We start from the raw sequence: 72,089 nt of genomic DNA on the forward strand, positions 1-72,089 counted from the left end.
ATAAACAGACCATGACCAGACTATAAAGAAGGAACTCAGACCCACAACCTGCAGCAACCTGCTCAGGAAACTCCCACAATTAGGAAGCCAAATTGCTATTTCTAATAACATTCACCAAGCCGAATAATAACTTACCAAATAATAAGCCCAAAATCCCAGGACTGAATTAATAACTCACTCCCCTAATTTTTATTCTCACTTCCAACTTAGAACCCACTGGTTGGCTCCCCTAGCCAACCACATTGGACTCCCAGATTCCAGTTAGCCTGCCTGCAGCTTCCCCAGGCCAACAGCCTCTGTCAAAGGAAAGCAATGGCAGCTGACTCCTTTGCTATAGCAAGCTCTGAATAACCATTTTTTTGCTTGTTCTCATTTGGTTGTCTTTATTTTATTTCATAGAAAAAAGGGGTGGGTAGGAAAGAGAAAAAAATACCTAATACTAATACCTTTTCATGTTTTTATTTTCTAAATGTCCAAATTATAATTTTGTGAGAATGTGGATTCTATATGTCTCTGCATCCCTTTTACTCCTAGCTAAAAGCCTTTAATATAGAAAATGATGAATAATTTCTCACTATTAAATGAAACAAACACCATCGTAATTTGCAGATCAGAAGAACTTTATATGAAATGGATACAACATCCATTTTGAATGGGGGAGCTGAATTACACAAATGTGCAATTCAGAAAACATGACTAGAAAATACACCCCCAATGCTAAAGGCAATTAAGAAACAGCAGATTCAGGAAAGCTCTCTGCCTGCCTCCTATTTACCTAGGATTCTCGCCCACCTTCTATCAGGCAGAACAAAGGCTAATCACAGAAGATAGATCCCTGTCACTAGGATGAAACCAGAAGTATCTGCATTCACAAATTTTACTAACTAGCCTTTTGTCAGCCAGTTTTATTTGCCTTCCTCCATATTGCTGACTCTTGAGACCCCAAATCCTTTCCCTTTATCTTCTCATTTCTCTAAAAATGTACTATTCTTTGTTGAAGATATTACATAAGTTGAATTTTAAAACCATCTCTTTGACAACTACATGTTAACAATATTTTATTTTTACAGTTAATTATTCTATTGTAACAAGGGTCCCCGAGAACCTATGGAAGTTATTATTCCCCAACACAGCTACTAGAAGACTACTGACTTTGATTCCTACTACATGTTCTTTGTTCACAATTTAAAAAGATTTAAACATTTATATAAAATATATTAAAGCATGCAAGTATGTCTCTATCATATATATTACTCATATATGTATATAAAGAAATTACTATATATATGTAAATATATAGGAATTATTCCATATATTTGGAAAAAAATCACACTCCAGATGATGATAGTAATATAATAGTTAAATAGTTAAAAATTTACTGAAAAATAATGAAACCCTGAGAGTACTGGAATTAATAGAAAAAAAGTGGTCATTGTTAGATTGGGGATTTTGACCCATTTCTAGGAGACAGAAAATCAATAAGACCAAATAGAGAATTGTTGAGATTTTGTTATCTCTGTGAACTTTTGCTTATGAAGGTTATGATTGTTTATCATATTAGAAATTTAAATTAAGAAGATATAAGTATGATTTATTCATTTTAAAATAATAAATACATTCAATTAACAAATTGAAATTTTATGGAAATTAAACTATTTGCAAAAATGTTTAGTGACCGTGTTTTAATTTTTGTATTTTTTTAAATATTTGGCTTACTAGAGGGTAGCTGAATTATCATATTTGTTTCTGCATTTGATTTGTTTGAATTTGAATTGTTCTTTGGTGGCTGTATATGAATAAAACCTACCCTTACCCAGACATGTGATTGGAGAACACAGAAATAATTTTTTAGAGCATTATAGATAGTCGTTTTGATACTACAACAAAACACAAAAGTGGTGATTTCTTGAAGTATAGGTGCAATGTGGAATCTAAAGTACACTAATGAACTTTTACTACTGTATCACATTAATCTATTGGCCTTTCTTGAAATGTGCTCTTTCACTCACAAATGATTTTATAATACATGAGTTGTTCATTAAGAAAATATTGACCCATAATGTGAAGAGAGAGTCTTCAGAATGGGAGAAAATCTTTACCACATGCACCTCAGATAGAATATTAATCTCCAAAATATATAAGGAGCTCATAAAACACTAAAAAAACAAATAATCTAATCAATAAATGGGCTAAGGAGCTGAGCATATATACTTCACAGAAAAAGAAAAATAATTGATCAACAAATATATGAAAAAATGTTCAAAACCTTTGGCAATTAGAGAAATGCAAATCAAAACGACTCTGATTTTATCTCACTCCAATAAGAATGAGAATATAAAGAATACAAGCAACAATAAATGTTGTCCAGGATGTGTGGAAACAGGCACACTCATACATTGCACCAGCAATTGGTGCAACCACTTTGGAAAGCAGTATGGAGATTCCTCAGAAAACTTGGAATGGAACAATCATTTGAACCAGCAATTTCACTCCTCAGTTTATACCCAAAGGACTTTAAAATCAGCATACTACAGTGATGTAGCCACATCAATGTTTATAGCAGTTTAACTCACAGTAGCTAAACTATGAAAGCAACCTAGATGCCCTTCAGCAGATGAATGAATAAAGAAAAACGTGGTATGTATAGACAGTGGAATATTACTCAGCACTAAAGAAGAGTGGAATTGTGGCATTTGCTGATAAATGGATGGAGCTAGGAAATCTAATGTAAGTGAAATAAGCCAATTACAAAGAACCAAAGACTGAATGTTTTCTCTGATATATGGATGCTAATTCACAATGGGGGGAGCAAATAGGGAAGAATAAATTCTTTTGAATTAGGCAGAGGGGTATGAAGGGAGGAGAGGAGGTATGAGGGAAGGAAGGATAGTAGAATAAATCAGCCATTAATACCCTATGTGCATATATGACTGCATGACTGATGTGATCCTACATCATGTACAACCAGAAGAGTGAGAAGTTATACTCCATTTATACATGATGTGTCAAAATTCATTCTACTGTCGTGTATAACTAATTAGAACAAAATAAAAAAGACAATATTAGCTCAAAGGGTTTTGAATGTTGGCACATTTAATTATAACAAATATCATTTGTAAACACAGCCATTGATCTGATCAGGTAAGTCTTTTAGTATTTGAAGTCATCAAGCTGTGGTCATGGATATTATTTTTTTTCCAAAATCCTAATTTTCACTTAAAACTCAAATTTTATCATTGGTATCCAATTGATTTCCTTGAAATGATAGATTCACTTTGTTTATTTTTAAGAAAATTTCTACAAAACACACATGTGTATTCATCATGTTTCTCTCACTATTGTAGAAAGGTAACAGGTGGTGCAGGGTAGTTTCTAGATCACTCACTTTCTTGTATGATAGTGACATGTTGAGTAGTGCATCCTGTAGGAAACAGAAGAAGAAATGGATGTTCAGAAATATTATTTATTGATGTACATATAACTGTAAGTAAAATTAAATAGTAAAAGTAAAAGCTACTTTTTAAAATAAACATAACAGAGAAAATGGTATGTCAAGTTCTCATGTGTCACTGCAGTTATGTAGCCTAAAGCTGGTACATTTTGAAAATGGAGTTCTAGAGTGTCACTAGAGTGGCTGTGATCATCAGCTGTGGAGTGAAGACAGAAGTCACAGAAATAAGTGGGGACTAGTAATTGGAAAAGGAGCGAGAAACTTGCACTATTGATTTTATTCCAAACTGGTTGTTTTAAAATAAAAGTTCATGTTTCTCCAATATGTGTGGCAAGGCATTGGGTTCTATAAAAATGATGGTATATAATCTGAAATCATGTTACATAAGCATTAAAATATTATAGTAGGGCATAGTAAATGGACAATTATAAAAGTCAGGGGTGAGCTGGAATGTAGCTCAGTTATAGAGTACAGGCTTAACATGCACAAGACCCTGGGTTCAATGCCCAGTACTCCCCAAAAAATAAACAAAAAATAAATCCAGGGACATAGGCCCTTTTTGTGTGTCTTTCTGATAATATTGAGATTCCTTACAAAGATTTCTTGTAGCCAGAATTGTCAGTGAACAAGAAAAAAAAGCAAAACAAATAGCATGGGTGCTAAAGCAGGTAGTGGAGAAAAGTACTCCCTTCTATAACTCAGTATGAAATGTGATGAAATAAGATGGACTGATGGAAGTTTCATGGATTAGTGTTAGCACTAGATAAAAATAAATAGAATAAAATATTGATTGTCAAATCTAGTTAGTGAGTGAGTATATTGTGTTCACAAAAATCATTCTTTCGAGTTCTCTGCATATTTAAAATTTATCCCAATAAAATTATGGGAATTATTTTTTAATTATAAAAAAATCAAACCAAAAACATATAAAATGCTTTTTTTTTGTCCTTGCTTTTAACAGATTCTTTATTCATTTCAGCCTGTCCCCATAGTGTTGGCATAGGAGCATTTCTGGTTCTGAGCAGAGACCTGAAAGGAAGGAAAATTATCCTCTCATGGTTATAGGCTGGATTTCTTTCCCAGCAATAACTGTGTCATAGGTGCTTTTTCTACATTTCTATTTTAGAAACCCACCTTGAAGATTTTCACTATTTGTCTCTAAAATTGATTCTTGGTCTAAACAGTATATAAAATTTTTTGGCCTCAGGGAATGCATATTTACCTTTTTTTATAAAATTTCGACATACCAATTTGACCTTTGTTCTTTTATTATTGTTTTGATAAGAAAATTTAAAATTCAAGACCTACTTATAAAATGATTACCAAGAGGCCTCTCAGGATCTTATATTGGGCAGGGTTAGAGATGTGGAATTAATAAGAAAGAGAAATTGATGTCATCAATAAAAAAAGTGGATAATTCAGAGATGTTGAAAGAATTCATATATTCACCTTGTGACATTCCCTCTGGTTTCAATTCCTGAGTTTTAACTATTAATGCTGAGGTATTTGGGGCTCTCACTAAGAATAAGTATAACTCCCCCATGTGCTATGTCTAATAGTTTAAAAATCCTAAATGAGGAAAAAGGAAATGAATTCAATGGTTTCCAATAATCTTTCATATTTTAGGTTAGAACATTCAGGGATTCTTTCTTAGTATGATATCTATTAAAGACTTTCTTTACATATCTCTTCTTCAATCTTACCCACTCTGACAACCATTGCTACTAAATAGACATGCCACAGTTTTACAAAGGCCAGCATTCTTTCCAACCACCAAGCTGAGCAGTTGAAGAAAACCCTGCAAAAATACATTTACTACTGTCCTTAGAGAATGAAGTGCTGGGATATGTATTGTTGTTGCTTTATTTTTTTTCCTCAATAGATATAAAGTTAGAAAGCATCTCAATAGCTCTCCAACATTGCCCTTAGCTAAGAGTCTCTACTTAGAAGTGGAAATATGGATTTTTGTAAGGTAAAAATAAAAATTTATGAAATGTAAGGACGAATAAAGCCGAACGTGCCAGTTGGCAGGTGAGGTTTGCTTAGGTGGTGTTGAGAGGGAGCAGGTACATGTTTTAAGTGATACAAGAGACACTTTGCAGCCACTTCAATCCAGAGAGTGTGGTGTTAAAGAAGAGTGATTCAGTGTCAGTACTCAAGGATCTTGGAAGATAACATCTTTCAATGACCCAAAATGCCTCCCCAGTCTGGATAAATCTCAATTAGCCTCCATTGTAAAACAAAACAAAATGAATATACAAATAAATTAAAATAATCCACATTATGGTTTTGTTATGAGGTGTCCTCCAAAAACTCATGTATGGGTCAATGCAAAAAAAAAAAAAATTCAGAGGTGAAATGATTAGATTATTAGAGGTGTAAACTGATTGGTAGATTAATCCATTGAATTAACTAGGCAGTAACTGTAGGTAGGTAGGGTGTGACTGGAAGTAGTGGGTCACTGGAGTGTGTCTTTGAGGGTTATATTTTGTCTTTGGTGAGCAGAACTCTGTTTCCTGACTACCATATCCTGAGCTGCTTTCTTCTGCCGCACCCCTCCACCATGATGTTCCGACTCATCTTGGGCTCACAGCTATGCAGTTGGCTAACCATGGACTGAACCTCTGAAACCGTAAGCATCAAAGAAAATTTTTTTTCCTGTGATTTTTCTTGTCAGGTCTTTGGTTACAGCAATGTGAAAACTGACTAAAACATTCATAAATTCCATCACCAGGGCATTAAGAGGGAAAAAAGGCAATATGCTATTTTTGTTTTATTTAAAAAGAGAGAGGATAGAAGGAGGATAGGGAGAGTGTATAGACAGCAGTGTAGATAGGGGAGAGGCTTAAGGGTTGCATATGCCAACTCACATTATAAATATTAGTCTTTCCTTACCCCCAGGGAATCTGTTCCAAGACCTCCAGTGGATGCCTGAAATCATGCATTGTACCAAAACCTATCATTTCATGTCTTTTCTATATTAACTGAGCACTTGTCATACATAGTGGCCTTGACATTTGCAATTCATGGTACAACAGCAATACCAGCATGAATTTCATCTTCCTTGTTCACAATTTCATGAACAGAAGATTTGTTCTTACCATAGTCCTAAGCAACTCAGCATGCATTTGTTTTTCTTCCCTTATTTTAGAACATTACTCTTTTGACTGAAAGGCGGCACTTAATAGCTTCTCTTTGGTGTTCCAAATTTTCAGTTTCACTACGGTGTACTTTCTAGCCATTAATAAGTATTGCCTGATTACAAGCACGATAATACCATGACAATCAACCTGAAAACAAAAGATGAGTCCATTAATGATCAATGGGCAGGGTGGATATGCTGGACAAAGGGATGACTCACATCTCAGGCAGTACGAACCTGGACTATGGGAGATTTATCATGCTATTCAGAATGACACACAATTTAAAACTTATTATTTGTTTCTGGAATTTACCATTTAAAATTTTCAGAGTACAGTTGACCTCAGGCAACTAAAACCATGAAAAGTAAAACTGTGGATAAGGAGATCTACTGCATTTGTGTTTCCCTTATTGACCTAGTTTATCTCATAAAGTAATCAACTAAATTCACCTCATCCCTAATGAATGTGTAGTGCCTGGTATTTATTTTCACTCCGCCATAAAATTGACTGAACTGAGTACCAGGGCACTGGAACTTTCCTGTAGCTTTTCCCCTTATGTTCTAGCTGAGATCATATCACTTCACACGGTTTCTCAGTTTTGGCTATTTACCTATTGGAAGGAGCCAAATTCTCTGAGGTTTAATGCATACTTTGAACACATTTTCAAAGTTCTACATCTGGAAAACAATCCTGATGACCAAGGCTTTTCATGAGAACTAACAGGCTCTACTTAAGATGCTTGATTCTGTTTCTTGTATCTGGATAAGATCGGGAAGTCCCCTGAACCCAGTAAACATGACACTGTAGTCTTGCTTTGAGAGCAGAAACTAAGAATGTTACTAGTAAATTCAAATGATGACATTTGCAAACTCATGAGGCATTTCCACAGACGACACAGGGGTCTTCACCAGTAAGCCCAGCACAGCAGTGGACAAGGATGTAGAGAACTGAGTGGGGTTATTTTCATCAGTAATATCTTTTGGCCCTGTTCAGGCAACTCAACCATGCATTTAATAGATATTTATTGAGAGACCATAATACAATGAGACTTAATCTAGGCAATGGGGATATAGTAGCAAATAAAACAAGCATCATCTCTGCCCTTAAAGAGATTAAATTTGGGATTTATTTCAGAAGCATAAAATAACATGACTCAAGATTATAATTTTTAGGTAGAATATCTAAATTGAGGTATGTAAAGCCTAATAGTTTTCCAAAGAGTGACTAGTAATTTTGGACCTCCCAAAAAGACTCTCCCTGACCAAACTTGAATCAGATTCTTCTGAGCCCTTTTCTTGAAAAGACCTTCACCTGGGTGAATCATATATCACCTGTGATATATGATTACTCTTGATGTCTGTTCTAATTCTTCATCCTGCATTCTTAATATCTGATCACCCTTAATTTTGCCAAGGATCATATTAAGTAGATTTAGCAAGAACCCCACCAACATTGATGATGCTCTTGATCATTTTCTATTCATTTACCCTCCTCAATCTGCTCATTGGCTATAAAACCTAAACTGTCTTTACTTTATTGGGAGGTTTAGCAATATTTTAGTCAGCTTTTTGCTTCTGTGACCAAAATACCAGAAAAGAACAATTTTAGAGGAGGAAATATATTTGATGAACACTGTTTTAGAGGTCTGAGTCCATAGATAGCTGACTCCATTGCTCGGGGCCCAAAGTGAGGCAAGCAGCTCAGGACATGACAATCAGGGATGAGAGAGAAAGAGAGAGAGAGAGAGCGCTCCACTTGGCAGAGACAAAATATATACCCCAAAGGCATGCCCCTAATGACCCACCTCCTCCAGCCACACCCTACCTGCCTACTGTTATCACCCAGTTAACCCTTATCAGTGGGATTACTGCACTGACTAGGTTAAGGCTCTCATAACCCAATCATTTCACCTATAAACTTTCTTGCACTATCTCACACATGAGCATTTGGGGGGAACCTCACATCTAAACCATAATAACAAGCCCCATCTCTCCTGTTGTGATAGTCTTGACACCCACTCAGTAGCCCTGAACAAAATCTTCCTGTTTTCAACAACCATCAGAATTTCTTTAACATTCCTGTAAGATCACCTGAAAAATATGTTAGTAAGACAAGGCTGAAGTGATAGTGGATCATATTAAAAGAGACCGTGTATGGGCTCAGCTAGAATGACTGTAGACATCTTGAGTCAAAACTGCCATGGTTGTCCCAGAGGACATCTAGTCAGATTTTCCTGGATAACTGTTAGAGTGGTATTTGGAGCTTTTCAACTGAACCCTGGCTCCAGGAATATCCTTGGGTCTTTAATACTAGTTTAATATAAACCATCTAACATAAACTATTCATTACAGTTAGGATTAAGTTAATTTTGTCTTAACCCATTACTATTCCCTCTTTCTGACTCAAATAGATGGTATACAACTGCTCCTGTAGCCACCCAGGACTTTTCCTGTTAGTAAGTCACCCAGTATATTGCCCTCTGTGCAATCCTAGCTCTGTCTGCCTTTCTCAAGTTTCATGGCACCTGAGAGACAGTCCTCATATATTAGGACTGGGTTGTTGCAGAACCAAGCACTACTTGCCTTGAGGGAGGAAGGATAAATTTTTGCCTGTTGAAATTTAAAATTGGGGGAAAAAAAGCTAAATTTGACTCAATGGAGTCAAGCAGTGAGAGTGAATAATATTGGAAAAGATAGTGATAGAAGGGTTTAGAATTTGTAGACACAGCTGGGTATAAGGCTTATGCTTCTAAACCCAGTGACTAGGGGACTGAGGCAAGAGAATCACAAGTTTGAAGCCAGCCTCAGCAATTTACTGATACTCTGAGCAACTTAGTGAGACCCTGTCTCAAAATTAAAAATTCAAAAGGTTTGAGGTTGTAGCTCAGTAGTAAAGCGCCCTGTGTTTGAAATTAAATAAATAAATAAATAGAATTTATAGATATAGTCAGAGGAAGATTTTGAGGTAAGGAATTCAGTATTGTTGGGATCTAAACTGTCAATGTTTTCTTTCAAGAATTGATGGATCCTTTTGGACATTCTTAAAATTAATAAGAAGTTACCTGCATCTTATTTTTCTGGGTAATCATTTCTTTGAAGAGTTGTTGTGCTAAAGAAGACAGTGACACAGTAAAGTCATGTTAATGGTAACCAGAAATTGGCAGACTTTTCCTGAAAGAGTCAGACAAAGCATTTTAGGCTTTGAGGGTCACATAAACACTTCGTTTCATATTCTTTGTGTTTTCGTTTTTACTTGTATTGACAACACTTTAAAAATAAGGAAAAAAAGTATCCTTTGCATATGAGTCATATAAAATCATGTCACAGGCTGGATTTGGCTTGCCAATCTGTGATGCAGACAGTAATTTATGTGGGGATAGATAGTTTCATTCCCCATAAGAGAGATTTTAATTAAGATCACAAGGGATGGCCCAAACTAGGGACACCTGGGACCCATCAGACTCCTATTCTCAAAATAAGAAAGAAATATTGTACTTGTTGGGGTTTAGGACATCATATCCAAACCATATCACACCCTGACATTCAAAGTATTTTAAAGCTAAAAGAAAATGAGAAAACTGTAGAAGTAGAGCTCTCTCTTTGATATTCTCCCACCACCCTTTCTGCTAAAGCAGGTCACCGAAACTGAAATTCCCCTTACCTCTCCCTTTCTCCCCTGAGGGGGCCATATAACCTAGTTGACTTTCCCAGGAAGTGGATCCTCATTAGGCCCTCCTTCCTCCCTACACCCAGAGGGAAGGAATGGCATATTTCTGAAAACAGAGACACAGAAAAGGATCTGAACAAACAGACCTTACTGAATTCCCCCCGACTCATTCATATTAGATCCCTTTCTGGCCAATCATCTTTTTCCACATCTGTCCACTTATTCATTAGATTTAAATTAGACACAGATTTTCTTATTTCCTCAGGTCTCAATTTTCCTTTGAAGTTTTCCTTGTCTCGTGGAATTTAGTAAGTAGATTTGTGTGCTTTCCTTCCATTGATCTTTCTCTATTTTATTTTCAGCTCCTGTTAATCTTTCTCTGTCCATTTTATTCCCAGTCAGGAACCCTGAGTGGGTTGAGGAGACTTTTCTTCACTACATATTGAGATTCTTAGATTATTTGGTGATGGAAGAAACCATTCAGAGGAAGTCATTTTAGAGATAATAACAAGTAGAGATTAAGTGATTAAAGGAGTAAAAATTAAAATATCCTGTCTTGCAACCAAAATGGTGAAGATCACAAATCTTACACACATGTGTGTGTACACACACACACACACACACACACACACACACAAAAATTTCAAAAAATTATGAGCTAGAGGGCATGAGTCTCTTTGAGGAACATGTTCTAGTTAAAATGCCCAGCTTCACCTTCCCTTCTTCCTCTTCACTCCAAACTTAGATTAATCTGACTTGAGAAATACTGTACTACTGAATATTTCATAGAACTGTGAAAGGTAAATCACATCTAAGTTTCTGGATGTACTTTTTTCAGTCATTAGAGTTAAATTTAAAAGATTTAGTGGTATATGTGGAGGCTAGGAAGCAGAAAGATGGAGGGCACCGTTGTGGAACTAGACACAAAATTTTGTAAATATATATATATATATATATATATATATATATATATATATATATATATATATATATAAATATTGAAGAAGGCAATGAAATCAGCCAAGGCCCGAACACACCCAGACACAAAACCCTTAAATAACAAAGTGCTTAAATTCAGGAAAAGTGTCTAGAATCTACTCAAGGATAATTTGGAAGTGACTTTGCAAGAATGAACATGTGAAGAAGAATTTGGCTTGTCCAGTCAATGACCTTTTGACATCAAAAGGTCAAAGTCTCCCGAGCAGAACATGGTCACCTCCCCTCAAAGAAACATATGACCTGGGAAGAGGCATGATGACCATTTGTACCTCTCACCATCCAACCAGCAAACAACTTCAGGGAGGTAGGTTTAAGCTTATAGCTCCTGGTTTTCTTACCAGTTGGCCACACAATAAATCCTTTTCTCTTTGGAAAAAACCTGGTGCCATAGTATTGACTTCTATGCACATTGGCAAGGAGTTCTTGCACAATATTTATAAGATTAAAAGGCAAAAAAAAAAATCTGGCATAACTTAAGTACAGTGTCAGAAGCCTAATATGGTTGGTTGTATAAAATACATGCTCAGTGACCATTTGTTGAATTAAAATATAAAATCAAGACTAAGCAATGAACAAGAATATAATGCTGTTCTGCATCAGGAATTATTGTTTCCTGATTTGTTGTCAAGCCAGCATATATTCTCAGCCTGTTTCTCTGGTCTCTCATACCCCTTCCCATCTGGCCATTGCATTGCTTGCTATAGTTCCTTCCCCGATGGAAAAAGAATACCTATATATCTCTTTATTTCAGGAGTTATTATGGCAGTGTCAACATAAATAAAAACACTGCTTTAAAGGAAACAGGAAATTGGTTTAATCTGAGGCAATATGGGTGACCATGACCTTGGAAAAATAGACTCAAGTTATCCTGAATGTTGTGTTTCCCCATGATATCGATGCATGAACTTTTATAACCAAGGAACAAAGAAAGTAATAAATCACTACATTGAACAAAATACATTGGTGGGGATATTAGGTAGGTGGGCTGCAACAACTTGGTGAAATCTTTTCTGTGGGTTTCAAATGTTATATTATTCTTACCTTTAGGGTTCATAAAGGCTACTGGTCTGCTAAGCCTAACAATACATTCTGAGAGGTTTTCATAGTAGTGACAGAATATTAAGCCAGATACAAAGGTTAAATTTCAATGTCTGTTTTTCTAAAGGAGCTAAGATAATTTTGACTCTGGGCATGCAAAATTCTCTCTCCACAATCATGATGTTGGTACTCAGAAGGGGTCAGTCTGTAGGATCTTTTTAGCGTGGATGTAGCTTCCTCACAGAACTTCAGATTCTCAATAGGTTTAAACAAGACTGATATAATAAAGTAAAATGGGAATTTGATGGTTTTACTGATCTTTGTTTTGGGTTTTTTGTTTGTTTGTTTGTTTTTGTTTTTTCCTAGCCATCCTGCTTTAGCTATGAAATTTCAAAGTGGTCCAGGTAATATAATTCCAAGAAAGTAAATTGCTTTAAATTATGTTATCTATTTCAAGCTGAGTTAAACTTCATTCCATGGTTAACTAGTTACTACATGAAAATTAATACTTGATGCTTGCTTTAATCTTTTTTTCCATATCTTCATGAAATAGAGGAGATAATTTATCAAACAACAGAATAACATTATTGAAAAAGATCTGGGAAAGTTTTGTTTTTAGGAAAGTGATGTTCTTGTTAGTGTTTCACAACTACTTTTGTTGTTATTGTTGTTTTGTACCAGGGTTTCAACCTAGGGGCACTGAATCACTGAGCTACATCCCCAACCCCTTTTTTATATTTAATTTAGAGGAGACAGTGTCCTGCTGAGTTGCTTAGGTCCTCATTAAGTTGCTGAGGCTGGCTTCTTAGATCTTACCTAAGTCAGCCTCCCAAGCCCAGGGATCACAGTTGTGTGCCACCACGCCCAGCTAACAACCACATCACAACCATTCCTTCCTTGCTTAGGAATCTGACCACAGAACTTGAGTCTTTAATCTGTGACATTTTCTCTTCCACATCAGGTAACATTCTATCCAAGTCTTACTCTGGTCTTATGATGATGTTCCTATGATACAGGGATGCCCTGTTCCAGCAGTACTCTGACATAGCTATTGAGAAAGACATTGGCTTTAGGATACACTTATACTATATATCCAGAGAATGTCAATCAATCTATTTCTCTCCAAGGCTGACAATCTGGGAGGAAATTTGCTTTTCTATAGCTTACATATCATTTCCCATTCATGATATTAGGCAATAATTTATTATCTTCTTGTTATTATGTCTTCCTATAAGCATCTTCTTCAAATGATAGCTATAAACAGAATTGACCTCACAAATCAAGGAAATGGAATTGTAATTAATATGCAGATAGAGCACAGCATAACCTATCATTACACAACTATTTGTAAGCTAATTTCTCCTTTGGTTATGTGGAACTCTGAACTTCATTAAGAGGTTTGGAGTTGTGAAAGCTTTTAATGTTTGTTTAAGAAACTAAGTGTGGGTAGAGCTGAAAATGGTCCTTATACAAGTTCCTCTGATCGTACATTCTCAGAAGTTCAGAGTAATATCACCCCAAACAGACAAAAATTGATTCTTGTTGAGTAAAAAAAAAAAGTTTACATATGTGCTATACAATAACATACACCACATATACATGTACATATTACATATACTGAGTACTAAAATTTCATACAGGATACAATTAGGAAAAGTTGTCTTAAAAAAATCTTTCTTTGGGGAAAATTTTTAAAAGCCTCAAAAATGTTTAAGAAAACACTGCCCCATATAGAAGGCAAAAGAAACCTGAAAGAAAGCATGTTCAACATTAAAAGATATGTATTAAAATTTAGAGAGGATGAGCCTGGTGACAGAGTAGAAAGATGTGGATTACCTAGAGAGTAAAAGTACAGAGCTAATTTTCACTTTAGAGACATAAGCAGTGTAGGCTACCAAGTTAAACCAGTACCTCTAAAATATATGGTTGGTATGGTTGGCGATGGTACCTGCGAACAGAAGAAGGAATAGAAGACAATACAGTTCACTTAATAATTTTTCTTTCCAAATTAAATGAATAACATGAGACTGCACTTTTAGATGATGCAATCACAGGGGGCCCCAAATTTAGAATGGCCCTGTGCTAGGTTTCAGATCCACTATCACTATCTTGGAATTCTTCTGCATTTTCATTTTGTACTAAGTTTTGAAAATTATATAGCTGATTCTGATTTACAGTCTCACTAATAATAGTGATTGCAGCCGAACAGACACATCTAGTGTTTGGAGGAAATTTTTCCTTTTCTCAACTTAATAGTAGAAAATTGCCTGAGCTGAAAGTAGCAATGGGTAAATATCTTGTTTGGGTGCTCTGGCAGCAATGTTTCACTAAATATTTGCAGAAGTGTGATCTCTAATGCCTTTAAACACCAAAATATAACACTTGTAGAGAAGCAATGCTATATCACCAACTATGACTTGATTATTATCCTTTTATGGCTCTAGGACAAACCACCTTTATGACCAGCATGAAGAGTTGCTGGACAAAAATTAAAAGAAGTTAAGTCCAATACAAGACTTGCTTAACTGGCCTGATTGTAGAGTTTGATACAAAATGTCCCCCAAAGTTTTATGCACACAGAGGTAGATGTTTTAGGCAATGACTGGATCATGAGGGCTCTGACCTCATTAGTAGATTAATTCATTTGATGGATTAGTCCACTGATGGCTGAAGGGACCACTGGGAGTTGAGACCTAGTGGAAGTAGCCACTGAGGGAGAACATCTCTTCACTCTCTCTCTCTGTTTCCTGGCTGCCATGTAGGAGCTGCGCAGCTTTCCTCCACCATGTCTGTCTGCCCTCATGTTCCTATCCTAGAGTCGGGTGACTATGGGCTGGATTCTCTCAAAATAAATCTTCCCAGCTCTAAGTTGTTCTTGTCATGTATTTTGGTCACAGTGATGCCAAACTGACTAACACACCTAATTTTTGACATCTTGAATCCCATAAAGCTCTATTTTTATTAATGCAACCAAAAGTAAATAAATTCCATGAAAGTAAGGCGATTCCAACAACCGCTCCTATCAACTCTAATTTTATGACATAAAGATGAGGAAATGGAATATTATGACAGATTTGCTCTAGCAAATGTGAGAGGTACAAGGAAAAATTTCTGGGTGGGCTAGAAAGCGTATGCTGGTAATGTTTTGAAAACTGTTTGCAAAATCAAGCTGCAGCAGCTGTTGCACTATAAGATGATTGTATTTCAGAAGCTGATGAACTTTAGTTGCTGGAAGTGTAACTGTGGCAATGGCAAAGACAAATGCTCAGAGAAAATGTTCTCTTCCCTTCCCTTCGAAGGCTTCCTTCCCCAGGACTCTCTGGATTAGAAATAACATCCCCTTTCATGGCATCAGCCCTATTCAAAGATGTCAGCAGGGAATCAGGAAAGAGGCACTCAGCAAGAATAGCTGCTTTTCTCCCTCAGGGAGGCCTCACCTCTTTGCAGGTGATGAGAAGAAGGTGTGATTCTCACATTTAATGAAATCCATGAAATTCGAGGCTTCCAGTTAACAACTCTTACCAGACTTTTTCTCTGCGGCTGGCTGGCTGGTTGGGTCAAAGGGACTTCTAGTCCTCCTCCCGAGTGGAAGGAGCATGAGTGAATGGTTCAGTTCCAACCACCCCAGCAGGGAAAAAACAAGCAGGAAGAACCCACTCAAAGTGCAGGAGACTTATGACAGCTGGCTCCTGTCATTCTCAGCCTGTGCCCTCTAATCAGGTAGCTATTCAATTATGTCCAATGAACCCTAGCTGAGCAATTAAAAACAGCAAAAGCTTCCTGAGAATGGGATGGCTGGCAAAATTGATAAATTTGCCTTTGTGACTCAAGGCATAGGGTCAGCTTTTAAATGTTACCCTGGAGCATGGCTTAGCTGAGCTTTAAGGAGAGCTTACCCTTTTCCAAGGGAATGGGCTGAAATTAACATACGCAGGACAGTGGGAAATTCTCTATCATCACAGCTTTCTCTCTCCCTCTGATTTCCCTTTCTAGGTGACAATGGTATCTTGACCCACTCTTATCTGCCTTTGCCTTCAGACATCTGGGTTGCTTTGAGTCCAGAACTGATAAAATGAAGCATTCTTTCCTTGGACTTTGGCTCTCTCTCCTAGTCTGCATTCCTGTCTGAACCCCATCTACTTCAAATTTCCCTCAGGCTTTCCAAAAAAAAAAAAAAAAAAACAGTTCAAAAGAAAGCAATGCAAGCAGGATACTTGAGGCACAGAAGGGAACCTTGAGTTTCTCATCCCATCACTGAGGAAATGGCTGTGCACTGAAGTAGTGACAGATCATTGAGAGCAGTTTTTCCTCTGAGTGGAACTGTTAGCTGATACATTTGTATTAGCATAAAGGGATGTTGTTATATCAAAACCCTAAGAATATTAGCAAATTTAGACTTAAGAGATTCTACATCTAAATGTACATTCCTAGGGGAGAACTGAAGATGTATATAAATATATTACTTCTGGGAAATTTTCCAGGGCCATGTACAAAATTAAAAACAATGACAAAAAAAATAGATGCAACGTTAGTGTGAATAATGTTATTGGTTAAATCAAGCTGTGGGAGGATTACTTGAGTCCATGAGTTCAAGAGCAGCCCCGCCCTTCCCATCCACCAAAAAGAATACTGATTAAATAAGTAGGGGACCAGAATAGGCTACCCCAAAATAGGCCTTTTCCATAAGGATCATTCAGAAATTATCATTTTGAAACACTGTAGCATAAGAGAGGCTCTGGAAACAGAGTAAAACACCCTTTTATGAGGTAAATTTACATTTGTAAAGGAACTTTCCATTTGTAAGGATGCTTCCCTCCCTATACTCAGAAGAATGATGCTAAATCATTACAGACTCTGGAGAGTAATGTCAGCAAAATGGCAAAAGAGAAGTTCTTTAGGGCTTGTTCTCTAGATCCATCCTGTGGGCAAAAGCTCCAGTGGATCCAGGATCTAGAACTACTCTAGAGTTCAACACCAATCTTCTAGACCATGATTCCAGGCCACCTGTCAAGGACCTAGTTTGCTGGACTACTGTGTTTATAGGCCTTAAGCTGGCCCCTGAAGACCCAAGACTTAAACCCAACCTCATGGATTCAAGCCACAGCCTCATTCCAATTCCAGGTCAGCTTCCATAATATCAAACTTCAGAACAATTCTTATGGACCCAGACACCAAATGCATACTAGTACCAGGCGAGACCTCCTGGACATAGGCTTTAGGCTGAACCCACAAAGAGAGAAGGTACCCAACCTGAGGATCCAGGGGAACTCCACCCCCAAACCAGTCAACTAGCTCACTGCAGTACTAGGTCAGGATGCATGCAGGATGCAGGTCCACTGAAGCAGAATCAAGATAACTGTAGAAACCTAAACACCAAGCAATCACCCATGCAACCAGATGCCATTCTCACCTATCTTTTCATACCAGCCCCTGACAGCCTGTCAGAGGACTCTTGCAGCAAACCCAACCATGAACTCTACCCAACAGCCTGTACAGATTATCTGGATGAGCTCACTTGTAAAGGACTTTTCCTATAGAAACCCATCTTTAAAGCCTGGAATAAGTACCTACTTCTTCAAATGAACAAAAATCAAAACAAGTCTACAAAGGTCATAAATGATCAGAGAAACATGCCAGCACAAAAATAATAAAACACTGATAACAGTCACTAAAGAAATGGAGATCTACAAACAACTTGAAAAAGTCTTCAAAATAATTGTTTTAAAAGAGATCAATGAGCTATAAGAAAAAAAAAACAGAATACAAAATGATGTCAGGAAAACAATATGCAAACAAAATGAGAAAATCACCAAAGAGAAACCATAAAAAAAACAAAAGAACCAAAGAGAAATTCTGATGCTAAAGAACACAATTATATTTGATGGGAGATTTAATCAATAGAGAAAAGACTAAGTAAACTCAATGATGAGTCTTTTGAAATTACTAATTAAGATGGAAAAAATTTAAAGGGATGGAATAAAATGAATCAGAAAAAGCCTATGGAACTTATAGAACACCATCAAGTGAAACAATATATGGATTATGGGAGTTCAAGAAGAGTCAAAGAAAGCATAGAAAGTTTCTTTGAAGACATAAAGAGAAAACTTCCCAAATTTGAAGAAAGGAACAAACATTCATATCCAGAAAGCCCAATGCAAGACTACTTTAAAAAAGTGCTAAAAGAAGTTCTTTAAGTTGAAATGAAAGAAGATAAGCAATGTGAAAACAGATAAAACTTCAAAACTCACTTTAAGAATTTAGTCAAATTAGTAATATTAATTTGCTTATTTATAATATTGACCTGCTCTGTTGGAATATTAATAATATTGTTACTCATATGTTGTTATATTCTTAATATTATTACAGAGGAATGTCAATTATTTAATTATCAATAGTTACTTTAAATGTAAATTGATTAAATTTTCCAATGAAAAAACATAAAATAGCTAGATGTATTTAAAAAAACAAGATCCAACTATGTGCTGCCCATAAGAGACTCACTTCAGTTTTAAAAACACATGTATGCTGTAAGTGAAGGGATATAAAATGATATTCCACGTAAATGCTAACCAATGGGATAAAGGTAGCTATATTAGACTTAATAGACTTTTAGCCAAAAATTGTCACAAGAGACAACAAAGTTCATTACATAATATGAGGCTAAATTCATCAAGATGAGTTTACATATGACAATTGTAAATATTTATGCACCCAACATAGACACATCTAAATTTGTATAGCAAATGCTAAAAGTACTAAAAGGGTAATTAGCAGCAATATAGTAATAGTAATGAACTTTTACATCTCTTTTAACAATGGCTATATCATCTGAACATAAAACCCATAGGAACACAATGGACTTAATAATGTAGAACAAATAAATATCACACAACACACACACACACATACACACACACACACACAGCACACACACACAAACAATATTGTACCTAATAATAGCAGAGTATAAATGCTTTTCACAGACACAGAAACATTCTTTAGGATAGAGCCTATGTTAGGTTACAAAACAAACCAATAAATTTAAGAAGATTGAAGTTATACCAAGGACTTTTTTCAGTCACTATAGTATGAATGTAGAAACCAATAACAAGAAGAAATTAGAAGATTAAAAATATGAAGACCTAAGAAAATGCAATCCTGAACTATCAATGAGAAGGAAGAAAGAAGTTAATGAGAATTTTTAAAAAATCTTCTTTAGACAAATGAAAATGGAAACATGGCATATGGAATACTGAAAAAAAATTTAAGAAGGAAATTACAATGATAAATGACTACATTAAGAAAAAAAAAAGAGATTTCAAGCAATCTAAATTTAAAACCTCTAAGAACTAGTAAAACAAAATCAAACTAAACATAAACATAAGGAAGGAAATAATAGATCAGAGCCCCAGGAAATGAAATCGAATGAAATTTTATTATGTGCATGTATGAATATGACATAATGAATCCCAATGTTATATATAATAACAATGAACCAATGAAAAATTTAAAAAAATACATTTACCAATCAGAGCAGAACTGAATTAAATAGAAAAATGAAAAAAATATCAGTTAAATTAAGACTTATTTTTGGATTAGATAAAAAGAGAAGTCTCAAGTAAATCAGAAGTGAAAAATAGAGATATTACAAGTGATACTACAAAAACATAAGAGATCATAAAAGTCCACTGAAAAAGAAAAATACTGATATAGACACATACAACATAGCAACACTGAATTGTGAAGAAAGTGGAAAATTTAAACAGACCAATAACAACTAAAGGCATTAAATTATTAACCAAAATTTTTTTCAATAAATAAAATCCCAAGAGCTGTTTCAAGAATGAATTCTACAAAACAGTTAATGAATAACTTATGCCATTCCTTTTCAAACTTTGCAAATAATTTGAAAAGCAACAAATTCTACAAACTCATTGTATGAGTTCAAATCTACCTTGATATTGCTATCAGACAAGCATTCTACTAGAAAGGAAATCACAAGCCACTATACTAATGAAGAGAGATGGAAAAAATCCTGACAAAATACAAGTCAAATTTAATAAAATAAGATAAAAAGATTATACACCATGATCAAGTGGGATTTATCCTTGAAATACAAGGATGGTTTGACATATGAAAGTCAATAAATTTGGTATATTACATTAATAGAATAAGAGATAAAAGTCATATAATCATCTCAATAGATACAAAAATAAAGTATTTGACAAAAGTCAACATCCTTTCGTGAAAACATTACCAACAAATTAGATACAGATGGAATGCTCAACACAATATAGCCAAATATGACAAATAGGTAAAAGACTTAACTGACTTTGGTATCATGTGATGATAATCATATTCAACAGTGAAAAGTTGAAAGGTTTTTCTACAAGATAAGGGTGCCCACTTTTGCCCCTTTCAATTAAATATAGTACTAGAAATCCTCAACATACTAATTAGAAAAGAAAAAATAAATCACCCAAATTGGAAAAGACAAAGTAAAATTGCCTTTGTATGCAGATAATATTATCTTAAAATAAAAAACTACAAAGGTTCTATAAAATAACTATTAGAACTAATATATAAATTCAGTAAAGTTTCAGTATACAAAATTGCAAAATCAGTAGAATTAATTTTCTTAAAAAAGAAATAAAAAATAAATCCATTTATAATAGCATCCAAAGAATGCAATATTTGGAATAAATTCATCTAAGGATGAGGAAAGATTTGTACAATGAAAACTATGAAACACTGATGAAGGAAATACGGGGTATTTTTCTATGTATTTGTACCTTTTTCAATTTCCTTCTAATTTTTTTTAGGTTAGAAAAATTAATATTGGCAAAACGTCCATATTATTCAAAATGATCTACAGATTCAATGTAACCCCCATCAATAGTCCAATATTATTTTCTCACAGAAATAGCAAAAAAAAAAAATCCTACAATTTGTATAGAACCACAAAGGATTCCAAATAGCAGAAGAAATCTTGAGCAAAGAGAACAAAGCTACATACATCACACTACCTGATATTAAAATATACCACAAAGCTATAGTAACCAAAGCAGCATGATATTTATATAAAAGCAAACTAATTGGAAAAAAGAAAAAGATCATAAAGAAATACACGTTTTATGATCAATTGATCTTTGACAAAGCTGCAAAGAACATAGAATGGGGAAAGACATTCACTTCAATAAAATGTGGGATGAAAACAGGACATCCATTTACAGAAATCAAATTGAACCCTTTTCTTACACTAATTTTTAAAAAAATCAACTCAAAATAAATTAAAGAATTAAACATAAGTCCTGAAGTCATAAAACTTCTAGAAGAAAAGATGGATAGAGTTTCTTGTTCTTGCCTGGGAAAGAATATAAACCCCAAAATAACAGGCACCCGAACCAAAAATTAATAAGTGGGATTACATCAAACTAAAAATTGTTGCACAGGAAGGGAAACAACAGAGTGAGGAGGCAACTTATGTAATGGAAGAATATATTTGCAGACCCTGAAACTGGTAAATGGCTAATACCTAAAATATATAAGGAATACAAACATCTCAATTGCAAGTAAACAAACAGCTTGATTAAAAAGTGTTCAAAGGACTCAGTCATTGCTCAAAGGAAGATATACAAATGACAAATAAAAGATTTCTTAACCTCTGCAATCATCAGGGAAATGTAAATTAAAACCACAGTAACCAATGAACTCATACCCGTTGGAATGCCTAATATCAAAAAGACAAAAGAAGATGATGAGGATGCCAAAAAAGGAATTCTATGGGTGAGAATGCAAATCAGTGAAACCATCATGGAAAATAATATGATGTTTTCTCAAAAAAATTAAAAATAGAAACCCTATGTGATCCAGCAATGCCATTTCTGGATCTACCTCCCAAGAAATGAAATCAAGATGTTGAAAATACATCTGCACTGCAATTTTCATTGCAGGACTATTCCTGCAATATCCTGGAAATGGAAACAACTTAAGTTCCATTAACTGATGAATGGATAAAGAAAATGGAATGCTATTCAGCCTTATAAAAGGAGGAAATCCTGTCATTTGCAAAGAGCATGGAGGAACCTGGAGGACCTTGTACTAAATGAAATAAGTTAGGCACAGAAAGACAAAGACTGTCCAGTTTTGCTTATATTTAGAATAAAAAATAAATAAACTGAACACAGAAATAGAGACTATCAGGTTGTTATTAGGATCTGGGAAGACTTTGATCAAAGGGTACAAATTTTCAGTTAGATGGGAGGAATAAGTTTTGGAGTTCTATTGTACAGCATAATGATTATAGGTAATAATAACATATTATACACCTGAAAATTACTAAAATGGTAGATCTTAAATGTTCACATCAAACAAAAAAAAATAGTATCTGAGGTGATGAATATATCCATTAACTTAATTTAATCATTTTAATACATATATTAAGATTATTAAATATATTAAAATACTAAATGACTATATATATTGAAATATTAAATGATATTAAAAATATAGAGAGAGAACAAAATATCATGTCACACAACATAATTATACATAATTATTATTTGTTATACTATAATAAAGCTGAAGAGAGAAAAGTGTCATCTTTCAGTTCCCATAACTGTTTGAGATTGTTGATATCTGGAAACAGATAAATTTTATGACCTATCTCTCTTATCTCAGGAATATACAATATTTAATAAATAAGTGAACTTATGCTTTTTACATATTTATATACCACAACAAAAATACAGTAACAACTGCAAAGAAATTGAGTGAACCAGGAAGTATGTAGAGGTCAAAACCAAAATAGGCACTAAAAACATTCTCCAGAAAAGTAAATAAATCACTAGAAATTCTTTCCAATGGATGAGGCACCAATTTAACTCTATGTAACCAAACTTTCCCTTCTTTTCTGTGCTTTTCCTGGTTACCTCCCATAACCATCCTCATATCCATCTTTCTTAGTTTAAAATTAAGATGTATTTAACACTGAATTAAAAGCCACTTTAATTCACCATTCCTCTGGGTATCTCCCATGCACATATGAGGTGTACCTGTTAATAAATTTCTGTTACTAGTCTTTTATCCCAAGGATCCTTCAAAACTAAGAACTTGAAAAAGAAAAAAAAATGTGTTTTCCTTTCCTACAAAATCATGGTATGTCCATGACATAGATATCTAAAGAAACCTTTTAAAAGGATTATAGATACACACTTATTCATATTATTCATATCAGGTAAAGTGTGCCAAGTTTTATTTCATATAATATATATGTAATACTCACACTAGACACTACCTTTGTTGACAGGATAATGAATAAGAGAAAAGAGGTCATATTTCTCTTGGGCCATCCTTTCTGCTCTGTTACAGCATCTTAGTGACCTCATAAAGCCTCTTGCATTAATATCTCTCAGGAACACCTACATCCAAGATCCTGTTCTTTACTGGCTGACATAAGACAATCATGAGATAACTTTAAAAAAAAATATGGACCAGGCACCTTACTCTGTATCTCAGATTCTCATCAGTACAATGAGAGTATTTCTTTCAGAAATTAAATCTTTCCCTATAATTCAGTGCTAGAATTATTCTCCCTGCCCCAGGATATATGAGGCTTAATTAAGTTTCTGATTCTGATTACTACTATCAAACTATCTTTTCAATTGTGTTGTAATTAAAGGAAGAGGTATGGTTACATAAAACAAGAAATTATTATGTGACTCTACATTGTGCCTGCATGCATTTCATCATCTTATAACTATGGTGTTATTTCTGCTTTGAAAGCAGATGAATGGATTTCTGTTGAAAGTGGTATCCTATGGTTGATCCCCAGCATGTATTTTTGCATCCCCAACCCTAATCTGGAATTCTTGTCTCACTAGCTCATAGTTGCCACAAACTCTTCTACAGAGGAAAAGTACAGTCTTTGAGTGGAGATAAAATAACAAGGAGCCAGGAAGTTAGTCTTACTCGAATAAGTTTCTGAGGATGCCTGGCTTTGTCCCATTGGATTCAATCCTGCCCACTGTAATCACTTAAAAATGGGAAGGGTATATTTTGCATCCACTCTTATTTTCCTAAGACAGACAGAGGTCAATATTGTGATTGCAAAATTTCTTGAAAGAAATTTCTGTGATTAATTAATGTGTGTTTTGTATTATCTTTGCTTGGCCAACAAGCTAGGTTTTAGCCAAAATGGCTATAATTCTTCTCCTAACAACCGAGTATGGTCAATGGCATATACTTATTCTTCTCATTAATCTCCACACAGAAAGAGCTGGGAGGCTTGTTTCTGGTAGGCTTCACCATCAACAATGAGGCTCTTACAGGAAGCTCGAGGTGAAGGAAGCAAACGGCATTAAAAGAGAAAGAACACAATTTCCACAGGACTCTCAGCTTCCTTTTTCTCTGGCATAAACATTGCTTCCTTCAGAAATCATTCCTTCTCAATATGATATTCTTCCGATTGGGTCTACCCTGATTTAGTTGATGCCACAGAAAATCTAGAGGTTAGTTTGTCCTCTACCTTAGCCACAGACTTCCCTCTGGGTTGGGGCTGGGTAGACAGTGGGGAAGACATGGGATATAGTTCTATGTCCATACTCAGATTCTTCAACCCTTTCATGTGATGTCTCTTGCCCTAGTTTAAACAGATTCTGGAAGCTTCTTTTCAATTTCAAGCCACAAATCAGTAGGCACAATGGAAAATGTAGACATGACTCCTGCCTTTCCTTCTCTTCTTTCAACCATCTGAATATTACCACTTTCCCCTCTTTGACATTAAAACTTTATTCTCATCATAAGAAAGCTTACTGTTATACATTTTATATATAAATGTCATATACATGCATATGTGACTAAATATACATTCCAAAATTTGTTTCCCATTATAATAAAGCCTTGGGACACCCTACAAATATTACACAATAGGTCTTTGCCCCCCAACTCCAATTAGAGAGTTATGCTCTGCTGCAGTCTGGCTGGGCACAATTCAGGAGCCACTTGTCAAAAGAAACTAACTTTATTTTTAGAACTACAACCGCCAAACAAAACCGCTCCTCAGGAAAAAACCCTCAGAGCCCAACTGCCACCACCGGCTTCCACAGCCTCTCACCCCCACACAAACCTCACCACCTCCCACAGTCCTCCTGCTCTTGAGGCTGATTGGCTGGGTCACGTGGGAGGAGCCAAAGAAGTCCCCTAATGAGCAGCTCCGTGGAGGAGCCAATCAGCTAGATGTTGCTGGGGCTGCTGTGAGCCAATCATCAGCTGGCAGTCTGAAGGGCAGGGGAACAGCCCAATGAACATCACCACAGAGGAGCCAATCAGCTAGATGTTGCTGGGGCCGCTGTGAGCCAATCATCAGCTGGCAGTCTGAAGGGCAGGGAAACAGCCCAATGAACATCACCGCAGAGGAGCCAATCAGCTAGATGTTGCTCAGGCCGCTGTGAGCCAATCATCAGCTGGCAGCTGGAAGTTTGCTGGCAGCTGGAAGTTTGCTGGAGCCCCTTTGGCTGTGGCTCTCAACAATGCTCAACTTCATATATCAAGGGAATTGAAAAATTCTGCAGTGGACCCTGTTAATTTTCTAGACAATGCAGAGTTTATTCACTTATTAATTAATAGCATGTAGAACTAATGTTATGTAGGCCCATTAAAAAAATGCTATTCAAAAAAACAGAATGTTATGCAACTGAGTCCCAAAAGCTTGAACTCAGAACAGAGTACTTAAGGTGAAAATCTCATATGATAAACATTTTAAACAATACATGTGGTAAGATGCTCACATTGTGATAACAAAGATCCCTGTGTCTAATTATATAGTCATTTGTTGATATGTAAGTACTGAGGGGAATAGAAAATGATTTATATGTGATCTTAGATGACTTAATTTTTCCTGATCAGTGTTTTTTTTTAGTTTAAACTCATTTAAAAAAGCATATTATACAATTCCTTAGTAGTACTGTGAACATAGTTAACATAGTCTCCTTATACAGAATTATAGATAACCTTACAAATCACTTGTAGAGCCTCTAAGATGTATTTGTCAGAATTGTGGAATGAAGCAATACCATCATTTTAGACTGGAGATCCTTCACACTATATTAAAAAGATCAGGAAATTTACAATTGGAAGACTCTGAGTATCAGCTGTCACTTACTTCTTAGCTGCACGAATTTGAACAAGTCCAGATAGTCTCCTTGAATTTCAGCTTCTTCACCAATGAGAGATTTCTATTGCCTGCCTGAGAAGATTATTAGAAATAAATGAAGTAAATAAAGGAAAATGCATTGTGAATGTCCAAAGTCTATATAAATCGCATTGTGTTTAAAAAACTTTAGCTACCTATGGATCCTTTCTATGCTTCCTAAATAAGAACAAATGCTTAGGTAGTTCCCTGTCTGTGAAATGCTGCTTTCCTATCTTCTATAATCTCAAGTTCCTTATATTCCTTACAGAAACGTATGCACAAAAGAAATGTTAACAAAACAGTGTAAATACAATTATAATGAGTAATGAAGTGTCATAACAAGGCAGTACAGTCTCTGAGAAAGATTGTCTTGAGTGAACATAAAGAACACGGTGATGAAACTCAAGGTACTGGGGAGACTGACTGAGGGTATTTCAGAGTTTTCAAAACCCACACTCTCAAATCACACCCCATAGATGATCTCTACTGCACATGCAGTGCACAGAAAGGGAGAGAAGTGCCCCTGAGATGTCCCATCAGACCACACTGCCTTTGAGTACACAAAATCATGGGAATATGCTCTAACTCACCCTGATGTGACCACAGCTCTCACTTGTCAAACTTATTGATTGGATCAACATAGAAAACAAGAATAAAAACTGGGTTTTGAGAGGTATCCCCTGAACACTTTTTTTTTCCTCTGAAATTTAAAGTGCTTAATCTATTCAGCGTCCTCCCCATGTTAAATTTTAGTGGTATGGTTTCCAGGTATAAGTTTTCCTTTCCACATTTAAGGGACACCTTTAACTTGGATCTTAGGCACTGCTCAGGATTACCTTCCAAATGACTTTTTCCAACTTTCTCCAACTGCTTCACCTTTTAGTAGATTCCAGGTGGTAGAATCTAAAGGCACACAGATTGCAATGAGTTTTGTCTGTGAAAAAATGCCGATAGCTTTTGTATTTCCAATTCTCTCCAAATATTTATTTTCTTTAATTTCTTCTTTGATACTTGTATTCTCAAACAGGAAAGAAAAAAAGTCTTTTTTTAATGTCTTTTTTGTTTTTTTTTTTCTAAAGTCACCAAGCTAATATTTGTACAGCTAAGAGAAAATAACCACCCAAATACTATTATAAACTTTTACTCTCATTTCTCTACCCTTTTACCCAGTTGGGAAGTAGATCTTCTGGAACAGTACTTCACTGCTCCTCTCATTCTGGAGACATGGCAGAAGCTTCTTGTACCTAATATAAAGCTTTATAGCTATTTTGTTTTGTTTTGTTTTATGTCACTTTAGGAACCAAACATTTTTTTTCTTCTCTAAATACTTAAAACTTTTCATCAAAATAACCTTTTTCACAATGCTATACAGTGATTTCCTTATTCACAAGCTTGTGTTGATATAAGTATTCCCTATCCACTACATTAGTCACTCTCTTGTCACTCACTGGGAAGATCTACATCTTGAACTTTTGTTGCCCATATTCCTGAGAATAAAGCTTAATTGAACTATAATGAATAAGAGAGAATAATATATAAGTTACTAAAGTCTATGAAGGGAACTTGTGCTAAGTTTATAATTTGAAAAAAGTCCCAAAGTTTATATCAAAACTGCATAGCCAGGCACAGTGGCATATACCTGTAATTCAGTGATTTGGAAGACTCAGGAAGGAGGATCTCGAGTTCAAAGCCAGCCTCAACAACAGTGAGGCACTAAGCACTTCATTGAGACCCTGTTTCTAAGTAAAATATAAAGTAGGGCCAGGGATGTGGTTCAATGGTTGACTGCCCCTGAATTCTATCAGTGGTACCAATATTTGAGAGAGAGAGAGAGTTTTTAAAAAATTCCCTGCCTTTGAGAAATGTATACATTAAAAATAGAAATATCATGTGATCCAGCAATCTCTCTTTTGGTGTCCACATCAAAGAAAATGAAATTGGTGTCTTGAAGAGATATCTGTACCCCTGTAGCACCATCACTAAAAACAAGGTATAGTATTAACCTAAGTGTCTGTCAAGAGATGAATAGATGAACGACATGTGGTACATATACAGAATAGCATGCTATTTTACCTTTTAAAAAGAAGGAAATTCTGTTATTTATCACAACACGGATGAACCTGAAAACATCATATTAGGTGAAATAGGCACAGGAAATCAAATACCACACAATCTCACAGATATGTGTAGAATGTTGAATCTGTGGAAGTTAGGACTCATGAAGGGTAAGAGATGGGGAGATATTGGTCAAAAGATAAATTTAAGTTAAATAGAAAGGAAAAAAATGGGGTCTAATTTGGAGAAACTAAAAAATAATTGAAATAAAAGGCAGATGTCAATGAACACAAGCAAATGCATAACTCATATAAAAATATTAGCTATATTGCCTAATATTGTTAATAGTGGAATATAATGGTTAAAGACTACCGTCTTTGTCAAGAATTATGTTTCATTGTTTTCAAAACTTTAAAATTCATTCTCTGAATCATTAAGCTGTACAATAAGTGCCCTTAATGATAAAGAGAGTGTACATCTGAAATGTAAATCAAAAGAGGATTGTGATTAGAGGAATATTGGTTAGCCAAGTTTATAGCATTTTATATAAAATCATTTAAAACTGTGATAAGCCTTATATGAGTCTTTATGTGTGTCTGTACCCAGTCTGTAGCTACATATGTGCACCATCATATATGCAAATATGCCAGTGAAATGTACCATATGCTATGTTTTGCATACATGTCAATGGAAAAAAATCTGTCCTTTCAAGGTGTGTAGCCTATGATTTGATTAGAAACTCCGGCTGCTTTCCACAAAATTCTTATAATCTCTGTGACACTTCAATTCATCCCCAATCTGCCTTTGTGGTATTTCCAACAACCCGTCAGTTGCTGTGATTATTTCCAAATTGCCATCTTATACTGTACTTCTTGAGAAGGAAGAATGCTTTATTGTGTTTCCTCCATGAATGTTATGCTATATCCTTTATTTTTCATATAATTGTGAATTTTAATGTGTAAGCACCCCTTGTAAAGTATACTTTAATCATTAAAATGATGCCATCATTTGGCTTGATATAGCAATAGAAAATTCTATTAATCTGATTTTTAAAAATATTTTTAGTTGTAGACGAACCCAATAAATTATTTTATTTTATTTTATGTGGTGCTAAAAATTGAGCCCAGTGCCTCATATGTGCAAGGCAAGTGCTCCACCAGAGCTACAGCCTCAGCCTTCTTAATGCAATTTTTTTTTCTATAGTGCAGAACTTTAATTTAATGACCACAGGGTAGTATTATAGTTGTTGATATAAATATGTGTACTGAACCTCCAATATTCTATGGATATTGAATGTTGTGTTTTGAATTTCCATAGAAACCTGTCATTCTCTGTTCTTTAGTGCCTAACAAATAATGACATATATAAGACAACACTGATATTTTACAGGTAGAATTAATATTTTTTTCTTTCATCCAGAAAAGACTTCAAGTCTTTTTTTTTAAAGCTTCTCGTGTATTTCCAGAACTTCTTAAAGATGAGTAAACTTATTCAGGGTGTTTTGATTCCATTTGAACAAGGTCCAGAAGGTAATTGGTAAAAGAGAGAAAGACCGACCTCATTTCTTTTGGTGTATTATTGTCTTGGTGCATGGCTCTAATGAATGCTATTCAAGGAGGCCAAATGCATTAGCCCAGGAATGAGCCTGAAGAGGGACACTGTTTATCATTGATATTCATGGCTGATGTTGATGCAGTCATTATGAGGAATAAGGATATCTGCCAAGTGTGTAGTGAAATCACAAACTGCCATCCACTACAATAGAAAATGTCTTAACAAAGAAAAAAATTAGGACATGTTCTCTGGAAAAGAACAGAATCTCATCCAAGGGCAGAACTAATAATAAATAGTCAATGTGGACAAAACAAAAACATTGTTTAAAGGCTGCCAGACATGCTTGGAGAAATGATGTGCCCTTGGATTATAAAATAACAATGTCCCCTTATAATAGGTCTCTTTCTCTTTCTATGAAATAAAACTCAGATCCACAAGGCTCAAAATGTATAATTCAATGACGTTTTACGAACATGAGAGGAAATAAATTGGCATTTGGATCCAAGAAGAAAATTCTGAGTAAGATTATGATGTTTGGTAGGTTACAATCTCTAATGTAAAGAAGAAAATATTTTCTTGTTTTACTTTTATATCATTTTGTATGGAAAAGGATATGGCACATTTTTCCTAGGGCATTGTTAACCTTTAAAAGTGTTAATGTGTATTAAAAAAGTACACTTCGGTGACACTCCTTCCCTTTATTACCTATGTGATATTTGGAGTCATTAAGATTTGAATTTGGCATTGCTTTGTCTTCACTATCCCATGTTTACTTGGCAATTTCCTAATATTCTGTATCCCCCAGGAAAACTGTTAGGTCTCATATTGAGTTCATTAGCATTGCCCAGTAAATTAAAATGTAGGAGACAGCTTGAAAGGAACAAGAGAGCACTAGTTGTTAATAAAGCGTCTTACCTGAAGATTTTTTTTTTTTCTAATCAGACTAGGGAAAACAAAGCTATGTTCAGCAAAGCGTACATGCAGGAGAGAAAAAGGGAAGGAGTCATTGATTTTGCAAATGAGGAATGAGCTGGTGTTCAGCCTACACAGGAGGGTGGCTGCATTTGTGCGGAGTCCTTGGTATATTTGGTAGACAGCAGTATGACCATGTTCAGTCCATGAGGATGTGTTATTCAATCTTTTTAAATGAGAATTACTGTGAAATGTTAGAAAAATTGAATTTTTAGAAAACAATAGTTTCTGAATAATGATAAAGAGCAAGACTGATGGCTTTGCATGCTCGCCTGTATCTAAGTCCCGTCCTCATTTCTTACCAGGGTACTGTCAGTCAGCTAACCAGTGTCTGACACTCCTGTCTTCACGCTACAGGTTCTGTCCCATCCAAGCTCCAAATCCCTCAGAGTGATTATCCTAAAAGAAAAGTCTGAATGTGATTCTCCTTAAAAATCCTTCACAGGTTTTCATCATCACCTGACAACAAATGACCTTTATGTTTTGTTTCTTGCTGCTCTTCACCTTGGGCACATTTGAGCATTAGTTGTACCAAACCACTTTAGTTCTCTGAACTCACCTCACTCCATCATATATATCAGGTCACTGCACGTGCCAGCTCATCTCTCTAATGACCAACACAATCCCCCTCATTGTTTTTACTACTGGTGAACAATTACTTTTCCTTTAAGACTCAGCTCAGTACCATCAGTTCTCCTTATGGAAGCGTGCATAAATAAAGTGAGGCAGTTCTCATTTTGCACAGGAAGGTATGACCGGAAAAAATGACTACACAAGCTAAAACCAATCACAGTAATTTTAGTCATCAATAATAATAAGAAGAATTGTTCCATGACTTTTTAACATTTTTGTCAAAACATTATTAAAAACTCTGTTAGTATCAGTTACAAATATGTAGGGAAAATAAAAACCATGGAACTAATATATTTATTTAATTAAAAACATGAAAGACATTGAGAATTAATTTTTTAAATGCATCCACTAATTCCATCAGTGCTTGCCTCCTCCTTCTCATAATATGGTTTACAATACGGAGTGATCACCTTTTCTATGTCCTAGTGCTACGGTTAAAAGTCCCCCTCTACACACACATGATTCATATGTTGACATTTATCCTCCAAAGTGAAGATATTGGAGGTGGGGCCATTTGGTAAGTGATTAGTGAATGGGATTTAGTACCCTTATAAAAAAGGCCCCTCCCTATGTGAGGGCAGAGAAAGGAGGTGCCAACCTTGAGTAAGTAAGTGATGCTGGGCACCAAACCTGCTAGCACCTCCACCTTAGACTTCAAGCCTCTGGAACTGAGAAATAAAATATGTTCTGTGATGACCTGCTGGACTTACAGTGACTTGTTAGGGAAACTGGAATGGACTGAGACACTTGGCAACTTGTTTCATCAGCTTCCAACATTTTGCTCTTTGTATTTTCCATGTCATGATTTCTGCAAGATTTTTTTTAATGGGTATTTTTTTTTTAATTTTTGCCAGCATCACCACCTCCAGGGGATCTGTGTCCTACTCAAGCTCTTTTCTCATCAACATACCTTGAGCCTCTGTTATGGCAGCAGCAATGTCCACAGTTCCACAGTTGGGTATTTTCTTCTTTCATTCTACTTAAGTTCGATTTGAATTTTACTTGCAGTGTCATCACTTTCCATTTATTTGCTGCGATTTCACCTTTGTTAACCAATTCCCTTGAATGATCATTCATTCTTGTAAATATCATATGATTCCCCCCCCCCCCAGGAGACAAGGAGGCAACACAACTGCCCACTTTGTTGTCTGAGACTGTGAAAACATGAAGTAGGCAGGGGGCACTGTGGACAAGAACAAGAGAAAATATTGAAGACACTTCCAAAAGGTAAAACCAAAAGTAAGAATTCTAATTTAAGAGGTAGGTTGTGGGTAATCACAACCAAAGTATTTTCAACAGATTGCACAGGAAGAAGCCTAATTTCAATAGGTAAGAATGAAAGTGAGCAAATACGTGCAGTAGTTGTAATTTCTCTTGTAAAAATTGTGGTGGTAAAAAAAAAAAAGAATAGGGATAAAATTCTTTTTGATTACACGTTAATAATGAAGTATAAATTATCATATTGTTAATTTACTGGATTATAGAAAAGAGGACAAAGAAGTTTGAAGAGTCCAGGGTGATTACCATCTTCCAGGCTTTAGCCATGCACTGAGTAAGGGATTTCCAAAAATCAGCTCAGTGTCTATAACTTAAAGATTTAGCAGCCGAGTGTCTGGCACATAGCTGATGCTCGTGATTTTTTTAATCCTTTTTTCTAAATTATCTGATTTTCCCTACTACTGTTCCCTGCCCTATCACCTCTACAAACTGATTCTCATTAAAACAGTCCGCGTAAACTAAATTTATTTTCTTAAGGAGTGATCTGAATATGTCTTCCTTAAATATGAATGATTAAAAAAAAATGTTCAGGAGTAAATAAAATGCCTTGACTGTACTCGAGCCTTGGAGCTCACTTGGTTTTCACATTTATGAGTTAGTTGTTCAGCCATCTGGATTTTCCACATGGATCCATTTGAAAAGGAAACTCCGATGGCGTATATTGCTAAATGAACTTGTTCAAGGGCCAAGCAACAGATTTCCTTTTCCTTGTCTATCTTGACAGCTTACTTTTTTGCATTTCATTTGTGCACATATTTGGGGAGAAAGGCATCTTTCAGTGTGATTCGTGACAGACATATTATTTAAGATTCAAAGTGTTTTGCCTCCTGAGAACTCAAGTCACATTTGTTAATTTTGATTTATAGCTAATGTTTGGTACTCCACTCATGAGTTTCACTTAACACACTTAATGAGCATCGATTCTCACAGTACCCCATATGTGGTCGGAAAATGTTATTTGCAGTTTCTTGATGAGGGAAATGTCACAACAAGAGCTTCAATCTCAGCAGGCAGCTGAATAACCATACTGGGATGAGTTGGGATACAAAAACTTTATGTACGCAATTTCATTGTGTCATGTGTTCAATCCTGCATTGTGCTATAGTCAATACGTATATCACACTGGATTCATATAAAGTCTCAAAAGTCCAAATGTCAAAAAGAATCAAGATGTTATGCCAAAGTTTTATACATCAAGAACTTAAAAGGTCATTTGAACTTAAGATGAGGTCCAGTGTGATCACAATTGTATTTCAATACATTGCATAGGAAGAAGCCTAATTTCAATAGGTTGAGGCAAGAATGAAAGTGAGATAGTAGGGGCAATCGCTTTAATTTCTCTTGTAAGAATTGGAGTGGTGGGCTGGGGTTGTGGCTCAATGGTGGAGTGCTTTCCTAGCATGCATGAGGCACTGAGTTCAACTCTTAACATCACATATAAATAAATAAAAGGTCCAGCAACAACTGAAAAAAAAAAAGAATTGTAGTGGTGAAGCAAAGAAGAGGGATGACTATTTGATTGTATGATCAGTTATAATGGGGAGGGAGGTTAATACACTTTTTGTAATGGTGAACTTTTTAATCTTTCTTTGCCTTTTAGGCAAAGGAGTCAGTGAAGAGGGAAAGTTTGCATAACTAGAATCCTTCTTTTGGTGAATAGTGCTGAAGAAATGGGAAATTTTTAACTCGTATGAAAGGAAGGCTCTGCCTTAACTAAATTGTCAAAGTGGAACATTAGCTACTTATATTACACATCACTAAGAAAAGAGTGGCTTCACCCAAGAATATTTCACATAAAGCTAATGAAATATACATTCTGAAATCTTCATTTAGGTCCCAAAAGGGGGTCCTTACACTATTTTCACAACATTTCAAAAACATGATATTTTATGAACAATTGGTAAAGACCATTGTGTATTTCTCTCCAACTTTGCCTTCATTACACCCTCCCCCTTGTGTGGCCATAGACATTTGGGGATCTGTCCAAGTGAAGATTATATATTTAGTTTAGATTTAGTGATATATGTGTACACACACATTTCTTAAGGCTAGTTATTGTGTTGTGTGTGTGTATGTGTGTGTGTATATATATATAAGTATATACGTGTGTGTGAGTATATATATGTGTACACACACACACACACACACACACACACACACACATAAATCTTAGTCACTCCTGTCTGTAGATATATGATTGACCATCATTTCTGTGTAGAAATATATTCTAAAGAGACCTCTACCTCTCAGTTGTCTATGTACTAAAACTCACGGTGTAAAGATTCAGGACCCCAAGTTGTACAACTGTACAAAATTACCTATGTGTCTGGTACCATAGTATGTTTGGGTGATGGAGGCAAAATCGATGTGAAATTCATGACACCAATGTGAAATGCATGGAATTTGGTGAATTCTCCAACAATAGAATATATGCAGATAATTTAGGGAAAAAAAGACTTGAAAAATACACCCAATTTTGACTACATTCTAAAAACTATATGACTTTACCAATGAGTTATAAAGATGAATGATTTTTTAAAGAACTATAAATAATTAAAGCATAACAAATGTATTTATTCCTAGTCAATTCAATTATATATGTTTCCATAGAAAATAATATTTAAAAATAATTATAAAAGGGGTTTTCAGAGAGTATGTAACCAAATAATGTAGTATAAAATGTGGTTTAGAAGTATCAGTTAATTAATCAAAATTATGCTTTTTTTCCTGAACTTTCTGAAGGTAGTGCTGTTTAATACATTTTAAATATGTAACTTATTTTGATAACTTTATATTTTTTCTTAATTTGTATTAATAATTTTGTAGGCTTTATCTCAAATATGGCTCCCCAGATTATATGTTTCATCTCCCCCAGAATCTGGATCTATGCTGACATGAAAGCTTTTGGTAGGAGTCAGGCATCTCCAAAGTTTGAGAACAGAAGAGATGAGAAGCAGGGAGCCTGGAAGTTCTTTATAAGAAATGGAAACATGACTTGATAAATTTCCATACTCCAATAATAAGAAAAGTGGGTAGAAAGAGTGTGTGTGGCAATGGGGGAAGGGGAGGTTAATATTTATGTCCCAGATACTGGCAGACACTCTATGTATGCTAATTAATTTAGTCCTCTCCATAACAGCATGTGACCCTTATTTAGCACTTACACACTTACCATATTACAGGTACTATTTCAAGCATTTTACATACATTAACTCATTGAATCCTCACAACAACTGTATGAATACTCTGATTATCCCCTATTTTACTGATGGGGAAATTAGGCAGTAGCCTAATTACTAACAGGGAAATGACTCATACAAGGCTGTTTGGTTTCGGAGTTGCAGACTTAACCCCTTCGGTATACTTTCCTCATATTAACATTAGTACATCAGTTTTCTTGCTTCTGAATAACAATAAAGACCTATGAGATCCTATCATGTAAATAACTTGTTCAGTGTTTTTGGTGGAGCTGAAATTTTGGAACCCATCTGAATGCTTTCAAATCCCATGCATTTTTCTGCTGCATTAAACTACCACCCATTGAGGCTAGTTACTGTGTTTTGATCTCATTGGAAAATCTTCTTATATAGGGAATACAAGAAGTGCCCATGAATTAGTTTATGGAAATTCAGAAATAGCGCCTTTCTTTCCGAGTACCTAATCTTCATACTGCAGGGAGGAAGATGTGAAGAAAATCCTGAACCAATTGGAGTTGTTGTTCTTGGAAGGTCATAGAAGGTGGACCAGAGTGCACAGAAGGTGGCTCAGAAGGCACCATATAAAGGCAAATACTGGGTCAAGAGAGAGGAGTCAATATGGTCACAGCTAATGCATGTGTGGTTTGGGAAATGTTAAGTGGCCCTTTACTTAAATATCCGTAAAAAAATACTGAGAAAAAAAATTCTCCCCACCTATATTCTCAAACTTTTATTGTTGTTTGTTATGGTTTGGATATAAGGTGTCCCCCAAAAGCTCACGTGTGAGACAATGCAAGAAAGTCTCAGAGGAGAAATGATTGCATTGTGAGAGTCTTAACCCAATCAGTGAATTAATCTCTGATGGGATAACTGAGTGGTAACTAGAGGCAGGTGGGATGTGGCTGGAGGAAGTAGTTAATCAGGGGCATGGCTATGGGTTATATATTTTGTATCTGTAGCTGGAGTCTCTCTCTCTCTGCTTCATGATCACCATGTTATGAGTTGCTTCCCTCTGCCACACTCTCCCACCATGATGTTCTGCCTCACCTCCAGCCCTGAGGAATGGAGCCAGCCTTCTGTGGACTAAGACCTCTGAAACTGTGAACCCCCAAATAAACTGTTCCTCCCCTACAGTTGTGCTGGTCACATCCTTTACCCACAGCAGTGAAAAAGCTGACTCAAACACTGCTCTTGTTGTTGTTGTACAATAATTTTGTAAGTTTTATTTCAAACAGGGCTGCTGCAGGTGGATGTTCTAGATCCCACAGAACCTGGATCTTTTATGGCATGGAGGCTGAGCTTCTGGTAGGAGTCAGGAGTGTCCAAAATTTATCAAGTTGTAGAGAGGCCCTTCTCTTATACATGTCATCATAATCAACTTAAAAATATAATGACATAAAATGGTAAAGTCACCTCTTTTTCCCTAAGATTGCATCACATAAGACAGCTAGTACTGGCTATAGCAAATGGGAGAAAGTTTTTTAAAAGTTCAACAGTATGCCCCTTACCTATAGATTTTCTTTCTGTGGTTTCAGTTATGCACAGTCAACAGCAAATTGAAAATATTAAATGGGAAATTTACAGAAATAAACAATCCATAAGTTTGAAATTGTATACCATTTGCCTGGTATGATAAAATCTTGCATTGTCTCACTCTGCCCTGGCTGAGACATGAATCAGTCCTTTGCCCATCATATCTTCACTGTATATGTTACCCACCCGTTAGTCCCTTAAGTAGCTGTTTCAGTTATCAGATCAACTGGTTGTCATAGTGATAGTGTTAGTGTTCAAATGACATTTATTTTATTTAATAAATGTAAAAATAGGGGTGTTGTAAATGCAAATATGCTAAAAAGAAGGTATAAAAATGTTTCTTTTAAGTGAAAGTATAATAAGATATTTAAAGAGAGCAAGAGATCATAGTCATATAATTTTTATTACAGTATATTGTTTTAACTATTGCATTTTATGATATTGTTTTGAATCTCTTACTGTGCTCAATTTATAAATTAAACTTTATCACATATATGTACAGTGAGGAAAAAAGGATAGTGTATGCACAGTTTGGTCCTATTTGCAGTTTTATGTATCCACTGGGGGTACGTTAGAACATTTTCCCTCTGCATAAGAGGGCACTGCTGTCTATTCGTAATGAACATACATTACGAACAAACGTAAAGTACATTCAATGCTGTGGCTATACTTACTTGGTGTAAGTTTCCAAGGTTGTAAGTCTCCTAGGAGCTGTATTCTTGTTCAGAGAACAGACATTCCTCAATGCAAGTTCAGAACAAGCACAGGTTCCCAGGATAATGACATAAGAACAAAAATAAACCAAAATGAGTCTCACTATCACGAAGAAAATAAAGTGGAAAACAATGTCAGAATGGAGGTTAGAACAGAAGGATTTTTTTACTGCATATTAACATACAGAATACTGGATTCCACTGTGGCATATTTGTAAATACATACAACATGCTTTGATTATATCTACATTTTTCCTTCCCTTACCCTCCTCTTCCCCATTCCTCCTCCTTCTCTAATATCTCTCGTAGGTTTATTTTTATTAGAGAACTCTGGAATTTGATTTTCACTGGGTGAATTGGGTGAAGGTCTTTGAGAACATGCTGAAAATTATGGACAACAGAATCTGGGAAACTATCAAAATTTGAAAGCGGTCAACCGCTAAGTGAAGTCTATTGTTTTAGGAAGATTGGTTATGTGTTGATATGCAGAGCTATTTGGAAAGGGTAGGAGGAGAAATTACATGTATGGAAATACTATAGGATATCATTAAAATTTCTAGATAGTGATAAGAGGCAAAAGGAAGGTAGTAAGTAGATGTCCTATACTATAAAGCAGGGATAAGACTCAACTGAATACACCATCTAATTTTTGTTTGAATATGATGGTTGAGTGCACTGACTGTGTAGACATTGTATAGCCAGGATGAGGGGGGTAGCAGAGAGATGTTCTCCAAGTACACTGAGAGAGATGTGGAAGGAGGGATGAAGGAAGGGAGATGAGAGGGAAAGCAGGGGAAGAATAAGGTTACCTCTGAAACTTAATTAAATGTCAATGTTTATGAAAGAGATTAACCCTACATAGAAGCAAACCAACAGGCTATGACTACCTATAAATGTGTAGCCTGTGTGTTTTAAGACACTCAACTCTCCAAAATACTACCCACCTCCCTTTTCTCTGCATCTAATTTCACCAATAAAATTCCTAATTATTTGATTTCATATGTACATATATACATATACTATATTTTCATATATATATGTGTTTATGTATTTTACATATATATGTGTGTTTATGCATATCTATAGTTCTGTGTATTTTATAAGTGTGTGTACATATATACATCCATATACATATTATATATAAGAAAAAGTATGAACTAGAATCAAGAATGCTACAGGCTCTAGAAAGTACTGCCCCTATTACAAATAAATCTTTGGCATTCTTGTTTACACATATGTTCTTTGTAAATTTGATGAGCAGAATGTGTCTCATCAGATCCAATTAACTCTGGGGCTTGGACAAGTTAGAAGTTTTCAGATGAGCTCTGCACTGTGTCCAATTAACCAAGGTAATACTTCTTGTTAGGCACTGTCTTGGTGCTAGTTATGCTAGCTAAGCAGTCTTCTTGTGAGATACACACTTCCTGGCATTGTTCCCCTCAAATCACAGTCCTATACAGAGAGAAAGCCATCCCCGTGCTAATATGTAGTTTCTCTCTTTCATCATTGAAAACTCACCAGAGGAGTTCAAATTTCAAATAAATTAATTGATATTCCTTGGTCACTTTAAAGGTTGTGGAAATACTATCCTGATTCATGCTCACATTCGGTTGTGATACAGGATTCAAGTATAGATGTAATTTTTCAAAATAAAACAGTTCAAGAAAATATCTAAAAATGCCCTCTGGCTTCCTCTGTGAAAGGTGTTGAAAAAGGAAAACAAATACTGTGAAAAGCAGTGAATGATGATAAACATGTACTTTAATGACTTGCAGGTTTAGAAATTACAGTAATCACCCTTATCTGGGAAGGATGCATGCCAAAACCCTCATTCCAAGTGAATGAGGGTATTATGCATGCATTCCTATCATAAAATTGAGTTTATAAACCAGCACAGTAAGAGAGTAATAATAATAAATAATTATTAGATAGAATTATTATAAGAATATTCTGTAATAAGCATTGTTATGTGAATGTGGTCTCTTTGTTTCAAATATTGCCCCTTCACTTTTTCATTTAAAGGAAGGGTTTAACAGTTTCTCTTTGGCTTGTGAGAAGTGCCAGCCAGCATGATTACTCTTATGGTTTGAGGCCATCATTAAGGAAAGAAGGGCTGTCCAATCACAAGCACTGTGATACGGCAATAGGGGATCTGATAACAGAGGAAGTAACTAATGATCATCAGGTTGCATAGATAGCCCTTCTATGCTGGACAAAGGGAGGACTCATGTCTTGGGCCCAAATAAAACAGAATGGCATGAGACTCCATCATGTTACTCAGAGTGATGCTCAATTTAAAGTTTATGACTGGTTTGCTTCTGATATTTTCCACATAACACTTCTAGATCTTGGTTGACCAAGAATAACCCAAACTGGAAAGTGAATCCATGGATGGAAGAGGGCATTGGCAAAGAAGTACAAAAGGCTACACTATGGACTTCCATCCAGCGTGCAGCAGACCACTCATCTATGAGTCTCTCGTAAGAAGCAGTTCTGGTTTATTTTTTTCATTTCTTTTTTTTCTTTCTGTTCCTTCCTTTCTCTCCCTTTCTTATTTCTTACTCTTTTTTTAGAACCTACAGAATGTTGCTTTACCATTTCTACATCTTGATTACATTTTAAAATTAGAATCAGGAATCCCATATGACCTGTGAATGTAAAAGAAGAGAGGAAAGAAATGAAGGGGTATGAATTTGTGTACATATTTGTGAGATTAAAAAGAAAACAGAACAGTGTATCTTAGGAAAATAGGCAATATCTCAAAAACCTAAACCCAGATGTAATCAGATTTCAATTCAATCTAGCATATATTCAGATACTTTGCATCTAATAACAGCAGAAATGGGAGCACATTACATCAAAATGACATATAGAGGGTGCTCACCCAGACAGCAGATGGAGGTTCCTAGTGCTTGGGATGGTGTTATTTAATGCATTTATGACTATTGCTTAAGCATATTCAGAATTTTATAACAGTGATATGAATAGTTACTGTATCTCAACACAGCCACATCTGCGTACAAGGCATATGGAAAATGAATTCCCCCTGCACACTTTACCCCAAATTACCAATGTTAATGGATATACAGGATTTTTATAGGAAAAACAAATGATGGAAATGAATGCAAAGGTGCAATTGTCAGGAAAGAAGCTTGGGCCTCAGATTTATTAGCAAGGAATATTTCAAATAAGCTGTCTATCAGTTGAAAGTTGATAGCCTCATTCCAAACTAGGCTTTTAACACAGCATCCTTTTTCCCCAAGCATCAAAGTGATACAGTCATCCTCTCCTATGCAATGGGGTTTTGTGGGTCCTTTGGAAGAACAGGAAGAGAAAATTCATGGTCTACAATGTATCCAACAAAGCTAGAGAGGGATTCAAATTGAGGATGACTTCTCTACAGAGAGTCAGGTGATTATAAACTTAATGGCAGAATGCTCAGATATTTTTTTCTGGAATATATTATAAATGCAAATAATACTTGCCTGTGGGGGTGCTGTACCTACAAACTCCTTGGAATGTGTAGAATGTTTTCCTTTCTCGGTTTTTCTTAGTTTCTGAATTTAGAAGTTTCCCTGTTATAAGTCTTTTTTTTTATGGTAGCAATTTTCATGTTTTTATAGCATTTTTATGACCCATTGAAAGGCCTCTTGGTGCAATGTTTGGCAATGTTTCACCTCCAATGCTGTCACAAAATAATTCACAACAGTAGAGAGCAAAGCTTCATCAAAGAATCCTGCCTACACTTGCCCAGATCTAATAGATTAACCCATGTCATGTATCCCAAGTTACCCCGCTGCTAATTGGTTCTACTCAGCTTCCAAGATGAATGATACCTAAGCTTTACAGGAATCAAGAGAACCTGCTCCATCAGTGGGTCAGTCCACAGCTTTAAGTCTATACCTTGGGATACCCACAGGAGAACCAAACTGCCGTGTTCAGTCTCTAACTTCCACTCTGACCCCAATACATCTCATTTGTCTTCTTACTTAGGTTTCAGTGGAAAATGAAGTTCACTACTGAGACCAGAACATTGCAGCAGATCACTTGACTGGGGAACTAATATTTCTTTCCAGTTAGTTCTTGCCAATTTTCCAATACCTCATTTTTTCCAGAGTCCTATGATCTCAAATGCTGAATGGGGGCCCCTGCCTGAAGCTGTTCAGATAACCCCCCAAATCTGAGGCCCATTGTTAAGATTGATTAGTTCCTACATTCTTCTTTGAATCAGTCTTGATTTCTATCTACTGCTCCTCAGCCTTACCTGGGACTAAAATCACCTGCATAGCTAGGTTTTGGATAAATCTGTCTAACTTTAGACTGTTGATTTTGAATCCTGAAATCTTGCTTCTTGTTTAGCATGATATTCTCAGTGTTAGCACGCAATCCCCAGAATGTACCAAGTGCCAACACAGGAACTACAAGATCAAGATAGAAATCTATGTTTCAAGACAATAAAGGAGTTATAAAAAACAAAGAAAAAGATAACCCAAACAAGTGGGGAGCTGGAATGGGGGAATAATTCTGCATTCTTCATCTCATCCCATAATTTAGAAAGACCTGAAAATTTTTCATAGGTGGCAATTGCATTAGTTCATTTTCTGTTTCTGTAACAAAATAACTGATGCTGGGTATTATATAAGAAATGAGGTTTATTAAGTTCACAGTTGTGTAGGCTGAAACTTCAAGATTGGATGTCCTCATCAGATTGTGCTTTGGTGAGGCCTTCTAATACTACATCACCACCTGGAAGAAAAGCAGAAAGGGAAACAGCTGCTTGCAGTGGGATTCAAGCATGTGTGCAGTCTCACTTTATAATGACCCACTGTCACAAAAACCAACCAGTGTCCCAGAAAAACTCACTAAACCCTTCCAAGGGCAACATTCCCAATGAACATTGCTTTGCACCTAGCCCCACCTTTAAAATTTTTCTTTTTTCTGGTACTGGGGATTGAATCCAGGGGCACTGTACCACCAAGACACACTCCCAGCCGATTTATTTTATTTTGGTTCAGGATCTCCCAAAATTGTCAAGTCTGTCCTCAGCCTTTTTATCTTCCTGACTCAGTCTCCAGAGAGGGGTCCACCTTCAGCACTGCCACCCTGGGTACCAAGCTCCCAGCACGTGAAACTAAGGGGGACAAACTATATCCAAACTATAATTACGATTGGTTATGATGATAGTAAAAATGCAATACAAAATAAAGATGAGAATGATCAAAGGATCATATTTAAAAAGCTTCTTAAATGAATGGATATTTTCCTGGATGGAATTTTTGTCCATTTTTTCCAAAGGCTCTGGCTGTCTTTTTTGTCACTTAGTTTTTTTGTTGTTGTTGCTATTTTTGTAACTGGTGTTTTGAATTAGACAGATAATGGGTGTGTTTTCATTTACCAAGCCCAACTATACTGGTAATGCCATAGTAAGAAAATAAAATTTCAAATGCATTTAAATACCTAGATTGATGGACAAAATCAAACTTGTAAAATGGGTGTTGAATATCCATAAATTGTTGATGAAACTGTAAATTGGTGGCCCATATTTTCTGGAAACTTGGTGATATAATGTATCTAAAGCCAAACTAGGCATGATATTAGAAACAACACTTTATTTCTGCATTTTTAAATAAATAGCCAGGCATGCCATTTAGTTTTTATATACACAAATTCCCATAGAATTTTTCAAAAAGTAAAAAAGGAAATTTGACCAAATGTCAGTTTTATACAAATACACACACACACACACACACACACACACACAATGTATGCCAAATATGAGGCATTTATAAATTACACTATAAAACTATGTAATTACAAGTGCAATATTAATATTAAAAAGAAGAAGAAATTTTAAGATCTTTTGAAAGCAATCTATAAAATCATATATTTGTACATTCAGCTCTGAGGTCATCAGGAACACAACAGTTCTCAGAGAGCTAAATTTTAATTTCCACCCTGCAGTCAAGATTTGTGGAAATTCAAGACTATCCCCAGAGTTTTTGCATACTCTTGAAGGCTCAAACATTCCTGACCCAGTGCCTACATTGATGAATGATATCATTTTAAGGCTCTATCACTCCAGGTAAGATGTTTCATTCTTTCATCAGTTTCCACAAAAACCTTCACTCACACAAGGTAATTCATGAGTCCTGAGTTTTGCATGGATTTACTGAAGGTGAGGAGGGGTTAGGGATTACAGTCAATGGACTTGAATTTCTACCACTCGTCTTGGCTTCCTCTTTTACTCCTCCACTTCCTGCCCTGGTACCTCCCCTATCCCCTGATCTCTGCCTCTGTCTCTTGGTGCCTGAATGCCCTTTGAGATCCAGGCCCTGCCTAGGAATTGACTTCTACCTCAAGGACCAACACATACCTTATATGTTTGTTGGCTGTCATGGGGATAATCTGTTACCATGAATTAAATGTATTTGCATAGGTGAAAGAATGCAAATATACCAAAATTTTAATAGCAGTTTATTCTTGGTGGTGAGTTTTAAAATAATTTAATTTTATTATTGAATCTGTAATTTCAGTAACATTCAAAAGTGAATAAGTGCTATTTTGTCATTATAGGGAAAAAGAAGGGCTGGGGATATAGTTCAGTTGGTAGAATGCTTGCCTTGCATGCATAAGGCTCTGTTTCAATCCCTTTCACCTCAAAAAAAAAAATTCAAAAATTACATTGTTTCTTCAAAATTAAGTAATTAGATAATGATTTGATGGATTATTTTAGAAGTAATGGTATAGGAGGGACCTTCTCACTATGGAGTGTCTTGGCATAAGCATTAAAGTAAAATGACATAATAAAAGTAAGAGTACTGGGCTGGGGATGTGGCTCAAGCGGTAGCGCGCTCGCCTGGCATGTGTGCGGCCCGGGTTCGATCCTCAGCACCACATACAAACAAAGATGTTGTGTCCACCGAGAACTGGAAAGTGAATATTGAAGGTTCTCTCTCTCTCTCTCTCTCTCTCTCTCTCTCTCTCTCTCTCTCTCTCTCTCTCTCTCTCTCTTTCCTCTCTCACTCTCTCTTTAAAAAAAAAACAAAACTCTTTTCCTCATATTATTCTGTCTCTTATTAGTTTAAAAAAAAAAGTAAGAGTACTTTGAAAAGTGTAGATCTCCATAAAATATACTATTATTTTGATGTTACACAGAGCAGTGATACATACAATTGTTGATACTGAGTAGAATATAACTTTTAGAACCACATGAAACAAAATTTTCCAGATGGATTATTTGAAAAATTGATATTTCAAATTCTCAAATCAACATCTAAAAAGAGATCCTTTCTCTTCTCCATTCCTTTTTCTCCCCTTTTCATCTGATTTTGTTTTTCTCTAAAAAACAAAAGGCTACCTACTCTGTCACATCCCCTGGAATGTCCGATCTAATCATTTAACTGTGCATATCAGTTAATAAAAAGCAAACTGATTCATGAAAAAAAAATGAGGAAAATAGAGTTCATGGAGGAAAAATTTGTGATATATTTGGGATTAAATAAATAGCACTTTTTCAATTGGCCCAGAAAAGTTCAAAATCAGACACACTCTTGTTTCTTTATAATTGACCTGAACATATTTAGCTTTTAAATTATGACAATCTCTTGATTTTGTTTTGCTTTTTTTTTTGACAATATACAAATTTTTATTGGTTATTTTTGAGTTATACATAACATTAGGATTCATTTTGACATAATTTTAAAAGCATGAAATACAATTTGTTGTTGTTGTTGTTGTTATTTCAGCTGTCAGAAATTTTTAAGTAGAGGTTCAGGTATAGAAAAAAATCCAAGAAAAAACGGTTAAAAATACAAGGTCCCTGTCTCCATTTTCTAAGAGTGTCATCCATGAATATAAAATATACTTCCAGCTCCATGAAACCTTAGCATTAAGATTATTACACATTTTATTGGCCCTTCCTAGGCTCTGAAACTAGAAATTCATCTGCCTCTAACCTTTCCACCCAAGTCGACTTCATACATAAGTAAAGAGTAAGTTGAAATTACAGGGAGCTGTAAAGAAATGGAAGTTCTCTGCTTTCTTCTTTCAAAACCAATATTAAAATATATGAGGTGCAATTGTCAAACTAAAAAACTGCCAGATGATTCATAAGGACTGAGTGGCCGGCAGGCTAGCCCGAATGTTCCTTGCATTACCGATTTTTAACGGGTCCTTGGGAAGGCAGATGATTATTTCCCATCTAAGTCAGGCAGCAGTAGAGGTGGGGGCTCTTGGGTAAAGGAAAGGAAAAATGACCAGATGCTGAACACTGAAGATAATGCCACTCAACACAGCATGCTCAGACGTTAAATTTTTTTAGTAAACAGCTTGTAAATGAAATCCCAAAGGACTCAATTTCCCCTCCTCCAGTTCTTATCTCTCTCCCCCTCCCCCATCTTATCATCTCCCCAGGGAGGAACAGGCCTACCTGCCAGGCATCCTTTTAACTTGTCAGTGATTTAACTCTAGCTGAGGCATCCAGATATTACAGCTAAATGGATTTACACATTTGAGGGTGAATATCTGCTTCTGTTCACTGAGCCATGGCATTGATACCTAATTTGTTGCTTACATGTCATGGCAGCATTGATTATTGTAACCAGTCTGCACAGCATGTGTCCCTGTCCCTCCTGATCTTGCCAGCAGGGACTGCTTCTCCCTGAAAGGTCCTGACCAATGTCTTCCTGGTCACAACAGGGATGTGGCATGTGCTGCTGAACTTGGAAAGAGAGTAAAGGGGATATGAACTCTTGTTCCCATTCTGTCATTGCCGATTGCCTTATATTGGCTCCTGTTCAAAGTTTTCAGTATAGATTTCATTCATAAATCAAAGATTTATTGAAATTGTCCATAAAGGCCTAGCAAATGTTCATTGATTTCTAAGTACATGAAAACTGAACTGAACATATTCAGGAGTGTGTGTGTGTGTGTGTGTGTGTGTGTGCGTGTGCACATGTTTATCTATGTCTCTCAGGGAGAGGAGAAAAGGGGCTATTCTGCTGGAATATTTTGGGGTAAAATATTGGAAGTTCTCATTGCATGAAGACCAAATAAGCATAATGGGAAAGGCATTGTTAAGGAGCATGGTGATAGATACCTAGTGGCAGCCCTGGGACAATAGAATAAGAAGGGTTATAGGTAGCAATAATCCTTTAACTCCTAAGCAGTATATTAAGAAAATTATTTCAAGGAAAAATAAAGTGGATGTATATCTTGTTATGAGGGCTTTCACTGAATAACAGAATGATTTGGGAAGAACATGGTGTGTTATTAATTAAACCATTTTGTGACCAGGTCCTCCTCAAGGGAAAATATATCAACCGCTATCTAAATAGAAGGAATAAGAATCATTAAATAACACAATGGTCATATCATAAACAAACAGATAAACCAAAGAAGCTCACGCCCCCATTGTTGTGGTCCAATTAGTAATCCGGCTTCTAAGAGATCCAGAACCCTTTTCCATTCCAGCAGGAATCATCAGAGGATAAAAACAGAACTGGAGATGTCCCATGGAATGACACCAGCGAACCCCAAAGTCAACTTCACGATCTGGTCACAGTTCCAGACCCAAGAGCAGGGAACAGGAGTGACATTACAGAGTGCTGTGGTGTTAAAGGCTTGGTCCCCAGCAAGGTGCTATGGGAAGGTGGTGAAGAATTTGGTGGTTTTTTGCATTTGTTTTTTAAGGATTGGCTAGCTTCACTTAGCATAATCTGCTCTAATGCCATCCATGTCCCTCCAAATTCTATGATTTTGTCATTTTTTAATGCAGAGTAATACTCCATTGTGTATAAATGCCACATTTTTTTTATCCATTCATCTATTGAAGGGCATCTAGGTTTATCCCACAATCTTGCTATCGTGAATTGTGCTGCTATGAACATCGATGTAGCAGTGTCCCTGTAGCATGCTCTTATTAGGTCTTTAGGGAATAGACCGAGAAGGGGAATAGCTGGGTCAAATGGTGGTTCCATTCCCAGCTTTCCAAGAAATCTCCATACTGCTTTCCAAATTGGCTGCACCAATTTGCAGTCCCACCAACAATGAACAAGTGTACCCTTTTCCCCGCATCCTCTCCAGCACTTGTTGTTGTTGGACTTCATAATGGCTGCCAATCTTACTGGAGTGAGATTGTATCTTAGGGTGGTTTTGATTTGGGTAGGGACAAAGAGCTTGAGAAGAAGATTAACATTAAACAGGGATGAGAGGTGGGAGGGAAAGGGAGTGAGAAGGGAAATCTCATGGAAATGGAAGGTGATCCTTAGGGTTATACAAAATTACATATAAGAGGAAAGGAGGGGTAAGAGAAGAATAATACAAGTGGAAGAAATGATTTACAGTAGAGGGGGTAGAGAGAGAAAACGGGAGGGGAAGGGAGAGGAGGGGAAGGGGGGTAGTAGAGAATAGGATAGACAGCAGAATACATCAGTCACTAGAATGGCAATATGTAAATCAATGGAAGTGTAACTGATGTGATACAGCAATCTGTATACGGGGTAAAAATGGGAGTTCATAACCCACTTGAATCAAACTGTGAAATATGATATATTAAGAACTATGTAATGTTTTGAACGACCAACAATAAAAAAAAAAGAATTTGGTGGTGAGCAAGAGGCTATGGGAGGTCTTTTAGATCCTCAGTGCTGAGTCCTGGAGGTCGGGAGTCCAGCCCCTCCTCCTTCTCCCTCTGCTCCCCAGGGATGAGGGGAATATTTTTGCTCCACTGCACACTCCCAGCATGATGTGCTGTCTCCCTAAGGGCCCAAAGCAATGGGAACAACTAATCATGGAGTGGAGCCTCCCAAACTTGGAGCCAAAATAAACCCCTTCTCTTTGCAAGTTGATTATCTCACATGTGTGCTGAAGTGGTGGAAAGCCAAGTGACACACAGAGTTAGCCTGAATGGAAGCCTGGGGATGGAGAAGGCTCAAAAGAGATGGTCAGTGACCAAAGTAAATTGTGCACACTGACTGGCCCCTGACCACACAGGAGAATCACCCAGGAAGCCTGAGCCTTGCCCTAGGGATCAAGATTCAACTGGTCTGGCATGAAGCTCTGGTGTCTGAGTTTAGAATCCCCGGGGAATCTAATTAGCAGCCAGGCTTGAGAGCAACTGGCCTAAAGAAAAGGACGGATTGGATAGAGCAGTTCAAGCAAATAAGCACTGGAGCCAAAGGTTAAGGCTGTGTTGACCTCCCCACCCCCAAACACACACACACACACACACACACACACACACACACACACACACACAGAACACCTCCTCATTGCAGTAGTCCCAGAGACACAACTCACAAAGGAATGTTCACATGGGTACACACAATTTGTTCTGAGCCAACATTTTAGGTCAAGTCAAGCCACACTTTGTCCTGTACTCTGCAACAAATCTTAAGGCACAGATCGGTTTTCTTCATGAAAATAACATTAGCACATTATTAGAAAGTTGATCAAGGCATGGCCTCTTTCTTTCCAATGAAGCTAAAACTCTTTCATCATCAAGAAGGATTTTAAGCGAATTTGGAAAGGCAAGTGGGAGTCTTATGAGTAGGGGAAAAAAAGAACATTCCAGGCACAGGGCACAGAAGTTGGACAAAGATTCAAATGACTGAAGGAAATATTTAATAGGGCATTTTAAATTTCCTCTCCTTTTGAAAGACCGTCTCTTCCAGGGTGATTCTTTCTCCTATTTATTTAGAACTTGTGTGTTTCTTAAGGAGATTCCTTACCTATAAGGTAAAAACACAAAAATCATTAACAAGTATATCATGGAAGTCTCTGGAGGATCAAATGGTACTTAGTGTTCTTATTAACTTTTTTTTATTAATAATTGAAAATTATTGAGCAGCTCTCTTGCACACACAGGAGTACCTAAGTATCATCAAAGTTTACTTTTTTGTCATCTGACCCTGGAGGGTGTTCAAAATAAGGGGTAAAACAGGATTTAGAGCCCACTCAGATTCAAGCTGAGTTTGAACAATGCTATAATCAAGGAAAATAGGCCATGTCTGGGATGGAAGTTTGTTTTGTTAGCATTACCATCAGTGTCCAAGAGAGGTTTACATAAGAGTTAGTTATTGTCCCCACTTCAAAGGTGAATAGACTAAAAAGGCTAGGTGGAGGGGCACACACCTATAACCCCATAGACTCAGGAGGCTGAACCGGGAGGATGGCCAGTTGGAGGCCAGCCTGAGCAACTTAGCAAGATTCTGTCTCAAAATTTTTAAAAATAAATAAAAATGTCTGGGAATGTAGCACTCCTGAGTTCAATTTCCCATACCAGGAATTTAAAAAAAAGAAAAGAAAGAAAGAAAAGAGAAAGAGAAAGAAAGAAACTAAAGAGAAGTAAATTGGAGTGACTCTCCTAAAGCTGCACAGTGAATCAAGAATAAAATACTAATATATTAACTTTCATGTGAAAGTAGGTGTTGCATTTATACGACTATTAGATTTCAGGAAAATCCAATGAGACAGATATCTAGAATTGAGATTTATCTCTCAATTTTCTCTGTATTACCTGTGTGATTAGACCATGATGTTCAACTTCAGCATCTTCATCTGTAGCAAGGAGATAGTTCTACTTTATAGGATTATTGGGAGACTTCAATGAGATGGGTGTCTAAAGTGCCGAGTTATAATAGTCCCTAACACGTGGAAGTTATTATTGATATTAATAATTTTATTTTTTTTATTATTGACAGGACCCAACTTGTGTCCAAATAGGTTCCTGAGCCAGAACTAATCCAGCATCTTTAAAGAGTGACAAGACAGTGAGCTTTGTGCATTAGTCACTGTAGGTTTTGTTCTGAATGATTATAACATGCTGCAGGGGGCACTTCTTTCCGTTCCCTTATAACCTTAACTGGAAGTTGGAATATAGGAAATCAAGACTGTTTCTTTCTTTTCAGGTTACTATTTCTATCTCCAACAAATAGAGAGCATGTACTGAAGGGCAGAAACTGAGAGGTTAGGGTTAGGAAGGTCCTTATGGATCTTCTAGTACAAATATCTTTTTTTTTTAATGGATGAAAACTCTGAACCTGTGACAAAAATAAAAAATGTACCCCAAATTCTGCTGCTATTGCATGGCAGAAAAAGGGTTAGAAACCAGATTTCAGATTTCCATCACTCCTTCCACAAAGTTATTCTTGCTTTTAATAACTTTGTTATTAAATCCCCTCCTATGCTTAGTGCTTCAAAGTTAAATCATTTAAGTCTCACAGACTTCCTCCATAGTCTTATCCTTCAAAACCTTATGTAATTGATCTATTCTGTGAAGACTTAAAGCCCTTCTGTAGGGGATCACAGTAACACCTGAAATGCTCCCAGATGACAGGGTCAAACCAGTTTCACTAGGATGTGACTTCCTATAAGTATAGAGCGACCATGAGAAGCCCTGGTATAAAACTTCCAGGTGACTTTAAATCACTAATTTAATGAAATCACGTCGTATGTGTTTTCGTACAACAAGACCCTGGAAAATAACTAAACCAAATATATATAAAGTTTTCAGATTATATACGTATTCGCCATCCAATACTGAGTATGTAAGAGATATCTTTTAAATTTACTGTGAAAATGGGAAGTGGAAAATATGGGATGAAAATTCAAGTGCCATCTAAGTACAAAATAAAGATAAATTTAATACCTTTTCATATTAATTGACAACTTACAAATTAGCATTCCAAATTGTATATCATTTGCTTCTCATATTCTGTGGGGTAGGCCATGCTATCTTCACCAGAGAGGTTCAACAATTCACCCAGAGTTACACAGCTCCAAGCAAGGAATCCAGGTCCCTGAAGAGTGGGTGACTCTCAGGATGGTGTTCTCCCTAGCACAAAACTACCATACCACCTCAAAGGTTTTGAGTACTTAGTTATCTGGGCTGGAAAATGAAGAGTGACTTGGAACCTAGTTCAGTGGTAGAGCACTTACCTACCATGTGTGAGACCCCCGCAATTGATCCCCAGGATTACAAAAAATAAAGAAATAAACGTGTTTAAAAATGAACAAAGAAATCTGAAACATGGAAAGGGCTTTGAGGTTTTGAGAAAAACTTCTTGTAGCACTTTCAACATAAACTGTGCAGACAGAGTGCAAAGAGGAAACTGCAAATGGAAAAAAAAAATCTTAAAATGTCAACCGGGTTAGGAGGGCAGCCAGGGAGAGCCATCTCAATTTTAGTATGTTCTTGATATATGGATTGGAACACAATCAGAAAAGACTAACCTAATATCTTTCTGAACCATAGTTGACCCAAACCCAATCCAAACTCGGAAAAGAATGAGAGCTGAAGTTGAAGGTTTAAGACCATCCATCTCATAGCGTATCTTAGATGGACAACACGGGAAACAATACTTCAGATGCACATAAAAAATGGGTATAAATTAATATGGTCCTTTACTTTAGCAAAAATTTTCCATAAATTAATTGCTTATGTAAGCACTCATGTGGGCAAGCGTGTGTGAGCACATGCACACACACACACACACACACACACACACACAAATATCTTCCTTCCCCTCCTCCTCCTCCTTCTTCTCTTCATCTTCCTCCTTTGTTCATCCAAGTTGTGTAGTGCTAAAGTTTACCTAGAAAACTCGAGTAGGGAACAAATGGAATATTGAAGGACTATCCAATATAAAACAAACAAACAAACAAAAACTAACAGTACAAAATGTAACTGTATATAGTCAGGGTCTTCCAAAGGAAGAGAAACAATAGGATATTTTCTGGAGGAAGAGAACCAAGAAGTTTATGTAAAGAATTGACTCATGCAATTATGGAAGCTGGAAAACTCCAAGATTCGCAGAATGAATCATCACGCTGGAGAACCAAGAGAGCCGATGGTTTCATTCCAACCGGCATCTGATGGTCGGAGAACCAAGATCATTCGTGATAAAGTTCCAATTTAAAGACTGAGAAGTCCAAGACCCAGAAATGATGACTTTTCAGTTGGGACTCTAAAGATGTCCCATGAAGGCCAACTTGAAGAAAGATTATGTTCTTGCTCAAAGGGGAATCAGACTTGTGTACAATGCAGACCTTCAACTGATGGGATGAGGTCCACCTGTATTAGAGAGAGGAATCTGCTTGATTCTGACACTGTAGAGGTTCATTTCATTCAAAAACACCCTCATTGAAACAGCAGAATAATGTTTGACCAAATAATTGGGCACCCAGAGGCCAAGTCATGTTAACACATAAAATTAACTATCTCAGGTACTAAAAGTAAAAAGGCCTGTTATAGCAAGTACATTAGAATATATAAGGTCAAATGAATGTGGCTTTACAGGTTATTTTTGGTAGGGGGAAGTGCTCATTACAATAATATGGTGAAAATCTTAATATGATGCTTCTCCAGCAGGTTTCTTTGCAAAATACAAGGACACCTAAGAAGAGAAATCCCAATGTAGGGTTAGGTAACATGAAAGAGCCAATGGGTATATAATCCATTTGTCCTCATGAGTAGAGAAAACCCTGGATAAACCCTTTACCCCTACTCAGGCTCTTGGCTTATATATGGGAAGGGTTTTATTGCCATAGAGATACATGTATTTCAAAATTGAATCTTGTTTTTTTCTTGAGTTCTGCCTTACTGACAGATGAAAAAACATAAAGTGAAATCATGATTTCTCTACCTTTAAGATAACATTGTCAATACGCATTATCGTGGAGAAAGTACTGAATTCTAAAATACAGGTAGAAAGTGTGATTTTGTGAAATGCATTGTCTGTAATTAACTTTTCAGAGCCACTGTGCAGTCAAAATTAAAAGAAAAAAAAACAACAAAACTGAGGCTTTAGAAATGGTTAGCTATGCTTTCTAAAATCTTATTTTAAAAAATCTTAATATAATTCACATAAATTTCTACTGAGAACTTCCTTCATGTTTCCTGTTTTACAGCATCAGGTTCTGAATATTCCTCACTGGCAAATACCTAGGAGTATGATCATATATAGTACAAAGCACATTCAGAACCATTGCCTTGTTTGATTCTTATAAAATGCCTCTGATACTGATAGAATATGTGTTTTACCTCTGGTTGCCTATAGGAAAAACAATTGGAAGCAGAGAAGGAAAAACTGAGGCACAATTGAGGAGAATTTCCTGATGTCACAGGAAAATTAAGTCACAGACTTGAGAAGAGATCAGACTTTCTAATTTTGTACCACAATACCCTAAATATGACCCCTCCCCATTGTTTTCTCATGATTTCTGTATGGATCATTCCAAGGTGTGAGGATTTCTTTCATTATTTTATAAGGGAGATGTTACATATTTTCCCCTTCTTCATTTCCCATAGATTAAATGACTTAATTATATTAGTACAGGAGGGACTGCCCTTTTGTGGCTCTCTGGCTTTTTCCTTTCTCCCTGTGCCTCAGATGAAAGCCTGATACATTTGCTTGGCTCTTCTCTTCTATGGCTTAAGCGATGAAGAAAACATTACCCTAATCGTGCTCGATGTGTGCTATCTCTGGGCACAGCTGTGGTGTGCTCCCTTCCAAGCTCAGCCATTAAGGAGTCTTACCAATGGTGAAGCCCCGATGAAAGCGGCAGTGCCAGACACTTGCCCTCTAATAACACCCATTTTTGCTTTTCTAGCTAATTCCAGGAAAGACAGCCTGTCAGCCAAGGTTTCACAGTCTATTACTCTTCCTTTATTGTCATTCCCCCTCTTCCCCTCAAGGGGCAGCTCCTGAGCCAAATTCCAAATGTAGCCCATAGAGGAAAAGATTAAGCATGGCTTGGAGTCAGCCTCCTTATCAAATGGCCCCATAGAGTTTGAGTAAAAACAAGCCTCAAAAAGACAGATATGCTTTGGCAACTGGGTCCACCAGCGAAAATGCCTGTAGGAAAAGCAATTGGAAGCAGAGAATAAAGATGGCAGAATGTTCTGGATCCCTCGGAATACAACTGTTTAATGTTGTCTCCTCTTGCTTACTAAACTAATCAGTACTGATTGTTACCGAGCTTTGAGGATCACACTACTAACGTGCTGTCAGTAACTGTTGGAGTTTTCTGCAAGTGGAAATGGATGATAAGAATGTCTGGTATTTATTAAAAATTAGGATTATATTCACTTCTATTAGTTCCTTCGAAGAAATAAAGGCAAAAATGTAGATTTTTTTCAACCAAGGACCTTGGTTCAAGCTCCTGTTCTGTTCTTTGCTGGTCCTGTTAGCTAGAACAAATTATTCTTGCTCTCTAAAATCAAGTTTCTCTGCCTATAAATTGTATTGTAATCCTACCTACCTGCCTAAGTCATTGTTTGGATTCAATCCATATATGATTTAAATATTATAGATATAATTTATACAATCCATAAAATGTATAGCATTGTTCATGAAATGGTGGCAATTGTTGCTAATCATAACATGCCATAGAGTTTAGAATAATTATATCATTTTAGTGATAAGAAAGCTGAGGCTCAGATTTCATTGACTTGGCCAAGATCACAGAGAAGAAAGAAGAGCTTAGACTAGATGTAACACATCCATCGCTCCAACAGATAAAAAAAAAAAAATAGTTCTGTTCTAGAGAAACAGAGACTGGAAAAATAACAAAAAATTCAAAGAAACCTCCAGGTCCCTTGCCTTGACATTTTTCTCTGAATCGCACCAAATTTTAGTCCTTGATTGAATGTGCTCACCCTTGAAGAGGTCCATTAGACAATCAGTGTATAACTGGTATCGAGTAATAGCAAGAAAAGGAAAATATGGGGGCAGGAAAGTGGAAGTAGGAGGGGCATAGAAATCCAATACACCCTGAATTTACTTAAATTGCTTTATATAAGATCAAGAAATGGAGACACATCTGATAGAATGAGAACAAAGTACAAAGAAAGACAAGACACATCTATTAGTGGAGGGGGATAAAGGCATGTTATGAAGCTTGTCCATCCCCATCAGCAGAAGGAAGAATGTGAATTAGATAGGAAAGTGTTAGAAATATGTAAATTGCTATTTGTATCTGTGCCTTAGACTGAGTTAGCTTATGGACAACCTCATTTCCATCTATTGGACAGCTGAGAGGACAGGCCATAATAGAGCAACAGAACTCATGAAATTTCTGAAGGGTTAGACTCTTTCAGCATAAAACAGTGTCAGCAGGGTATCACTGCAGGATCCAGTGGGCCAAAAGAAACCACCTCTTGGATTCTGCTATCCTGCATTATTACCTGCAGCTGAGTTGCAGATTTATCCCCTATATCCAAGGATAATGAAAGACCTCCCCATGGGCCAGGCACTGTTCTAAGCACTTTACATACTCACTGCAATCCCAGAGGCTAAGATTAATGTTATCCCCATAACTACATGAAAAAAGCAAATCCCAGAGAAGTTAAGCAACTTACCTAACATCATATAGCTAGAAAATGATTGGAGTTGACATTTGATTCCTGCAGTCTAGCTCCAGCGCACATTCTTGTATTCAAGACAATATATTCCATGCCAATTATTTTCCAATTATCTGTGGTCAAAACATGTTTTGTTTTGTATTAATTTATAATATGTTGTGAGCAAATACCTCTGTAAAATACAATAGAAGTCAGTTAATAGAAAAATGAAATTAAAAAGATATCCAGAATACAACTCCATTTTAAAAATTATTATTAGGTTCAACATGCATAAAATTAGCCTTTAAATTATTATAAAAGTTTCTAAATACTTTCTCAGTGCTTATTCTTTCTTTCTTTATGTACTATGGTCCTCAAGTGGTCCCCAGCCACACTGTTCCAGGCTTAGTGGGGCTGGGCACATTTTGTATCAAAAAAAATCCTGAAAAGTTGATTGCTTTATAACAAGATCAACTCCAACATCATGACCATGACCCCCTGGGCCTGTGTTCTCTAATCAACTGGGTTAACTAGTATCTACCCAGATGGAGTTTAACAGATGGAGGAACCTTAAGAACTGAAATCAGGATTTATTCCATGCCACATTGAAAGGAACTGAATGTTCTAGTACAGCAACTTATAAAACCAATTTTATAAAACTTCTTTAAGAACTCCCAATTTTATTTCCCCAATTGTTCTTTTATCTTAATAGGAGTCTATCCTGTTCTTCCTATTTTTCACATAATTCAAAATGCTTGGTGCCTTGCCTACAAAATAGTAGGCACTCAATAAATGTTTGTGATTGAAAAATTTACATGTATTTCAATTAATTAATTTTGCATTAAATCCCCAGGTATGAATGACACCATGTGAGAAGTACACCAGCCTGAAATGAAAATATGCTCCCTATTCAGAGGTTAGGATGAGGGGAAAAAATGTTATAGATGAAAAAGTTAAAAATACACTACTATGACATATTGATTGTTTAAGTTAAAAGCACTTTAAAAAATAGAAGGTGTAAAAAAGATCCTCTGAACTTCCTGTATTTTTCTTAAAAGCAGAAGGTGAAATTCCCATGTGAAAGATACAACATTCTTATTATCAAGGATGAGAGAATTGAGGCCAAAGGAGCTCTGCACCAACCTTGATCAACTAACCTTTATCTTCCTAATCACTTCTACATCAATTAGCTGTCCTCACTCAAGTTCTGGAGACTTCTCATGTTTTTATAGTTCACTACTCTTTAACCAACACAATAAATAAATAACTGTTTCTTTGTGTCTTCATTTCTTTATGATGGTTCTTTTGCTACATAAAAGTTGGATTGAATTAATTTCTATATTTTCCCCTATTAATCTAGTTAAATCAATTTCATTCTCACATCTGGCCAGGACTTTAAGAAACCAGAGGTGGAGGTTTGCCTCCCATATGTAGATAACTATCAAAAGTGATGGCTTGTCTGGTTCATAGTGTACGCCTGTAATCCCAGCAGTTTGGGAGGCTCAGGCAGGAGGATCATGAGTTCAAAGCCAGCCTCAGTAACAGCAAGGCACTAAGCAACTCAGTGAGACCCTGTCTCTAAATAAAATACAAAAAAAGGACTGGGGATATTGCTCAGTGGTTGAGTGCCCCTGAGTTGAATCTCCAGTACCAAAAAAAAAAAAAAAAAAGAAGAAGTGATGGCTTATACAAATGAAAGAGGGGATATTAAGAAAGAAAGAGTTAATCTCAAAAGTTTTTACCACTTTGCTTTATTAAAAAATTCAAATATTTTAATATCCATGCTGTAAACTTAATGTTCTTGTTATTATAACTTGGAGGCTTTAAGCAGTGCATGATTGCTCACACAATAAAGACTGTCTTCATAATAAAGTTTTGCATAAATGTCTTTAAATCAAGAGTGCCAAGTTTCATGTTATTCCTAAAAAAATACAGTTAGTCATTATTTTCCTAACAATTCATAAATATGAGTCATGCATAATGAGAGCATGCAGTTTGTCGCATACAGAGATCAATAAATCAATCTTAGCACCTATTAAATGCTGAGAAATTCACTGGTTACTACTGGGTAGGGACAGGAAGGCAGTCAAAAAGGAATATAAAATTGAGTTCTGCGCATGTAACATATAGTTTAGTGGGAACACGTGAAACAATGAGGCGGCAGTGCACCCTGCCTTTGTATATCAGGGCTCTGTTCTAAATCCTAGACCCACCCAACCACCCACCCTTTAAACTTAGTAAAAGCAGACTATGAAGGAAGAATGCCTAGGCTTTCAAAACATGTTGCATTATCCAGTCCACTTCTAGCATAGGTAAGAAACCACATAACTATTGCTAATATCTTTTCTGGTTTTGATTTTCATAATTTTTAATTTACCCTAAACTATAGAGACTTTCAGCCTAACTTCTTTTTCTAGAAAAGAGAAACTTTTCAATCAACTCTGGAAGGTCATGTACGCTGACCTATCCTCTGCCTCTTAGTTTCTTCTCCAGCTAATATAAGGTGACCTGCTGGGTTGAAGAGACCTTTGAATCTATGAAACACTATAATCTACACCCCTGCCACACACACCATATTCATCCAGAAAATTCACCTTCTTTTGGAACTAGGCTTTGTATTCTATGTGTCAGTCATAACAATCTCACCCTGTTCTTCACAACCATTATCTTCCACCACTTGGAACAAATTTCCTGTTATTGAGGATATAGATATTTCTTCCTTTAAGCCAGATTGAATCATCCTGTTCCTGACAAAGAAAGCCTGTTGAACTGGGATATTTAAACATAACAAGAAAGTTACATAAATGTTTTATTTCAAAGCAGATTTTAATGTGAGGGGAGGGCTTCTGCCTTACAGAGCCAGTAGGAGGTGAATTATTGAGGATAGTCTAGGCTAAGTACCAATAATTAATCAACTTACAAATCTTAGCTAATTTCTCCTTTTCCAAAAGACAACTGTAAAATTCTCAGCCTAGTAGTAACTCTGGGATTCAGGCTCTTTCTACTTTTGGCACCTTTATGCCTTAGGGCAGACTTTCTAGGAGCCCAGGAAAAACTTAACACTGTGATTTAAGGCATTCACAAACATCAGGAATTAACTTCTCTCTTATGAATCTAGAATACATCTACTAACTAGATACCATCCTAAGGAAAACAAAAATCGTCACACAAATAATGTTCTTAACATTATCTTAATGGGCCTTCACGTGCTTGCAGAACCTAACCTGTGAAATGCTGCTTTCAGGTCTCCTTGAAGTTCTCTACCAAGGCCTCTGCAAGCTGCCATCCAAGGAAAGAGAATGTCAAAAATTGCCTGTGACTTGCTGTGGCCCAGCCTGGGAGTGATGTGACACTCTTTTACCCAATTCTATTGAACAGGAAGCCCCTGCCTATCCAGCAAGAAAACCAGAAAATGTAATCTTGTGTGCCCAAGCCAAGGAAATGGAGTTTTTAAACATCTAACCAGTCTCTGCCATAGCAGCTACATCTGAGGGGGTCAGTAAGACTTTATCTTACACACCATTTCTTCATAGAGCATTATTTGTCCTAATTTATATAAAGCCTGGAACAGAGTAAGTGCTGTAAGAGTTTTCTATTTTTCTTATTGTCTTATTTATATTATTGTCACTATCATCATTGTTATTATAACCATTGTCTAAAATAAAGAGTAGACAATTAGAGATACCCTTCAAAAGGTTTTGAGAAAATAAAGAAGTTCCTGTGGATACTATCTAGCTATCTTCAATTAGTTCACAGTTCATTATATAACTATAATAGATAAACATAGTTCACTAGTTTATCTCATTCTCAGCTAAGAACTACTCCAAGGTCCCAACAGTAGACGCCAACATCTGGGTACCAGGCAAGGAGAGCAGGGCTCTCCAGACCAGGTGCTGGTTGCAGGTTTGTAGATCAGGCTCTGGCAGATCAGTACAGAAGAGAGAAAGTCTCACCTGCAAACTACAGTAAGTGATGTGTTATAGGACAATTTTCCTGCATCATAGTTCTTCCAGTCCTTTTTCTCCTTTCCAGGATCTTCTGTAAAAATTTTTGTTTAGTTTTTCTCGGTCAATGAAATTTCATGATCCTACTAAAATGTCTGATTCCCCAAGGGAACCTTGCCTACAAGCTTTAGTGCACACTGGTTAACTCCCCAGACCCTCAATCTCAAGTGCCAGCCATGTGAAACTAACTACTGAACAGGGACCTCCCAGGGCAACATGGATGGTCTTTACCACTTTATTTCCCTCGACAACCCCCATCCCTTCTTCAAGACACAGACCAAATCCACCAACACTCCTTCATTTCTCTAGGTTGAAAGAGGCTGGAAAGAATAGAGAGCAGGAAGATCACACACCTTATTGAATTTACCTTGTGTTGCTTGTGTATATGTTTTATGTTTATTTTGTTTTCTTGTTTTTTCTTCTAAGAGATCCAAGGACTCTGTAGTCAAGGGTTTAGTTAACACTGAAGTTTTTCCCCACTTGACAGGAGAATGAAATGACTATGAAGAAATGGCCAGTAATCCACCTTCCATGGAGAAAAGGCAAGGGGTTCAATTTTTGGAAGCAGCCATCCTTTTGGACACTTGTAGGTGTGTTTCTGGAAGATAAATGTCATAGTGGTGCATTTCCTGTTGCAGTACTGATTTTCTCCATGCCCTGTTCTTTCCCCTCATCTCTATATTTTCACCTCTCCTTTGGGTCCTAAGGGAGCAGCCTCCTCCACCCTTGACCTCCATGTCTCCTGCAGTTTTTATGCTACTCACCTCCTTTCTCAAGCACATCTGGGCTTGCAACTACATTAGGAAGCTTGCGGGAGCTAGATTTGTTGGCCAGTTCATTTCTATGTATCCTTTTCTGAATGGAGCCATTAAAATTTTAATAAATATTTTGAGATGATAGAAGGTTCTCCCAGAAATGCTGCCTAGAACAAGAATGAACAATCAGATCCAAGTGTAGATTTATCAGAGTCTGAAAGTTTACCTTAAAGGACAATTCTAGGCTCTGGAGTGCATATGAAATTCAAACAGAATTACATATGCGTCTTCATGATGTGAATACATTATTTTCCAAAGATCAAAGTTACAGATTTCTAGAGTAATATATTTGTTTAAGTCTCAAAATGTATACAGAAGTTCTTATTTTGGTCTCCCTGTGTGTAATTTGTTCAAAACATCTTACTAGTCCTTTTTATTGGTTACTAGGAGTAGCAGGGCATCTTAACTACAACAAGAAGCTAAGGACACAGTTATGAGTGGATGGATAGACCCATAGCCTTCCAGGTGTATTTTGAAAGCCAAACCTTTTCCTCCACATTTTACAAATGTCACAACAAACTTTTACCTATTCCTGACCAGATGCAGAATCTGTGCTAAGCATTTCAGAATGGATAATGATGAATGTGTCTCACCCCACACAAGCTCCCATTCTACCTAAGAGAAATGACAGAAATACAAAAGTAATAACAACGCACAATAAGATGTAACAACTTTCCTATGAAGCATCTAAACAAAATATTAAGAGAGTTCAGGGAGAGATCACCTACATTTTGATGAATCAAATAAGAAATTATATTAGATAGATTTTGAAAGAAGATTTGAAATAGAATAGAATTTGGCTGCAGAGTGAAATAACTAGAAGTAGGGGACAGTCAACAAAGAAGCCAAGCACCTAGGGAAAGGATTTGCTTTATGCCAGATGGTTTTTTTGTGACAAAACAATCAAGTCATCTTTTTTAATTCACTGGAAATTGTAATCTTTTCCCTCAACTTTATTCAGATTATAATTTTCATTTACTCATAAAATTGTGTCAGGTGCAAGTAAAATTGTCAGGTATTATGTGTGTGTGTGTGCACATATGTGTGTGCCTGTGTGTTTGTGCACCTGTGTGTATACCAGTATGTGTGTGTGTCTGCGTGTGTGCCTGTGTAAAGCTGTGTTGCAGAGTCTTTTATGGCTTTCATCGAAGAGGGACCCTGTCTAGGAATCACTGACTTCCACAAAATGTAATGGCTCTTTGACCCTCTTTGCATCCTCACCATCTCTATCTTGATATTTTCCTGCCTATACCATCTTTTTAATTTCTGCCTTTGACTTCTCTGTCACTGTGAGGATTAACATCTCTTTGGTTTGCACCTAAATTTCACTTCCAGTTCTTCCTTTGAATGGTGACTCTCAGTTCTATGTCCTTGATCCACTATCATCCTAACTTAAGAAAGAAACCTGCAGTAAAATTATTACATGGCATGGCTTAACTTTAAATACAAATAAATATAATAAAACCAGCCTTTGGAATGTGTACACTAGGAATTACAATTCTTTTCTTGATTTAAATTAGAAAACAAATTCTTAGATGCAACAAACTGTTTCATTGTATACGTAGAGGTGACTTCCACACATAACCACAACTTCTTGAGCTGATCCTTTTATGTGCAAGATATGGAATGAAGATAAACTAAAAACATTAATTTTTGCAATAGGAGTAAAAACAGACCTGTAGTTCATAATCATTTCCCAGTTTTTTCCCAGTTCTCTAGTCTCTGGAAATATAAATATGGATGGATTATGAATCCATTCCTAATAAATTATGGTAAGGTTCTAAATCCATGCCAAGCCTACCCTCTATCACAGCTGTGTTTTTTAGCACAACTAAATGAAAGGAAATCAATGTCTGATTCATTCCTATGTGGTTTCCTTTGCAACCTGAACTTAAATATTAATTAATCATGATGATAATGGCATGTTATAATTATTGAAAGATCTAGAAAACATAACAACCAACCACTTGAAAAAATTATATCTCTCCCCCAACTGCTCTTCCCCTCCAGCCATGCAGCCAACCGCCACACCATCTGTTACAGTCCCTCTTTCTTCATTGCCTCATCCCCTTGTCCTTTTTCCAGGTTTCTCTACCTTCATTTTTTGCCAGACATTTAATGTGAGGTCCTCACAAAGAAAACAAGTTGAAGGGAGAGAAAGATAAATCCCACAATTTCATAAAGGTAGTTGTTTTCTGCACTTAGCTGAAAAAAAATTAATTTTCTCTGTGCACCCACATCAGGGCTTTCTGCTACAGCAGATAAGCTCCTTGGGAGCAAGGACTATGTTTTTCTTAATTAGGTACAGGCTTTTTTTAAAGCTTTTCATCCCAGACCAAAGTCTCAAGGTACCTATAGGTGCTCAATAAATATTAAACACAGACGATCACTGTCCAATGGCATTTATTAAACATCCCCTTGCACATACTATTGTTCAAAAGAAAAGTTCAACAAAGTCCTGCCTGTGCTAAAAAAAAAATGGACAGCATTGATGCAGCATTGCACTAAAGTGATAAACATAATGAAATACTTTATATCTTTTCAAATACACAAAGAATTTACATAGTGTTCCTACGTAATCATTCACACACTTTATTTTGATTGACTTTCACTCAAATAAGGTTGATTGAGGTACAGAGTGTCCAGTCAATTGACAGGTTGGAGACATATAGAGCATATTAGTTACATAAGAGACCTCATAACTTATTCATAGTTACTGAAGTTCCTAATTTTATAAATAAGTTAACTGCTTGCATAAATGCCCCAAAAGTCATATAAATGAAAGTTCAAGTGAGTTTAAGTTTTGAATGGTCTTAGGCAAACATTGAACAGATTTATAAAAGTTGTCTTTATTAAATTTAGACATTTTTAAAATGCAAATTGTAGTTTCCATTATCAGTAGTAGAGAATGTCAACCAGATACCCACTATCTTGTCCCCATCCACTTTTAAGCTAATAAGGAAACTGCTGATAGTTTTCTTTCAAAGACAAAAATTCAAATTCATATGGCTTGGCATAGCCTTAGTTCCTAGTGTGACTTTGACACTTTCTAAATGGTAAAAATATTTACATGTGACTATAGACTTTAAATCATTAAATAACCCAAAGATCAATGAATAACAATGATTTATGTCCAAAAAAGGGCATGTTCTTTTTGTAATATAGTTTCGAAGAGATGCACACAAACATACACACACACACACACACACACACACACACACACACATGCACATTTGTATATACACATATGGTAAGTGAGGGTGCTTTACTTAAATATTCCCTGTAGGCTTTAGAGTGTTGATGATTATAAGAAATCGCCAAAGGCATTCATTCATTCATTCATTCACTCACTCACTCGCCCATGGGAGACCTTAGGGCTACTTAAACTATGTACATACACCTTGTTGACATGTACAAAGGGAGAAGCAGTGGAGATAGTTATAACTTTCTGTATTTTTCTGAAGGTAGAGCTGACAGTATTTGCTGATGAGAGAGCAACAGAGAAGCTCAAGTGATCAGGAATCATGCCAAGATTTTTGGCCCAAAGAACTAGAAGAATCAATTGCCATTTACTGAAATGAGAAAGACTAAGAGAAAGCAGACTTTGGTGGAAAATGTAAGGTTATCCATATGGGATACGATCAATTTGACATGTTTATTGTACAACAGAAAGAAGATGCTTGATAGACAGATGGATATATGAGTCTGGAGTTTAGGGAAGAGATACAGATTAGAAATGTGAATTTGGCTCCCAGAAGCATACATATGATATTTAAGCCATGAAGCTGATCATATCACCAGAGGAGCAAGTATTAGTGAAGAATGTGTTCCATATTAATATAACATACGGTTCAAGTAAAAAATTACTTAGACTGCTTGAACCTTGGTTTCCTCGAATGACAAAGATGCAGGTCAAGATGATTTCTGCCTCAGTCTGGCTGGGCACAGAATCACGAGCCACTCAAGCAGGAACAAAACTTTATTTTTGAAAAAGCCTCCAATACTCCGTAGTAGGGCAAGCCAAAAACCAGTCCACCCCCGAGCGCGTCTACCGGAAGGGGGGGGGCCTCCCCCGGAATTCCCTCCTACTATCCTTCCCCAACCAATGGGAACTCTCCAGGAGTCCCATAACATGAGTAGCAGGCCAAGGTGAACAGCAGGAGTCCAATTTCCATATGAATGTAAATCTTAACATAATCATATCATCTCAATGGCTAGCTGGCGTCACCTTACAACCGAAAGTGCCATGCATCATATTATTTGCTTGTGGCTCCTAGCAGATTTCTGCAAATTATAACATATTATACTTCAATCTATCTTTTTAAGTATCTATAATTTACAATCAAAATAACTTACATATGATATTATTAGATTATAATGTATTTTCTATGTTTGGGAGTCAGGGAATTATGCAATAACAAGCCTTTTAAAATGCTAAGCAATTTTGATGGAGGCATAAAAAACAAGCTTTTAGTCTGACACAAGGAGAGAGCACCATAAAATTTCAGAATAAGCACTCAAATTACAAAAGGTCCTCATTACCTCTGGGAGGTTGGAAGAATGAATGGGAAAATTAAAGCCAACATATCACCTTGAATTATTAAGGTGTCTCTGTGGAATTTTGTTCTTATTTGAATCATGGAGTCCCTCTGTAGAGTCACTGTAATTAAAAACTATTTTATTTAAGTAACTACAGAGAGATTCTGGGAATGCAGACAAAAAAATTAAAATCCTTCATTTAGACATGTTTCTATGGGTAAATGAACATATATCTAGCATTCCTTATACACATATGTGCATTTATATTTTGGGACACAACAGTAGTTCATCTGTGAGATGTTCAAAGAAAATATTAGACAGCTGGCATTTTGGACACTTGACTTTTTTGAGCTGTTATGGGGAGAGTTAATTATTTTCTAGAAAAAAATTAGTTTCCCTTCTGGAAATCATTTTGTGTTATTTCGTTTTGCTTTGTTTTCTGAAACCAAGAGTGGAACAACTTTTAAAAGAAAAGGTGTGAAGTTTTGTTAGGAGCGGTTTGCACACAATGTGAGCACACCAACAGTGATTATCAAGACAGCATGCTCAAGAACTAGATCCATTTCCATTTTCCAGGCTAAAAGCAAACACAATTTTCTCTCAAACTGATATTGCTTTAGTAGGAACAGACTAAAGACTACAGTAAAATTAATAACATCATTTGAGGAGAAGTAGAGTATGCTAGAATGAACATGGTATTTGAAGAGAAAATATGGACAAAAATTCTGACTTTGTCTTTTAAATACTAGGTACCTGAGTAAGTTACATAAACTTTGGGAGCATTGGTAACCCCGTTTGAATGCCAGGAAGCTATTGGTAAGCCTAAATAAGGCAATCTATGCAAGTGCTCCCTACAGAATAAGCAGTCAATATATTACTTGCTCAATTAATAACATATTTCACTCAAAATTTAATGATCAAGAGATCATAAAATCTATAAAAATTGATGGTGAGTCATTAAATGGGATATATTGTGGCAAATTAATGTTTTTTTTAAATATTAAGGTAGAAAGTATCATCTATTTACCTAATTATCATCTTACTGTGATATTTGCATTGGCAGTAGCAAAGACCTGAGTTTTACATTTGGATTTCTAAAGTTAGCTTACAGTGAAAATTGTGTATGCAGAAGAAGAGAGGAACAGATCTTACTGGTGCATATTAAAGATATAACAATGAATTTGACAACCATAAGTAAGCAAATTTATGTGTCCTCATTCCTGAGATGCATGCAAAATGATTGGCTATTACACACAAGGCAAAGAGACTCACAGCTACAGAAATCACCAAATATAATGAAAGACATAATAGAATTTTCAGAATCGGGGACAATTTTGACTCAAGAGAAATTATTACTCAACTGCTGAATACCTATTAAATGCTTTTCAATTGACTTCCATGGAGTCTGTTTAAATGCTATAGATATTATTAATTACATGAAGGCAAAAAAATAAAAAAGAAAGAAAGAAACAAACAAACAAAACTAATTTGACACTAAATCTTAAAGTATTCTATCAGGACTAACAGTTGATATATATACACATGTGGTGTGTATGTGTGTGTGTGTGTGTGTGTGTGTGTAGAAAATCAAGTATCATTAAAAACTAAATTCTGAATATAAAGATCCTAACCAAGACTGAGGCTGGTTGAACCACGGAGCACATCTTGATTCTTGCTGAGCATCACTTCTACTTTGTCCTTTTCCCTAAGAACCTTCAGGCATATTAACTTCACTGGCCTAAAATCTACTCAAGATCCCTTCCTATGGGGTACAATCTCACTCTGGAGTCCAGCATGCCACTCTATTAGCTCTTCTTCCCAGAAACCCTTCTTCTTTTTCTTTCCATTTGCCATCTGCAATTTCCCAAACTCAGGCATAGGATTTGGCAGCTCTAGTACCAGTTGTGTTGCCAGTCATAGTACACTAGCTGTGCTAACCAGCTTGCAAGATGGCCCCAAACATTCTGCCTCTTTCTTCTTCCCTACGTCTCCTCCCTCATCCTACAGGTTTGGTCTTTGTGATCAATATAATATGGAAAAAGGGATAGAATATCACTTCTGAGACTGTGAAAGACCCTATGTGCAGTTTCTACTTTGTCTTCACTTTCATCGTTTTCTCTTGAAGAACCCATTGTATGAGCAGTTTTACAGAAAGGTGCACGTGGTGAAGAACACAGGTCTTTTGCCCACAGCCATGTGGTCATGTGAAGGTCAAGCAGTTTTTTTTTTAATTGATCCTATTATTTAGATAATGTAAAGAGTTTGAATCACCGGGCTTGCTTTTACTTCCACTTTCTTTTTGTTTTCATGACAACTGTTTCTAATAACTATGTAATATTCAACCAAAGTTTTCTACTATAATATAATAATTCAAGACCTGTGGGTTTCTGTGTACATGAAAGACAGATGAAGGTCATATAATGTTTTCCAAAACACACCAAGCTGAAATTATGCTCTTATTCTACCAGTGTTGAATAAGAGATACAGGGGAGGTACCAGAACTGCTTGCATGTACCATGCTAGAGAAATTTGCTAAAATCTATTTCTAGCTGTGATTTTATTAGCTCTGAGTCACATAATACCTAGGAAAAATTTCTGGTGGACAGTTTCCTAATTTGAAAAGAAGATGTCAGAATAATATGAATATATACAACTTGGAATACAAAGTCCCAGTAGAATTTGCTATTGAAAATAGCTGTGTATTTATAGGAATCTTAATGGCATGGTGTTTTTAAGCCAAAAAGAAACTCTGTTCCTCTAAACCATTAGGATCTCTTGAGAATGTCTAACCGGATCTTACCACTCCTGGCATAATATTTGTGGCCTCCATTTTCTCAGAATCAATTTCCCCAGGTTCTTTCATTTGTATCTCAAACTCTTTCAATAGTTTGCAGTGTAAACAGAAGGACTTCTTTGCCTTCACCAGTGGATAATTCCTGTTAGGTTAGGCTAGAGTTGCTTAGTTTCATCAACTGTACTAAGTCACTTTGATATTGAGTATCTAAATGACAAAAGTTTTACTTGAGTTCAGTGGACTGTTATGGGTTATTAGTGGGTTCCTGAATTTCCTGAAAGACATGTGCATTCTCTCAGGTAATTTTTATTCCATTCACCTTTCCCCAGTGGAAATGCCATTATAGCAAAGCTTAAAAATCTTCACATAAACAAGTTCTCTTTATCTAGCAAATCTCCCATACTGACACACATTTCAAACACCCTAGAGTTTAAGAAAGTCTAATCAAAAGTGCCTAGTCATGGTGACTCCATTTCCTAGTTATTTCTCCCTCGGAAAATGCCATTGAGAAAGCCACAATAAACAAAAACAAAAGAATAAATCCATGGTAATACTGGAAGAATGAAGGAATTATTCCCAAGCTGAACAGTGGTTTCTAAAATATATGCATATATTCTTTTGAAAGAAACCCAAAAGAACATATGAGGAATTGACCTATGTCAATAAACAAAAAGTTCTCCAAAGTATGGTGACTTTTGGTGGAAATGTTGAAGACAAATTTAAGTCATGGAATCCAGTTTGGAAAGTAGTCTGATAGTCAGATCCTGTCAATCAACTACTATTGGGACATCAGACACCCCCCAAATATCACTAACTTGCAACAGTGAACACGGATTTCTTGCTCTTCATTCTGAAGACTGACTACTGAAGTTTCACTCAGGATATGGGATAGATTCGGGTTCTCCCAGACATTTTCTTGTTCCAGGACCTAAGCTAAAGAAGCACTTCGCTCTGGAGTGTCTTGTTTCCATGGTGAAAGCATGAAGCACAACAAGGGAAGCAGAAGCAGGGAGTACCTACAAAATCTCTGCTTGCAAGTGGACCATGTTGTATTTGTCAGAGCAAGTCATGTGGTCAAACCCCAAGTCAGCAAAGTAGGAGGCAAACTCCAATTCAGAGGATATGGGAGAACCACAGTCCTCTATTTTAGTCACAGATATTCACTTGATTCAAAATATAAGCTATTCCCGATTCGAAAAAAAAAAAAAAATCCTGAGTCCCATTCAAATACGACATCAGGCTGGAAACCTAGGAACTCAGCACAGTCCCTTAGAGATAGGTCCTTTTAATCCAGAGTCCTTTGATTTAAATTTTTTTTTTAACATTTCTGCTCCCAAAATACCCAGTGTATGCACAATGTTGCCTCAGAAACAGGATAATGGAAACACATTCAGAAAGGACATGAGTGAGAGTTATCTAGCAGTCAGTCATCCACAAGAATTTTGAAATCCTGTAGATGGATACAGCATCCCACCCAGATGGGAGAGAACCAACCAGGCACACTTTTTAATTCTTGATGGTGACTCTAGCCTATTCTGTTCTATTGACTGTTTTTGTTTTGCTTTGTTTTGTTTTTGTACCAAGGATGGAACTCAGGGGCACTAAGCAATACCTCTGGCCCTTTTTTATTTTTATTTTTTTTAAATTTTGAGACAGGGTCTTGCTAAGTTGTTTAGGGCCTCACTAAGTTCTCCCCCCTCAGCCTCCAGAGCTGCTGGCATTAGGGGTGTGCACCACCACACCTGGCTTCTGTTCCATTGATGCTTGACTCTGTCCTTGGGAATTTCTTCTTTTTCCATTTTTCGAATAGACACATTTGAAAAGGATATTAGAAAATATTTCCTAGATCAGTGGAGCAGAGGAAGGTGAGACACAGGGAAAAAGGAGGAACAGGAAGGAATGAATGCAGAAAGAAGGGATGCAGAAGGAAACTGACAAAATTATGCTATGTACATATGGGAATATGCCACAGTGAATTTCACCTTTATGTACATATGTAAAACACCAATTTAAAAAAAATGAATAGAAGGAAGACCAGTAGAGTAGAAGTGGAGCAGGGGTAGGGAAGAGGAAATACTGGGAATTGAAATAACCAAATTATATTCTATGTATGTATAATCGTGTCAAAATGCATCCCGATAGTCTGTACAACTATAATGCACTATAAAAGCTTTAGAATTCCTGTCAACAATTGGGAAAAGAAAATATTTTGGGTGGCTGGCCAGTATTCTGAGCCATTTTTCTTCCTTTCTATATCGAAGTGCCAGACAATGGTCATTTTCTAACTGAAAGGGTCACAGAAATGTTAGTTCAGGTTGCAGATTCATTTGTCAAAATCTTTTTCATCTTCTTATTTTTGTCCCTGATTATTTTTATCTTTTATTCCACTAGCTCCCTATGCCAGTGTATCCACTCACAATTCTTAGTAAGATAAGATGAATTCATAACTTTGTGCTTCTTGGATATCTGAGGGAAACAGGTGTTTTGTTGTCTGTTTTGTTTTGCTTCATTTTTGTTTTATCATAAGACTCATTTTGACCAGCTGACAGAATAGTATGGGGTAGGATTCATCCAATCAGTAGATTTAACAAAAGCTTCTATGGCCATACCCTTGTTAGGTCTTGGCCCCAAGGTCACCTTGATCTCAATCTCATTAGGCCTTTCTCACAAAAAAAAAAAAAAAAAAAAAAAATTTGTTCTTGGTTTTATCTTTGGTTGGCAAGGAGACACAGATACATCATTAAACCGTGCCATTGCCAACATTTATGGATTATCTCTTTTTTACCTTTCATTCCTGATCTCAAACAGAGTTTGAAATCTTTTATATGCTTGTCCTCGGGCTCTTATCTTTTTCCTTATAAAATCTTCTCAAATATAACCAGTAACAATCAGCTCAGCTACCAACATTATCTCTTCCTACTGCATCAACCAAAGGCATGAGTTTATCAGATATTGTGAGTACCTTTAAGATATTGCAAGGAGCAGCTTAATCTACTGTTATGCCCTTGTGATAACATGGCTCATCTCCTTCTAGACTTTTTGTAACTGTTTCATTGCTGTTTCTATTCTATTCTAAAAGCAATAGCATATACTTTAGTTTAGTGGGTTTTTTTTATTATTATTATATTATCTTATTCCTGGCACCAAAGTCTAGGCTAGTTAACTTTGCTA

This window comes from Spermophilus citellus (genome assembly GCF_964194105.1).
Source record: "Spermophilus citellus genome assembly, chromosome: 16".
Lineage (NCBI taxonomy): Eukaryota > Metazoa > Chordata > Mammalia > Rodentia > Sciuridae > Spermophilus > Spermophilus citellus.